General features: G+C 46.3%; 3 protein-coding genes across 6 annotated transcripts; all 3 read right to left on the bottom strand.

Annotated features, from left to right (window-relative positions):
- Positions 1–3,161: 3,161 nt before the first annotated feature.
- On the bottom strand, positions 3,162–11,292 carry rod (kinetochore component rough deal). Its single transcript, XM_075891407.1, has one exon. The coding sequence runs from the start codon at positions 11,186–11,188 to the stop codon at positions 5,096–5,098; it is 6,093 nt and encodes a 2,030-aa protein (XP_075747522.1). The 5' UTR covers positions 11,189–11,292; the 3' UTR covers positions 3,162–5,095.
- A 3,388-nt stretch (positions 11,293–14,680) lies between these two features.
- LOC119159651 (lysine-specific histone demethylase 1A) lies at positions 14,681–23,885 on the bottom strand. The gene has a single exon (XM_037412473.2). It carries the CDS (start codon positions 23,235–23,237, stop codon positions 20,856–20,858), a length of 2,382 nt encoding a protein of 793 aa, XP_037268370.1. The 5' UTR covers positions 23,238–23,885; the 3' UTR covers positions 14,681–20,855.
- Positions 23,886–24,013: 128 nt separating this feature from the next.
- On the bottom strand, positions 24,014–28,206 carry LOC142808401 (uncharacterized). 4 transcript variants are annotated; one of them, XM_075891413.1, is made up of 8 exons: positions 27,961–28,206; positions 26,912–27,041; positions 26,607–26,782; positions 26,090–26,149; positions 25,959–26,018; positions 25,791–25,895; positions 25,623–25,735; positions 24,014–25,324 (listed from the first exon to the last, which is right to left on the bottom strand). In XM_075891413.1, exons 2-8 carry the CDS (start codon positions 27,025–27,027, stop codon positions 25,286–25,288), a joined length of 669 nt encoding a protein of 222 aa, XP_075747528.1. In that variant the 5' UTR covers positions 27,028–27,041; positions 27,961–28,206; the 3' UTR covers positions 24,014–25,285. The 4 variants fall into 4 exon arrangements, with proteins under 4 accessions (XP_075747528.1, XP_075747525.1, XP_075747526.1 ...); XM_075891410.1 differs by having other exon boundaries at positions 25,784–25,895; positions 27,961–28,200; XM_075891411.1 differs by lacking the exon at positions 27,961–28,206 and having other exon boundaries at positions 25,784–25,895; positions 26,912–27,946.
- Between the last annotated feature and the right edge of the window lie 32,742 nt (positions 28,207–60,948).

Below are 60,948 nucleotides of genomic sequence, written 5' to 3'. Positions count from 1 at the left end.
ATCGCAGTTGTGCACGTTTATCCTCGCGACTTCCTGAGTAACCGCAACATCGAAGTATACATGACAGAACATTGCATGGTTGATGTGAAAGCACGGAAGCACAGTATTTTTAAGAATACAACAGTTATTAACAATCAATGCGCAGGAGACGTATGCAAGCTCTGCTAATCGCCTTGCTTATTGGCGCACCGAAACCGTGCCGTGGTAACCGTAATTGTCGTCAAAATGAATTATTGTATGCTTCAGAGCGTTTTTGTGAAGGTTCCGACGTTCGAAATACTGCTCGCGGTTCCTCACTCGCCTCGCGCATGCTCCCTGCTGTGCTTTTGCGTCACCTTCTGGCCAAGAAAATGCGTGCTTTTGCGACGGTGCAGCCTTTTCAATGCGTAATATCAAGTGACCGGCAAGGAAAGAGGGGGGGGGGGGGGACGTTCGGTTTGTGCTACCGAATTGTGCCTGCGTATTGCAGTTGTACTGTTTTAAAAGAGAGTGCAAAGTACCTTCTGCTTTGAGCACATCTTGTGCTCTCAATGGAGGTGCGTATAGTGGACGTACAAAACATGTTTATCAGCACTCTCGAGTGTCCGGATTTGTGAGTCAGGCAGGATGTTGATGCCAAAGTGTGTGCAATTGTGAAAAAAAAAAAAAGTATTATGGTCGTGTTTCAGTGGCGGGGCGAGCGCTGAAGGAAAGCACAGCTGGAGGATTTGATTCGATTCCTATGTAATGTGGCCCATACCCAATCCATCTTTCTCGTAGATTTTTCTTTTCTCTCTCCTGTATTTGTCTATTTGTGCCTCTCTCGATCATTCCTCTCTCTTCCCAGAGGTTATATCTCTCCGTTTCCTACTGTCTCTCGTTTCTTTTTTTGTTCCTTTATTTTTAAGTCAATTCTTCATGTCTGCTTCTATGCGTTCCCATGTTTTCATGTTTTGGTCCGTTTAATTCTCATCATATATTTTTCTTTCTCTCGCTCTCTCTCTGTTTCAGTGTCTTTCAGTCATACTATCTTTGCTCCATTTATTTCTCTCAAAATTAGCATCACGCTCTAGTTATAGTTTTATCCTTTTTTTTTGTTATTTTACATGTTTGTTTTTGTTTGATGACACTCGCTCCTGCTGTACAAGGTAGTGGGGCTTGCCCGATACCTATGGCATATACTTGCCTGTGGAGTTCTGCACAATTGAGCACAGTGATTGCTTGAAAAGCTTCACTGTGAAGGTAATGAAGACATTATGTGCTGGTTCATGAAAATGAGTTCTTACGACAAAACTCCAGTTGCCGACAGCATAAAAAGCTTCTCTGTTACAATAGCTTGGCAGACAAGCTTACCTTCAAGAAACAGAGTACATAACTCTCTGCGCAAATAATCATTGCGTCAGCTGCGATGTTGTGCACATCTAGGTGGACGTTAAAAAATTCTAGGTGGGTGAAATTTCTGGAACACTCGACTGCAGGTGTTTCAATCACGTCGTCGTTTTGCAATGTTAAGCCCCGACCATTATTATTAGTTTATATGGCATATAATTCATTTTTATGTCCAATATTCAGATTTCTAGTATGGTGCAACTAAAGTCACAGCCCTTAGATGTTCTGGGAAAAACACACACACACACACAGCTTGAGTGTGCAGTAACAAAGTAGAAAATTACTCAGTGAGACAGTATGCAGAAAGCATTATTCAGCGTCGGCTTTGTTTACAGGTATTTTCGTTGAGAGAAGGTTTAAGAATCTACGAGACATCTGCAAAAGAAAGCAACAGGAGGTACGCGACAAGCAGAGAAGCGGAGCCGGAGTAGCCGACATTCCGACCATAAAATGGCCCCATTTTGAGGCCATGCTTGAACTCGCAGAAGTTGAGCCTGAGCCTGTGGTGTAAGTTCAATGTTACTTGACAATCGAGTACTGAAAATGGGAAGTTAATTTAATTCACATGACTGTTATAAATGCACAAAAATACACAAATATAAATACACGCAAGTACACTGCACGTAAACATACTAGTCCCAGGAGGCCATTCACAGTGGACATATATGTAGTCATGAATGTGGTGGCAATGTTCTGCTTTGATTTAGAATAATTGAGGCTACAGCTGCGAAGTATAACTCTCTGCATCATTCTTTTGGGTACTGTTCGACATCAGTGACATTGACCAAAGGTAATGAACAAAGCTTACCTTTCATTAAACACAAAATGAAATGTTTTAGTTTACGTTACACAATGCACGAAGATAACACAAAAAATAAAGCATGGCACAAGAATGGCATGTGGGCAACTTAACAAAACAGAACTTTGGAGAGAGAACACTGATAATTAGAGAATCGAGTATATTTTTGTGTCATTTACAGCTCTCGGTTACTGAATGAGAGAAGGCAAAATCTAAATATCTGGAGAGATTGCAGGCTGATATAGCACAACTGCCTGAAGAACAGACGCACACTCACTGGACACCTAGCATATCGCAAGTGTCTCTTATTGCATGGTTTCCCATCATTTGCTCTTTTATTTCTAGTGCAAACATGACGCTGGAAATTGTCGTTTGCTGAATGGCGTCTCTTGCAGACGACGCTGCTGTCGTTGATTCGAGCGCAATTTGAGTCTTGTGGTTCACACATTTGTCTGGCCCATAGCAAGGCGTGAAACTTGGGCAGTGTTCGACGTAACTTCCCTTCCACTGTCACGGTGCCAGTGCTCCTCAGCCGAAGATGCCAATAGAGAAGTGACTTGTTTGTGTTGCTGCATTATGAACTCTCAGTGATGTTCCGTGCAGGGAATTCTCCCTTTTTCGGGAAATTTTTGCCTCTGATTTTGAGCCAAAGGGAATCTGCGTTATATTGTAGAGAGTTTGAGGAATGGTTAGATTCTTCAATGACAACCGATAATTAGTGGTCACAGTGCGCCTTCATCTGCTGTAATCGGTCCTGGCGCATGCGCCACGCAAGCATAGCCTTTGAGATTTGTTTCTGATATTTAGACAGAGCGATTTCTAGTTCACTATTGGTTAGACATGAAGTCCACAATGTGCAGTGTACTAACAGTATATGAATTGATATAGTCATGCTTTTGTTGTGCAGCAGTGGAAGGGCTAGTCATGATTTCAAAAGTGGCCAGTCCGCATATGCGTGGATTGGGGTGGATATAAGTAGTATTGTGCAGGGAAATATGCTGGGAATTTTGTCAACATTTGCAGGGAAAACTCTTCCAAATGGGGAATTTCAATGTCTCTGAATGCGAATTACTCGGCGTAGTACGGAACATCATTGTGAATTCTGTGGTTACAGAGGGGGCATGCTGGGATGCAGAATGTGCAGCGGCACCAGCATCCACACGCACCTGTTCCGTGCACCGACCCTATATTCTAATTTAACTTTTTTTTCTTTTCCTCTCATGGTGAAACGAACACGTGCTGTACATCAATTTTGCAGAAATACGCTATTCCTTGTCAAGCTTATCACATGAAATCACAAGCAGGTACACTCTCGAGTTTGTATAATACTCAAGAAATGAGTTAAAACAAAATAAATTGAACATGTTTTGCAACAACGCATGCAGTCGATACGATCATGTTCTCGTGGCGCACAGAAGAAACTCGTGAACTAAAATGTAATAGTGAATACAAGCTACAATTTATAGTTTCATATTGCCATTATTCTATATCGATGAAACGTTAAAGAGTGTTTTGGAGATACAGTCGCTGGATAGAATATAAAGCACATGTGTGGATGTTGAAAAATGCACGTTTATGCCATCACTATGACTGCATTTAATTATACTTATGTGCACAAAATGTATATAGAAAACTGGTTTGAGGGCACCAAGACATTTTATTATCTTTTTAGTTCATATGTTATGTCAAACTTGGGTCCCTGAGTTGTAAACAGTTCTGATTTCTTTGTTAGGGAAACATATCATTTGCATCATCCAATTTGTAGACATCTGTTTATAAGGTTTTGAATGGCACTGGAAACAAATTACTTGGTACCAAGCCACAAAACAGTCGTGCAAATAGAATTAATTGTATGAGCTGTATGTGACGAGTTATGCTGCAATCAAAAGTATAATTGTCTTGCCTGAGAAGTTTATATGTGGCTTTGTTTCAGCCTAACACAGTACACATTTTCATGTTTGTGTATGCACACACAGAAAGAAAACGCAAAGCTTCTCATATACTAGACCTGCTCAGGTTTCACACTGCAGCATAACTCAGATAAGCACGCACGAAGCACCTCCATGCATTCATTAGCACATTGCCACTTAAGCAGTGCAACACACCTTACAAGGTGTTCTAGTACACAAGCAGTAGTACTTGCATGCTTACTGTGCTCACGAAGACATGCTTCTAATGTACAAAATCATGGATGAAATTTTGTATTGGAAAGTGAAAGTTTTATTTATATCACCTTCACATAATGTGTACATTACTTGCGCTACCACTGGATGTAAAATGTTTCTGAGCACACATTCTAGCCACAAATAGAGTCACTGTTTCTCGGATGCAGTAGGCTCAGAAGTGGTCAGCGGTAACCATTCTAGAGGCACAGCATTGGCACGTCACCTTTTGCTAAACAAAGCTAGGTATTCGGGCACTTAAAATCAAACTACACAAAAACTGAGCCGTACACGACTGTTCTCAACTCAAGTCCACGTCAATTCTCTTGTTTCCGAGGTGCAATGTTGCCAAGATTGGAGAAACACAGAGACCTACTGTTTGTTTTCTAAGTTACTCCCACAGAATTGTCCAGTCTGAGACAACAATTTAGCGTGCGAGGTTGGAACCCATAAGCCCTATGGAAATCTGTCTTTTTTTTTTTTATGTAGGTCACTTATGCTGTTAACAGGCACACTGTTCCAGAAGAACATTTCACGGTAGTAAAACCAGTGATTTATCATTCAAGTTGCTGTAAATCCTCTGCGATGTCTCTGGCCCTGGTTATGTTATACATTTTTTTTTTTGCTCACACAAGAAAAACATTGTGACCTAAAACTGCAAATATGAAAAAGTTAAATCATCTGTTTGACATGATGAAGTATCTAATTACGTGATAATAACAACAAAACACAGTCACAATTTTGTTTAGTCAAAGTTCCACAGCAGTTATTGAATGTTTTGCTGATTGATCTCCCCCAAAGCTTGACTTACGTTTAGAATTTTCAAAATGTTCACCTGATCTTTACAAGCAACAAGCAACTTCAGTGACCTTGAAGAAAACTGCCTCCGCAATTTTCTCACACTGTGCTGAACACTTCCCGGTTCTCTCAATAACATGTACACAACGTTGAAAATGACACCTTCTTCATTGCAGGAATCATCTTCATTTAGTAATGGCGGAAGACTTTGAACGACTGGGCAGCGAAGAAGCAATGGCAGTAGCCTGCTTGATGCACTAGGCAGCAAGGCAGGTGCACTCTGAAGAACATACTGCCATGCAGAGATGAATGCCGGTTTGGACCAGAGTAGAGGGTGGCCACCCAGTACAGGCAGAGCTCGACAAATGGCGTCAGTAGCACCGGCAGTTGTGGCTGCCGAAAGAAATGCTTCCCATGTCTGCACAGTCTGGATGTGATAATCAATGCAGAAATTACACATCAATTCCAGTGCTGTAGCACTGTGACTGGCTAAACTGAGGAATGCACTGGCGATTTCAGAGGCACTGTCGGCAGTAAAACCCGAAGATGGAAGTGATATGCCGAGCTGCTGTGACCTGGCTTTGTAAGTCAATACCCTGAGATCCTCCAGATTGGATATGCCACAATTCTGCGACACGTCAAGAAGACTAAGATCGAACATTCCGGAACCAGCTAGCATGCACATGATGGCAAAGAGGCGTGGTCTGAGACCAGTGAAGCAATCACTCGCTGACGCTACGCTAGAAAGCACTTCTTTCATTTGTTCTGGAACGTGTTGCATGAGGTGAACGATGGTGACGAAATTTGCACATCTTTTTGTGATGCCCACATGACTCATCTCAAAACAAGGTTCCAATGTACTTTCATCGCCAGTGTTTTCAGTAGCCTGGAACCCTAGCCAACGTTTTACAGACTGCTCAAGTATACTGGGAAAATCTACCTGGACCACACCGTCATTGAAAGCGATTTGATCTACGCAGCTGTAGAGTGCTGACGTATCAGAAAAAACAAGCTGCCACCTTGTGTCCTCCAGCAATGCAGCTACAAGGTCTGCTGTTTTGCCACAGAGCGCCAAGTACGAAGCAGAGTTTAAACTGTGCTGCTTGAGCAGTTGTTCATTTCGTAGCCTTATGTACTTTCTTCGAAATTTCGCCTTTGCATCGGCCACCTTAGATTTTGCCTCACCAGGTTCAAAAAATGCATCAGGCAATGTCGCGCATTCTTTAGCAACTCTGGTGGCTGTCGGGCCTTTTGGTAAGTTCTCTAGAAGCTTGATCAGGCATGCAACAGCTTTTTCCTTTATGCTCATTTCTTCTATCAATTTCTTGACGCTTGAGAGAAATGTCACGTCCAACACGTTTCCCTGGTGATGGTGCGCACTCCACGTGCGGGTGGCATTGTCCACAGCAATGAATCGAATGTCATCTTTATCTAGCCCGAGTGTGTCTGCAACATTCAGCCAGGCATCCACAGTTTCAGGGTACAGCTCATTGGTGACAAAATGCCACAACGATGGCTTAAGCAAATGACGAAATGGTAATCTTGACTGCATGAGAGACGAGATATCAGCCAGCGGATATTCTTCAAACCACAAGTCCATTTCTTGTTCTGAAGGAGGGCTGTACCTTTTGTACGATTCAAGAAAGTGCAGTATGCCAATTTCCCTTTCAACTTTGCTCTCCGGTCCTTCTTCAATGGCTCTAATGTAGTCGTAGCCAAATCGCAAAATTTCATAGTTATATGGGTTTACTTTGGCTAGAGCTTTCATGAGCACCTTTTGCAACAATACTTTGGGAATTTTCTCAAGCACACGAGAAGCCTCTGCTATTCTTTGTTGCAGGTTCCAGCCCTTAGCACAAGGATCTCCTTCTTGAGCGCACAACAAAAACTCAAGCCTTCGAGAAAGTGATGCCTCTTTGTCCAATTTAAAGGAACTGCAGTAGTTTGCAAGACCATCAACATCGATGAACGGAGACTTCTCCATTTGCTCAAGAGCAGACTGTAAGACAGCAGTGTTCTGTTTTGTCAATGCATCAGCAATGGAAAGGTCCAATTTTGCCAACTTCTCACACCAGTAGGCACTTTTCACGAGACAGCGAAATGCCGACTTCTGGGTTGAGTCACTGCAGACTTCTAAACCAAGAGTGGCAAGAGTTTTCAACAACCTAAAGTTGTTGTTGCACTGAGAGATAAGCTTCTTTAGTGTTGTAAGGGCCTTTCCTGGCTGCAAGTTGCACAGCAGGCCCTTCAAGAAAGGCATGTCGGCATGCTTTCTAGCTGAAGCTCGGGCAATGATTGAAATAGTATTTTTGCTGATCTGGCGTTCAACCACCTCTTGAAGTGCTTTCTCAATAGCATTTGGTCCTGGTATATCAAGAAACATGTGAAAAACTGTTGCAACTAAAGACAGGCAAAGCTCATCTTGAGACCTCCCGCTAAGGTACTGGCATGTTTCTTGCAAATGAAGCTTCACTGCTTCAAGAAGTTCTAATTGCTTTTTGTCTAGAAAACTCCATACAGACTTTCCCAGAGCAGCTAAGTGTGTCAGCACTTGCTTTTTATCTAGGGCATACACGTGCCTGTTGTGCAGAAGAGTCTGTCCTTTTGTCAAGCACGTGCATGCAGAAACACTTGAGCGATTGCCGGCGTTGCCAAATGGAACCGAAGCTTGCACCAGAATGTCCGCCCAAAGAGCAACATTAGTACACTTGTTCACATCGCTAACTCCGGATTCCACCACTACTCGGGAAGCAATATTATGCACCGTTGATGCAATGTGCAATACATCTTCACACTGAGAAAATATCATAGGCAAAATGGTGAGGATAGATCCTCGAATATCATGGAGCTCCAACAGGCAAGTGCACAATGAATCCACCATGTCTTCTCGTTTAAGCTCAAGCACCAAACTGAGCATGACTTCTATGGCAGACTGCGTATCAAGCTTCAAGATACCAGCAAGGTAAAGAACCTTTTTGCAGATGTTCCTACATGCGCCCGCACTTTGTGTGGATTCAGTTGACAAAATTTTCTGGAAGCTTTGTTTCACGACTTCAAGCTTGTCACTTTCACAGCACAGGTCAATCGTAGAAGCAGTGATGCCAAAGTCTCTTTTTAACATCATTCCCTGGCGAGCCTGTCGGTGCATTGTATCATAATCAATGGCACCAGCCCCTGAACTCTGCTGCAGGATGCTCAGTAAATACTGCCAATTTTCCGTCAGGCCGGCAGCTTTCGCCTCCGAGTATATGCTGTGGCGCTTCAGGAGAAGCTCTGCAAATGTACATAGTCTGGGAGCAACTTCAAGAAAAAGTTCCTCGGGGACACTGTGCAACACTTTGGCAAATCTATCAATGTCAGCTTTGGCATAAGCCATTTGCAGGTAAAGCAAAAACACATCAGTTTCTGACATGTCACTCAAGTTTTTGGCCACAGTGAGAGCATCCTGCAAGGCTTCTTGCTTTTCACTAAGCAGAATGCATCTTACGAGTGTAGCAGTGGCACCGGATGTGAAAGACAGACGAAACAAGCTGATGTCATAGCGCATAAGAATCGTTTTAGCCTGCATTCTCTTTCTCTCGCAATCAATCTCTCTGGCAACTGAACCTCTGAGCAAACAACCCTGATCAGCAAGCCCTTGAATGCTTTCACTCCACGGCACATGTGCATGGCTAAGAATCTTCTTTATAGTCTGAAGCCAACATTGAGGATGGGTAATAAGCGCCACTAAGGCAACCATCTTATTTTCCAGAAGCTCATCGTGCATCAAGCTGACATCTCTGTAGCGAAGCACCTGATCAACATAGCACTGCAGCACATTTGAGATGTCCAGCCCACTGGCTTGAACAAACTGCACTAGGAATCCCTGCACAATAGAGGTAACTTGTTCCGTTGTAATTGCCTCATCGAGGATTGAAAATGCCACTTCTTGCTTGTCAGTGTTTTGCAGCTCTTGCAGGGCGAGACGACACTTGTATTTACTCCACAGCATGTCAAGGTTCTGGAGGTCCAGATAGAGATGATACAGCTTGTACAGCGCACTTGTTTCATCCCTTATCTTTTTCGGAGCACTATGCACAACCAGCCATGTATTCAACGACACGCAATCTGCTGTCATGCTGGTTATTTGAAAGTTCTCTAAAACAACCTTCACGAGTTCCAAGGCTCCAAAGGGCCAGAACTTCTTGCTGCTGACTTCCATTTGCAGAACTCTGCCTACAACCCACTGGCAGACGCATTCAAGGCACTCGGGCAATGAGCCGAATATTAGAGGCAGAAAGCTATCTTTAAGCCATTGTAAAAGGCAAGAAAGCTCTACAGTTATTTGAAGGGAATCTAAAAGCTGTTGGATGACATCACAGCTCAAGCCTTGCAAGAACTCGTCCTGATGGCGCTCCCATATGAAAAATCCTGCAGACACATGGTCATCTCGGAAGAGGGCAGAGATCTCCTGGATTAGGTCAGCTTGTGAAAATGAAAACCAGTCACTTTTTAGGTCACTGTCACATAGAAACCTGAACGTGTTAACCCTGTTCAATAGTTGTGTAATTTTAGCTAACACAGTCTCCCGTTCTTCAGTGTCACAATTTTGCGCAGATGATACATATCCTTGCAAGAAAAGTAACAGCTTGCATGCAACAGTAACTGAGGCAAAGGGTGTCTCAATGCAGCACTTAGCAACTTGTACGGTATCTGGAAGCATCTTCACCAAGTTGCAAGCATCGTGGGCTAGTTTTAGTTCATCATCTGTATCCATCGATGCATCTGTCATCCTAATGCTCAATTCCTTGAGTACGAACAGCAGATGGTTCCAGTGAACTTCTTCAACAGAGAGGCTGAACAGCTCTGCAAACTTTTCAGCTTCCGCAAATTTGTTTTTGCAAATCAATTTCATCAAATGGTTTTCAGGCAGTGCCTCGCTGATTGTGCGAACTCTGAGTTCAGTTATGGTTTCCTCATTATCGCTGAAGCCTTCAACTATCCAGAAATCATCCAAGGAGCCACAAAATGACATCATGTAACAGGTTTCGTTGACTTCCAATGCATACAACATGATAAAATCAGGAATGCTGTAGATCTCTAGTCTTCTAGTAGACAATTCAGAAATAGCTGTTAAAACAGCCACTCTGTACTCTTGCTCAGAGCCATGTTCTGTTCTAGAGGCGGCTTCTTCGCAGAAAGCAAAGTCTGCAACCATCTTCTCTGACCAAATGTCCTTGATGATATAAGTCTTCAAGCTGATGCTGACCAGCCGACTTCCTTCAGTGAGAGTAAGCAGAGTGCAGAGGCTGTCCACTACAACCATTTTACGAACCCGTTCGCCAGCAACGTCATAAAGAATGCTATAGGCCGAACTCCCAGCGACCGTGGGAATGCAGCAAACAGTTCCCTGCCCACCAGTGACCAAAAGGACATCATCCAACACGCAAGCGCTCGCCATTGGCACCAGCGAAAGCATCACATCCTGTCGTCCAGGGTGCTGACAGATGTCTACGACGTGGATTTGGAGCAGCGACAAGTCTGGTTGGTCTGATGACGCGAGCTGCGTGATCACGTCGTGGCTAATCGCGGCTGTTATGACATGGTGTCCCGTCAACACGCAAATGGTGTAGCTGTCGCCGTTCTTCTTCACGTCCACGGAACGAAACAGCGCAGTCGTAATGTCACTTTCCGTGCAAGGGACAGGTAGCTTGACGATGCACTGTGCGGACTCGACGGTGAATATGTGCAGGGTGGCACTTCTCTCGGCGACAATGAGAAGTCCGTCCAGGATGTCGCTGCACAAAGCGACAGCGTCGACTGCAGCGTCAAAACACGCAGAGAACAGGAACCCGCCATGCTTGAACACGTTGACGACATCGTCGACAGCGACGGCAAAATGTTTTTGTGAAACAGTGCCTTTTACGACTGGCTGCTGCACTGGGACCGCGCCTGGGGAGTCTGCTGAACAAATCGTAAACTGCGTTCTGACCTCGTACAGCTGAGATCCAGCTTTCTCCTCATTGCGTTGACCAAAGACCGTAGTTTCACCTTCGAAGTTAGCGCACACGTTAGTCCACATTGTTCCGCACTTTCATGGCATCGCGAACAAACATTCAAACGCTTAACGTCATCGTTGCCGGCATTACTATTTTGGCGCGACATGAAATGATGTTGATGGCAATGGTGATGCGTCCCCCGCAATCGGCACGGTGAAGGGAGCACTGGAACGAAACTATCTCAAAAGCCATGTTTTAAGATTGTTTGCTAGTTTCATGCTTTGCTAAATGCAGACCCCCCTCCATCCACCCACCCCCCAAAAATAAGAGTATTATGTATACGCCAGAGACACCTGTTTTGAAATACTTGTTTTTGCATATAATTTTGGCATTTTTGCTTTGCTTTCCTTACGGCAAAGCGTGCCCTTGGAGGTAACGATTTATAGATTTCTCCAGTCTAGCTCAGAATACAATTTGTTTTTATATACAAAAAAAATAACTAACTACCTAACTAACCAACTTTGAGCAAGAGCTAGTGCACAGGCGGGCGCCACCTTTTCGCCACATATAAAAGCAGCTAGCACTCGCACAAAAATGGTACATGTATTTTTTATTTGTTGTGATGAGTAGCTAGTCGGCCCATGCATTATCACGCTGGAAACTCGTTTGCTAAAGCTTACTTGAACACGTTTCAAAGCGCGCACGACATGCAGTCCAAGCCTCGGTTTCAGAGAGTACTGAGAAAGACTAAACCCACAATACATTTTATTCGCTTTCTTTTTTTTTTTGTGTGTGTGTGTGTGTGATTACAGCTGACCATTTGAGAGTGCGGAAGTGACGCACCCTCCAAGCGCCCTTTGCGCACATGACTGATTTGATTGATTTGTGGGGTTTAATGGCCCGAAACCACCATATGTTTATGAGAGACGCCGTAGTGGAGGGCTCCGGAAATTTCGATCACCTGGGGTTCTTTAACGTGCACCCAAATCTGAGCACACGGGCCTACAACATTTCCGCCTCCATCGGAAATGTTGCTCAGCTTGCCCGTACAATCGCTGCTTTTTATTCTCTTTGTCTTTGTGCATGGTCAGTCTGTGATAGTTTCACATTTCCTGGACATCCATGAGAGGCTCCATCACGAACTTTTCACATTCACAGGTGTGGTTTAGCGGTAAAAACAATGCCATGGTAGCTTTTGGGTTCCACACAGTTACAATTTTAGATTTCAACGGACTGCAACTCTTGCTTCTCGATTTTATGAAGTTCCTGTTTATTTAAGTAATGCCAGTGTTATCATCACTTCATTAAACGAAATTTCAACTGTACAAATTTGAAACTATGTTCTCGCACATGAACTGACCATTTTGGTAAAATATGTTGACGCAAGCGAAAGTAAATTTTATTGAAACCCAGTGAAGGTAACACAATCTGGTGCTGTGTCAACATCTAGCAATCTGCGAATAAAAGTTGTTGCATTTGAAACTCGATTGATTTGATTTTGATTGACACGTGGGGTTTAACAACCCAAAACCACTAATGAGAGACGCCGTAGTGGAGGGCTCCGGAAATTTCGACCACCTGGGGTTCTTTAACGTGCACCCAAATCTGAGGACACAGGCCTACAACGTTTCCGCCTCCATCGGAAATGTAGCCGTCGCAGCCGGGATTTGATCCCACGACCTGCGGGTCAGCAGCCGAGTACCTTAGCCACTAGACCACCACGGCAGGGCTGCATTTGAAATTTATTTTTAAAGATTTGTCATTTCTCACAATTCTTTCTTTACGTCATACATGATCAGGCGGAGGGACGAAAAGGGTGTTACACTAGGGTAGGACCAGTGCTTATACATCAATAAGTAGCTAGAGAAATTGCAGCTTAGCAGCAGCCTTGAAGCGACACAAGGCACACGTGGTGGCTTTAAAGAAGATGCCAATATGTGCCTTCTCGAGGTGTCACAAAGCATTGAATACAAATGCTGTTCCATGCTAATGCAAATGCAACAAACGTTGGAAAATAAAATACAGTCCTCTGTGTTGGCACTCCTTCGTATGGGCAATGAGAGATGAGCTGGTTATACTACTTTTTTGTGCAATTTTATGCTAGGCATCCTATGATACAATGCAAATTGCAGGCGGGAGAAGGCGGAACATACTGTAAAATGCTGAGCAAGGGCCTCCTTGCGGTAAAAAGTAATCCGACTAAATTTGGGGAGAGGGCACTTGCCTGGTCCCGGACCTATCATTGGCGCTTAAGATCTCACGAAAAATGGAGAGGGCCCTTGCTCGAGTGGGGGCGCTTGCTCGGCATTTTACGGTACTTGGTATGTCTACTCTGTAAAATTCGAACACTTTATTCTAAGATGAACCGTGCTTTTAAGCAACATGCCTGAAGTGGTAGAGCAGTGCATCACAGCGATGCTTTTTTCTAGCAAAAGCCGACAAAAATATCAGTGTAATGCACAGACCTCATTTTCCTCTTCATCGTTTTTCTGGACAAAAAAAGTTCACGCTTCCCTCAATGCTAGTTTGGCACGAGTGATCTGCTTTTACATTGCGAATTCCCATCACAAGAGTTGCGACGGCAGAATTTATACAGGGGGTAAGTTGTCTAGCCTTTTAGGAAGATTAAATAGCAAGCAGTACAAGAAAAACCATCTACCACAATTGTAATTTAAAAGCTGCTTCACGAGCCTCATTTACCAATGAAACCCTAACCTTATGCATGGCCTGGAGGAGGGAACTCTCTAGACTGATTATTGACTACCTCAGGCTACATTAAATTCACCCAAGTTGACAAACGCCATTTCACCTTAACTCCAATGAAATACAGCTACCATGTTGAAGGATCAACTTTGCGACATCATGCTCAGCAGCTCGGAAGTCAGATTTACAAACACTGTAATGCCCAAACTTCTATTCGTGATTAAGTCTCTCATCTAATCTATATCTACACCTAAGGGGTTTTCTACATACCTAGAGACATCACTCTCTTCTCATCAGGTGCCTAAGCACATGCGTAATGAGACTGCACACTTACTATATGTCTAGTATTAGCCCAGGACCACTACCACATAGTCTTGCCATACATGAGCCTTTTGTCTTTTCACTCCTTGGGCCACTTCCATACAGGGAAAATGTTTGTGCACTCGTTTAGAGTCTTTGGATATTTTAGAAGTTTATGGGTTGTGCTGTAATGGACCGTTTTTGACAGGTTTGCAGTGTGGAGTAATCGCTTCACTCCAAGTCAATGGTGTTGCCGCCACAGAATGAATGCGTCTTACTTATTTGCAAAATGTTGTGGCTCTAGCTAAAGCTTTTTGTCAAATTTTCTTGCATCAATCGATCTTTTCAACAGTTGTTGCACTTGTGTAACAATCTTTGAGATCTACAGGAACAACTCTCAGTACAGCATTGCACAAACTATAAGAGTAAGAGCTTTCACAGCTACTCTATCCCGGTGTTACCATTCTTGTGTGCATGTTGTACGAGTGAAATGAGTGTTGTAATGGAAGGAGCTGACAACGGCTTCAGTCAGTGATTTCTAAGTGATTCCCACAGGCAATAGGTGGAAGCAATTGCATCTGAAACACTTCATTTATTCTGCACAAGACAGATGGAAAAACATTTTTCTAGGGACACAAAGTGAAAGCAGTAAAAAAGAAAACAGCTTCAACACTGCAGATTGCTTTTCCAAAACTCCATTAATACTTTTCTGTGAGCGCATCAATGTTTGCAGTTGCAGTGATTAGAACATAACTCAAGCTTCCTACTTATAAATTTCATGCTCGAACTACACCACCATCACGTATCTTATGGTATTTTTGCATGACTACGAACTTTTAGAGCAAGAAATGTTCCCAAAATTTACCACGGAATTTACTGCTCCAGTTAATATTGAGCGAAGCAGTATAGAAGGAGCTGGTTTATAAATTTGTAAATGCCTTTGACCACTTGTCATTACTTAGCTTGAAAGTCCATTTTCGCTTATAAAAGTTCTGCTCGTGGCATATTTAGAACTCCGGAAGTGCCATCATCTTCAGCCTAATTTAATTCCGGCGTTCGTATACCTGTGCACAATAAAGAGCTTGGTGAGCGACATTTGCAGCTAGAACATGCACACAAGAAACAAGATCCCAGGGGTATAAAGAAGACCATCTCTACAGGTCCCAGCATTTTTATCTAAGCACACTCTTCTAACATCAGTATCTATGAGGATTGTTCACACACAATGCTTGCTTTACCAGTTTTATTGCACTACTGTCTACAAGGGGTGAAACTTAACAAGAGCATGTCTTCAGGAATAACTAGTAATGTCCTGCCAAACATCTTGCAGACAGCCACACCATTTAAAGAATAGTGATCTGCACTGTTCAATTAAAGAAAAGGCATGGCCAACAATATCACGCTGTAGGACTAGCATCGAAGTATTTGGAAGCTCGGCACACAGTTTTGAGTTCAATCAGTGTACACACATTCAGGAAGTATATGTATACATATATATATATAAAAACTTCATAATCTGGAAACCAGACAACCAGCAATGTTCAATTGTAGATAATGGAATGCACATAAGAAGCAAACAAAACAACCACTCAGCTAAAGTGGGAAATTACAACCGAGTTTTCTCACCAGCTTGCGCACAGGTTTTATATTGGTGCACATGCGACGGGCACCAGCACTCAAAATGGAATACAGCGGTGTTGCAAGTGCCGTATGTAGATGCATTTTTTTTGTCCTAGCTTTGTGTGTAGAGGTACTTATGGCGATTGCGATGGGGTTGGCCATGTTGTTCTTGCTAGCACAAGCTTTAGTAATACGTGTGTTTGTTTCAAAGATTGTTCATCTAGTGGCACATCTATTCAAAGATAGGCTTTCATCGCTTTTAGGCATGATGGTTGTGGCAAAGGTAGTCACAGGATGACACAAGCATGAAACATGCACAGACTGCTGAAGAGTAGAGGTGTGCAAATAGCAATATTCTGAGTGCAAAACAAATTTGAATATTGAAATGTGTCCGAGAACTGAATATTTTTTTAACACTTTGAAGCGAAATGGCGGAAAATTGGAGAAGATTCCTGAGCATATTCTTATGAAATAGCAACACGACTGTTTTTTTTTAGCTAGGTTGATGAAGCGATGGCGGCGTGGTGTTTCATAGTTGTCTTATCAAGAATGAGGCAATGCAGAGGCTGAACAGTATTTATATACATGACTTGGTGCAACCTAAGTGCTGTCCAAATTTCAGATCCAATAAAACATTAATTGAGCTCCCACCTCTGCCACATCTATCATCTGCATGTCGGAACCAGCGTTTTCTAGAGCTAATGCATTTCCAACCATAGCAGGCCCTGAAAGGCAGCTTTGCCACAATACGAGAGTGTGACGGGCCCTTTTAATTAAAATTTGAAGGGGCCACTGCCAATTGGACGTCGATTGTATTTGCCTTTGGGAAGTCAGAATACTTAGAATAAAAATTGCAGTGTGAATTGAATTGAATCACAAATACTATTATAAAAAAAATTAAATTTCGTATATTCACATACACCCCTACCAAAAACCCCTTGCATGCAAATTGAATGACATTATATTTGCCTATGATTTGAGAAGTTGATATTCACCAATATAAACTCTTTGGACAATGATTTCAAGCAAATTGTGAGCTTGTATACATCATTAAATGCCGACAGGCATGAAGAAGTGTATCATTCCTGATACCTGCAATGGTGCTTTGTCCTATATAATAGATGCCTGTTCAAGGAGATGAGATTACACTGAGTGAGTTTTTCAACTTGGGGATATATGACTGCAGTCAAGCATGTTGTTACCACACTCACTTTATATGTTGTGGTGATTACCGACGTAGTTTAACTGGAAATATTTTTACTCTGGCTTTCAGGTGAACAGTCTTATTCTGTGTAAACAGCCAATAGCAGTTGATGACCATGTGGGTGGCATAAAATGACTGCGTTGTCTTCTATACGACCTACGAGGTTGGTCAACAATCCCTGCTATACTTAAAATGCTACACCAGAGAATGGTTGAGATACTTCGAAATGTGACTGCTGAATGTCTATCCTGATTCCTTGTCAGCTGAAATATAACCAGTCATATCGGCAAGCAGTGCACCGACTAGTATCATAACACAAATAATGTGAAGATTGGGTAGAAGGGGGAGGTCATTTTTGGAATGTTTTAACAACAGCTCATAGCATAAAAGTTCACAGCCCACGAACAGCAACGGATTCTGCATTCAATTGATACTCGTGACAATGACAGTACAATTCTATTCATCCAAAGCAGCCATGATTCTTTGACATGAAACTATTATTTCATTTCAAGCATGCTGACTGAAATCAAAATGCAATTTTGACACAGTATTTCTCTAGTACCTAAAAATAAACAAGTCTGGCAGTTTATACTGGACTGAATGTCACATGGTCCAGATATTTATGGTAGCATAGAATGTTCTGAGGTGTGAGATTGTTGCAAACAAAATGCCAACTGCCCTGTAGATAGATAGTTACAAAGATAGTTACAAAGTTTGTGAAAAATTCTAGCCTTGTACCTTGGCTTTGACCTATGTCCCTAGCAGTTTTTTTATACCAACCTTACAATATATTCAGTATAACCAGTTTAGCATAAATAAATGTTTACAAATGAGGGGAGCACAGCAGCATCAAATGAATTGTCATAAATATATACTGATCACCAAAACCAAAACATTTCTTGAAGAGCTTGACACCATACAAAATGACGCAGTTTTCCAAGTGTATTGCGGCGAAGGGTAGCGGCTGGATCGAGTGCCCGAGGAGTTGTCTGGCATTTGCGACTGTTTGCCGTGACGAGCGTGAATTCCAGGCAGGTGGGCGATAGGGTGGAGGGTGAGGCCACGGAGCAGAGTTGGACCAAGCACGGCAGTGGCACGAAATGTGGCCAATACGACCGCAATAGAAGCATATCGGCAGAAACACATCGGTTGGGCGGAACAGTGACGGGTGGACTTGGTGAGGCGTAGTCTGGATGATGAACGGAGCAGATGACGTTCAAGCCGGCGCTGGCCAATCTTTGCCTCACAATGGTCTGGTTGAGGGAGATGGTGACGCGATAGCGGTCACATTTGGGGGAGGGTGACGCTAGTAGAGCCGCGGTTTATATTTCTCGACAGACAATATGGACAACATTACCGGGACTTTCCATAATGGCAGGCGAGGTTGTTCACACGTGGATGTTGCAGCCGTGTTTGGAAGGAAGGCGGGCAAACTGGTGGAGAACACGGCGGCTTTTGGCTTTTTCAAAGCGCCGGCATTCAGAAATGATGTCCTGGACAGTAAATGAGTTCGTGAAGACAAGAAGGTGGAAGGCGTCATCTGCTATGTCTTTAATAACATGGCGAAACTTATCGGCTTTAGACATCTGCGAGTCCACCTTTCGGCACAAAGCGAGCACATCGTGAATGTACGTGAGGTAAGATTCGGTGCACGTCTGAACCAGACATGCGAGCTCGTTTTGTGCAGCGCACTGACTTCCCACAGGCCTGCCCAATAGCTCCCGGAGATTTTGCTTGCATAACTCCCAGCTAGTAGTCAGCTCTTTCTCGTGTGTTTCGTACCAGATTTTTGCGGTGCCTCTGAGATAAAAAATCACGTTGCCCAGCATCAACGTTGGGTCCCATCGCACACCTACACCTACTCGCTCGTAGGACTTCAGCCATGCTTCTACGTCAACGCCATCGGTGCCAGAAAAGGTACCTGGATCTCTTGGGGGCTCCAAAATGAGTGTTGACGGGCCGGTTAGAGAAAGCAAGGTAGTCAAAGAAGGGCACTTTGGTCGCCAAGGAAGAGGCAACTTGGTGCCTTCTACAAAACTTCGTCTTTCGTGAAACGAGTAACTCGCACCTTCCACCCAAAATGTTACGGGGAGAATAACTTTACTGGGCAGACACACAGAGTAAACTCGGTGGCGGACAAGATGGCGCCCAGCTCGCAGAGTCTGTCAGCCTCGTCTTCCTCTCTGTCCTCTACGTCGTTCTCGTCCGCCTGTTAGAATATCTCTAATTACTTCTTGCCGTAATAACAAGAAAATTCCGTGACTGGTGGTACGAACGCTGAACTGTTTTTTGTTGTGAACACATAGACTGCAAGTCTTGCTAGGCTCCACAGCGTTGCATATGATGTATGAAACAGGGTATAAAGGATGTGCTGTGTTGGTTATGACACAGAAGCAAGACCACTCAGGCCAATAATAAAGCACATGAAGGATAAATGGAATGCAATCATGGCATAATTGAGGCCTGGTAGTATCAGCCATGTTTGGCATTTGTTAAAGGGCCCCTAAACCGCCTCACTTAACATTAATTTTCCTCTGTTAGACTGACAGCTTGACATGTGCATTGTGTGGAGAATACCATGACTACTATAGAGGGGTGTATCTAGAAATATTTTTCAGGAAAAATGGAGAAGGTTCAGCCATACTTTACGTATTTTAGTGTGTCCATTTATAGGTGTGCATGTATGTTTACACATGAAAAACCGAAAAATTTCTGGGGAAGGTTGAAACCTCCTTTTCGGCTACACTGATGCGGCGAGAGCACAAAAGGAAATCGCAAAGCTTTGAACCACACAGCATCTGTAAGTTCAAAGACCAATCTCATGCTCCTGTCGGAACATTTCATGTCGCTTTTTGACAAATTGTGAAGCAAGCAGGTCACTGTGCATAGCATGTGCACCAAAACCTGTCAAGTAATACACAAAAAGCTTCAGCTGCATGTTCTGAGAATTGAGGCAGGCTTGCCCTGTGTAAAGAACTGAAGCTCTCACAAAGCTACCTTTCAGTCATCATTGCATGAATGACAATTAGGGGCATACAGCAGAGGGCCTTTTTTCTGCCGTGTTTTGGAAACCACAGCCTTAGCTACATTGAATGGACATGGGAGCGCACAGAAATGACTACTAGATGGGAGGGGAACAGTGTTAAATGAGAAATTCTGAAGCTCACCAAGTGCCTGTAACCTTGCAGTATTGTAGTTGTGATATTATTTTGAAGAGAACAAAAACATTTGTAGCAATATGTTTTTTGTGGAAAGATGTACAGCTGACACTACATATCAAATTTTCAAGCTCAGGGTGGCTTAGGGGACTATTAAGAGTGAGCAAGCAAGAAATAGCTAGAGTTGCACTAAGAAGAGTGTTTTGACGTGTCCAACAGCGCATACATTATTTTGCTCTTACTGCATTTGAACACAAATGTGACCCTACCAAACATTTGCGTGCTCCCCAAGAACTGACACACATTTTAATGAAGCTAGTTTTGTGGAAAAAGATGAAATAATGAAAAAAAGGGGCCACTCAAGATGTCTACATGTCATGACCTGCTTGGTGTGTTGCTGAAAATACCGTCAATATATGATGCCAACCCAAGTGCTAATCATCAAGAACACTTGCAAACTAAAATCAAAACACATACTGAGGTACAGCCTCAATACGCAATTGCATAAGCCCATTTTAAATATATTGTGTTGTTTATATTAAGACTGTAGCTTGTGTAACTTTGAAACTGACGTGCCTTACTGCTTATCAGCTCTGAGGTACTAATACAAATACGCAACAGTGCATCATGAAAAACCATGTTGGATACGCAATGATGCACACTACACATCTACATCAGGAATTCACCGGGAAGCCATCGACACAAACTACCAGTCATAAATACAATTGAGGAAACTATGATGGTGTAATAAACGCTACGGAATGCCTACGACTGAGGTTGTCTTGGAGGAGCATACGGACAGCCAAGAAATTGATCTGCAATACGACCTGCTTCTCTCAGTCCACTTAGTAATGCACCATGCACAGTGGCTGGATAATTACGAATTGTGTGTTCACCAGCGAAGAATAACCGGGGCAGTGATTGTGGCTGTGAGGAGCCCGGAACCACAGATGGTGGCGTCACAGGAGTTGCCAGGATGTCGTAGTCACTTCCAGAGGCACCTGTGGCCACGTAGGAGTAAGAGCCTCTGGACCATGGGTCAGCTCTCCAGCGAGTCACGACAGTTTCCTTCGGTTGTGGCACACTGCCAAAAATACCCTTCAGCACAGCCAGGCAGCGCCCTACAATGACATCGTCACTCACATTCTCCATAATGGCAGCTGCCTCACCAGCCACCAATGCCAGAAGCACGGGTGCTCGGTAAAGGTTCCAGAAAAGGAACAGTTCACCTCTGCTGGCTGTTGTGCTGCCAACATGTCCGAAAAGGTTGGCATTGGGATCCCAGAAGATACGGTCGAAGCAAAGCACCACCTTATTGAGGTTGCCAAAACCCAGTCGTTGAATGGAGCTAACTTTCCAATCTGGAAGAGGTGGGATGAACTGCACGGTGTTTGGTACATTAGGGTTGCCCTGAACTGCTTGTTTCATGACACCAAGCGGAAGTGTGCTAAGGACCGCATCTGCTTTGAAGCTAATAAGACCACCACTGCTTCGAGTGTTAGCGGCTAGAACTTCAACACCTGTGCTTCCATGGCGGATCTGTTTGACAGCAGTGTTGAGCCGAATTTCGAGCCCTTCAGCAAGGGCAACAGGAACACATGAGTAACCATTACGTACGGTCAGGTGTGCACCAGTAAATTCGAAATCGTCGTCTTGATCCCAGTGCTTGAGTGACAGGTTGTTCAGTGGAGTGGCATTGGCAAACTCCAGGTTGGCAAAGTGCCAGTCAAGGACCTGTCGATCACGGGACGAGAGGTAGACGTCGCTGGGCGGAGATGCCTCCATCTCTTGCAACTTGTCCTCTATTTCTTTCTGCTGTTCAACAAGCTGGTCCCAATCCCTGCAGGCACAAGTTAGTTCGTGCTGCTTGCTTCGCAGAACAAATTCTTGCGTGACATCACGCTGTGCCTTGGAAGAGGCAAGCTCTGTGTGCTGCTGATGCAAGGCCTCAATGTGGTCTCGCAGCTGCAGCATGCGCTGTTGGTTTGTCTTTAGCTTCTCTTGCATCTCCAATATAAGCTTCCAGTGCTCAATTTGCTTTTCCTTTACATGTTTTTCTTGAAGCTTTATGACCCACTCCAATGCTTGGCCAAGGGACACCGGCTTGCCTTGCACATAGTTGAAATCAAGCTGATGCGACAGGTAAGATGTTGCCTCAAGAAGCCGGTTAAACTCGCGCTCTACCATCTCATCTTTGTCTTTCGGCACTGTGGTGCCGTTGGACTCATAGAGCGGACACTTCTGACGGATCCGATGCAGCTCCATCTTGATCTGCCGGCTCAGCACGGCTACGGGATTGCCGCCCAGCCCCGTGACCACCATGGCACCCAGGTCTGCAATGTAGTTGCCCTTGCGGAAGGTAGCCACGCGACCGCCTACGCGGTCTCGGGCCTCGAGCACGATCACTTCCATACCGAACTGTTGGAGCTGCTGCGCCGCAGCCAGGCCCGAGATGCCGGCTCCTACGACAATTACTTTGCCGTGCTTTTTGGCCGGCGGTCCACGGATGCGTTCGTACACGCCGAAGTTGATGAGTCCCTGGCGCTCCAGGTAGGCGTGCACGCGCATCACGAAAGGTGCGTCGCTGTTGTACGGCGGTTCTATTTGCGGGAGCGCGTTCTCGAATATCAGCTGCATCTTGGGGTTCTGCAGCCACAGCTGCAGGAGCCGGTTTCGAATGTGCAGGAACACCTTCTGCGTTTGCTGGGGGCCCTGCGCCACGTCTGGGAAGCAGGCCGCTTCCTGAGCCGTCATCTTGTCGAAAGGGAGCCGGCTCTGGAAGGCGGCCCCTTCCAGCCCTGTGGGGTCCTCCATCTCGCTGTCCACGTCTGGGCCGTCTGGGCCGCCGCCTTCGGAGGTGGTCGCTGCCGCCGGCCGCTCGCCACGACGGTCGGCGGCGCTGCCCAAGCGCGGCTGCTTGACGTGCTGACCGTTGCCGCTCTCCTCGTCTGACGCGTTGCTGGCGCCGTCATCGCCTTGAGGTCCAGCCGTTGATGGCCTGTCACCGATTTCCTTCGGATCGAGGCGTGCGCGTCGCCTACGAGTCGTGCGTCTACCCTCGTCGTCTCTGAGCTCGCTTCCAGTTTCCTGATCTGTGGAGAACACATCCTGCGGGCTGGGCCGTTTTCGGTCGTCCGTGGAACTCATCCCGAAAGCTCTTCCAGTGAAAATTAACTTCGGTTACTATAGCGAGACGTCTTTCTTGAGCACAATCGTTCATTCAAAGGTGAGAGGGGAATGTACTGGGTGCGATTACCGTAGTGACTAAAGCTGCAGCAACGTTACGTCGGTATCGCGCACACTGCGGCATTTCCGTGCACCAGATGTTGTTGGGGCTATTTTTGAAGCTCGAGGCGGGTCCGGCTCAATGGTGGAACAGGGCAAGTGCGGCTCTTTCTTTTCCTTTTTCTTTTTTTCTCACTTTCTGTCGAGAAGTCAGCGCGATCCTCGTCAACACATTCATCCGGGCTAGTGACTGCTGTTTCGGTCGTCTCGGTTTTTCCAGTGTTGCGTACCATTGTACAGCATAGAGAAATAAAAAAGGTGAAGAGTGGACACTCCCATAGACCCCAGCGGCCCAATCGACTCTAGCACACCTAGTGGTTGATGAGAGCAAGTGGCGTGCGCTTCCGGTTTCGGTTTCACTGGCGCAAATTTTGAATTACTTTGCATAACCGACGTTTGGCTATGACGAAAGTTCATGATTTCAGACCACTATTCATCGCCCAAATGGATAGTTTTTGTAGGTCGTTTTGATTTAGCGATTCCCTGTTTTGTTTTGTTCAGTGGTTCGTGCGAATCGGTCGTGACGTAATCTTTATTTCGATTAAGTTATAATAAAAAGAGATGCAGGTAAATATAATTCACTACGGTTTTATTCATCGCGCTTGTGTTTTTCTCTTAGAACAAGTGATCAATGTATATATCAGTCAAAGAAACAGAGCATCCGCAATGTTTTATTCAAAGGCAAGGTAGAGTATGAGAATATAAAAAGCACAATATGACAAAGGTAGACAACAAATGCATCTCGCCTTACAAATAAATTGTAACAAATATTGTAACAAATACATAGAGAACACAGACAACGCACACATCGCTAGAGTTGGCAGAAGCCGAGAAGCTGGTGAAGTATGAAACACCGGGCCAGTGGGTAAGTAAGGATCTATGGCAAAAACACAGCGCACAATGCTGATGAAGAAGGAAGAAGTGACATATACACAGCAATGAAGTCGCGAATCACGCCTGGGCTTAACCGAAATAATGCATAGAAAAAAAGAGCGCACAGAAACCACACGACACAATATAGCAGAAAGGCAAAGGTGCAGTGTGCTGGCTGTGCTTAAGAACAGCGAGTCCAAAATGAAAAAAGCAGACTTGATGCCTGCTTGTCCTCAGAAAGGTAGGGCTTTGCAGCTTGCTCACTACGTGAAAGACAAACTTTATGCTACAACACTGGCAGGTCTTGTGGCTTTTGTAATGCGTCGCCTTCATCAAAAACTTAAGATCCCAAGTGATTTGCGTCTGGGTGTTGCTGTGACGCTTGCGAGCTAAAATAGATTGTAGTCATCACTTTATCCAGAATTGTGGACTTTAATTGGTGCTACGAGAGCGGTATTACAGGGCTAATAAATAGCAGAAGGAAACCACTTTGGCTCATTATTTTTCACAAAGGCTCTACATCGTACGTTATCACTCATAAGCTATATAAAAATAAAATGGCAGCGCCCGCAGCCCCATCAAACGCTACAAGTTTGAGTATTCTTTTGAAAATTTTGATGAGCGAGATGAGGAGGTTGATGAGAAGCTAAAATACAAAAAGCGTGATAACGTGAACTGTGCCCACTTCATACTGTGTTCCTTACCCGCTCGAAGACATTCAACAAGCGGTTTTGTTATCGATATATTACTTGAGCTGGAGAGATAAAGCATACACAGTGACCAAGCGACCCACAGTAAAGTGTACAGTTCGCCCGCATTTGCTACAAAAATACAGACAGGATACCCAACATTCTTTTTAAGGTTATGCAAATCACTTCGAGCGAATACACAGTGTCCCTACTCCTCATAGCGGGTAACCAAAACAATGTATGCAACGAATGAGTGGTTAGTTTGGTGAGGCTGTCTCCGCAGTCTTTTGATAGTTTTCCGCTGTGCTGCTACTTTGGCTTGCAGATGTTTAATGGTTTGCTTGTACTTCATTGATGGAGACATTGTCGCTGACACATAGGAACGCACTGCAATAAACAAAAAAATGGATGTAAAAGCGAAGAACAAACTAATCCCATACGAGCACTTTCCTCGCTCTTTCAGACCCAAGGTGCACAACTTTCTGTGGTGCAAAGTTTTCGATTCCACTACCTAAAAACAAACCATTCACAATGTTGACAGGGCACAAAAAAAAAATGAAAATCACTGAGAGCCCACCCTTACATTTTGTAAGTGCACACGTAGTATCCTTTTGAGGATAGTTTCTTCAGAATGTCCTAAACATAAAATAGCACATTAAAACAGCTGCAATAAAAGCATAGTCACCATTTTCTCTAGGGCACTCAGGCGTGGAGCTGTTGGCGGAGACATCTTCTGGAGGGTCTTGTGAAGCTTGTTCAGTGCCTTGGACAGTGCTGTCGGACAATCTTGCGAGCGGCCTGCGGAAGTCTCAATATCAATCCACTCTGGTGTTGAAGTAAACATACAACTTGCCGGTCACACAAGTTCCTTTTGTGACAGCTGAACGACTGGTTAAGGTTTTCTCCGGCAAGACGAAGTCGGCAGAAATTCTTTCACCAGCTACAAGGGAGCTGCCACCTGCAGAGGTTTGGTCAACAGTCAATTTGGGTAAAAAAAAAGAAATCGCGACACTGAACGCACCCTGTTCATCGGGGCACCTCAATGTGTTGGAGCCGCTTTTTGAAGCCTCTACCGCAGGTCCTGAAGAAATGAAATTACGACAATGTGTCAGTAAGAGGCTTAAAATAACACAAACTGAAGTTCATCCGCACCTTGCAGTGCAGCTTCTGCAGCCATGTCACAGTCACTACTTGAAGCGACGCTCAGAGAACCTGCATATATGTGCAGTTGGTACAAGTTACAAAGCTTGTAGCATGGGGAAACTTATACAGCTCTTTCAAACGCATAAATTGGTCGAACGTGGAAGAAAAGAGACGGCACCAACTAGGAAACAAGTAATTTGTGATTTTTGGAATTATCAACAGTGGCAGCTTTCACTGATGAAAGGTATACGTACATGTGCACTCAGGCTTGAAGATAACGTGAAATAGCCCTTTAAAGTCTTTCAAAACAAGTTGCGCAGGTCCAGAGCATCAAAACATGACAGAAATGTAAAGCTGCTGTTAGGAAAGTAATAGCCCACAATTAACAGAATTTAAGACTTTACAAGTGTTACTTCTGTAGTGAGGTTTCTCCATCGGCTACAAAGATCTTCACGGTTAACTGTCGCCACTGATTCAATACAAGTGGCTGCTATTGCACATATTTGAGTTTCAGTCAATCACTTACATGGTGCAGCTGGTTGCACACTGGGAACAGCCATTCTTGTAAGCCTTGTGTGCCCAGGGTACATGAAACTTTGAGCAGTAAAATGGTCGCTACAAACCCTGTACGTTGCGTACAATAGGCTGGCCGGCTCACTCAGGAGATCATCGCGTCCAGCATACTGCATCCATGATTTCATCCTGCATTGGCAATGAACTATCAGCTGAAAGGGGAAGTGCTTGAATAGTGATTTTTTATTGTTACCCTCACTTAGCAAGTACGAACAGTAAGCCTACAGACATGCAAACCATACAAAAGCTTTAACACACCTGCCATCCCGTGGTACGCGGAAGAAACTCGTCCCAGGCTTCTTGTGGGTTCTGCCATTGTTGAAGCACCACGATACACAGCAGTAGCTGCCGTAGCTTGGACCGCCGGACGGCATGGCGTCAGCGCGGTCTGAAAATGTTAGTAAGTGGATGCTTCGCTGTCAAATTACGAAAAAGATATGTGCACGTCATAAGTGTACCAGCAAACCCCTTTGAATGATTACCTAATAGATGCACAATACAAAACCAGTGATACATCTCTGACCCATAAAACTCTGACTTACAAAGATATACGTCAAGACCACGAACAAAGATCTTCAGAAGTTTCCAGGCCGCTATTCCTTGTAATGCAATGGTATCGTGGCCTGGAAACTTTAGAACACCTTCGTGCGTACGCAGTATCAGCAGTACATTGGGAAGAAAAATCGTAGTTGAAATTTGTGCGGTAAAATTATATTGGAAACGTCAAAAAAATTTGTGGGCAGCTTGCACTAGTGGCACAAGGCTAGCGAAGAAACGAAGATGATGGCCACTTGGCTAGTCCAGATTTGCCTCCGGCACACCAAGAATTATTCGTGTTCCGAGCCTTCGGGAAACGCGTCGTGAAGCATGCGAGGCCCAGCGAACGATCCTCAATATTTTGCACCGAGCCACCGAGCCTATGACCTAGCTGCCCAGCTATGCTCAGCGCACAGACGCTCGCGTCCGTGGCAGACGCAGCACGCGTCGCCTCGGCTTGACGCCGTGCCGCCTTTGCTATACTGCATACGTTGCACAATGTTCCCGTCTAACCGCCGCATAGAGCCACAAAATTTCTTTTCAGCGAACCTCCCAGTCCTTACAAGCTTCAGAAAAAGGTTACAACTGCGTGAATGAGACGCCACGTAAGAAACAAACTCGCACACACGAAGCGCAACGTGTGTGTGTGCATCTTTCTATGTTTGTTGCATGGTGTCTTTTTCGCGCAGGCGTAACCGTTTTCTGAAAAAATGACCCAACAAGACCAACAACATGTCATTCAACAAGCTTCGCTTGAAAACGTGCCTCACCTGTTATCTCACGCTTGAAAACGCCGATGCAGCCGACGTTGACGAAAGCGACGAAAGCTTCGCGCCGTCAGTCATGCATGGGCTTGTCCATAGCCTATGGCTTGTCGCTGGGTAGATGGTGTTTATGACAGTACGGCTGAAGAAAAATAATCGCGTAAGGTGTGTTGAATAAATCGTTTTTATGTATAAAGAACATACCAAATTTGGGCGTGTAATTATTAATTTGTGAAAACAATTCGGTTTCATTGATTATAACTGTTTTTTTTGCGCTTGCGCTCTCTGAAGTTTGGTGGGAGCACTAGTTCGTTACGTAGTCGTGACGCACTTCCTGAGGCCAGGTTTTGCGGAGTGTCCGCTCTTGTCTTCTTCTTTCTCTATGTGTACAGCTTCGGCAAGCTTCGGTCTAAATGGACCACCTCGCCTCTCGACAGTCATTGCCAATGAGCTGCGCTTATTTTATGAGTAAAAAAAATGAAAGATAAAATACTGTTGAGTTAGTATCAGGAGATGTGACCAGCGTGCGCATATTTTTCTTCCGTGCTAACGTTGCTCCAAGAACATGACGAAAGTCTTAGAGGCCACAATTTGACGCTAGTTTTGACTTCAGTCAACAGATGGCAACACCCATTCAGTAAGGGGGAAGAAAAAAAATACCGGTGTCTGGGAAGCGGGCACAGTAATAAATATTGTGCATTCGTTTCCTACAAAATCTGCTTGTTCGTTTGTGCATAGCGTTCACCTTCCGTGTTGGTTTTTTGGTGGCGTGCCTTTCACGGACGTTTTGCCTTATCTGGAACATAAAGCTTTAATCAACAGTTCCGTAGTTCCCATAACTGCGAATGAAAAAGGAGCGAGGAGGAACGATCATGAACATCAAGCACACATAACGCTTAATAAAAAATAATATAAGGTAATTTAAGAAAATAGAATAGGGTACTTTTTTTAGAACGATGTGATCGTTGATCGTGGCGGCCGTTTTTCTGGGAGCGCTAACGGATCAATAATTAGCGCTTTCTCTTTGCCTCTCTCTGTCTTTCTCTCTCTCTTCCTCTTTGTTAGTGCACGAGCTATAATACAATTAGCGTTGTTCTGAAAATTTTCAAAGCCAAGATATTCTTATTTTGGCTTAGATGACCTTGCAGTTTGAACCGGTAGCTCATCCTACGCATATTATTGGCGCTAAAAATGCGTGACTACACGTGTGGCTGATTACACACGCACACACACAATATGAACCCTACATGTCACCGCAATGTCACACGAACGTCTACAATACACAAAGTGTGTGTTTGTACAATTTGAGTGGACATTTTCTGTACATATAAGGAATACACCACTAAACAATAATAATAATAATAATTATAATAATAATAATAATAATAATAATAATAATAATAATAATAATAATAATAATAATAATAATAATAATAATAATAATAATAATAATAATAATAATAATAATAATAATAATAATAATAATTCGCCCCTTCCCGAGTCCGCTGCGCGCAGCACCTTTCTGGTGCTGTATGCGGACTTGAGAGCGTATACGAAGGGTAAACCCCCGGGGTCAGACATGGCAATGTAAAGCATGGGTGAAACTGACTTATCCGATTGTTCGAGATCAGCTGAGCCTATGCCGCCAGGAATACTCTCCCCTTTACGCGCTCCGAAGAGCGGCACAACAAGACTGGACAGTTCCTGACCAGGCCCTTCCAGCGTCGCCACTCGCAGAAACGCAGCGTACAAGACAAACGGACGGACACCGCCTAGTAATATGACTCACTGAGCAGCTGAGTGAGACGGATGGACCGACGGAGGATTCGCGGTTCACTGATAAAACCCTCCCAAGCTTCGCCCCATTCTTCATTCACCCTGTGGATATGCAGTATTTTTTTTTTACTTTTGTCGCGATTTGCTAAAACATAAAAGAAGCTGTTGCATTTTCTGAAATGTACCGATTCGCAGTGGACCGATGCAGAGCCGTCAAATAAAGAGGGAGGGGGGGGGGGGCTCCGGTGGGAAACCCTGTTGCATCCCCATGCAATTATTGCTTTAACTTATTCCATATATAGCGTACTGATGGAATGAACTTACGTGAATGAACTTCGAGTTTCGCTGACAATCAATGATTTAATATGTACTGTAACACCGTGATGTCCAGCTACGTCGGCTTTCACTACCCACTCCCAGTCTTGCAATCCGCGGCGTCTTCCCGCAGGAAAATAGGAAAATACCGCTGTACATATTTGATCTGTCCGTCGTCTCATCATTCAATAACCCCTAGACCCCACCCCTCTTATTTCTCACTTTAGCTTCCGACTCAGCCTGTAGTTGAACAGCCTGTCCTTATCATTTTTCTCGGTCTTATTACCAAGCGATCTACGTTGAGAGATAATTATGATTATATAGTAATCACCCATTGAAGAGGAATGTTCCTTACTGATAGCCTAGCAGAGCAATAGATGAACAAAGGCTACGCCGTTTGCAAAGCACTAGACTTATCAAGGTTTTAGCAGTGATGGTAATAACTTACGTGCTTTAAGTACGGAAATTTGCGAACACTACGTAGGCAGCTTTAGCAGTTACGGCAGTACCGCACGGAAATACCGAACCGCCGTCGCCGGCAAGTGCTGACATTTCCTTAGTTTACAAGACCTATGTTGTAGTCATATCATCACACTAGCGCACGCAATAAGTGATTCGTGCAGCTAATAAAAGCTTTTAAAGAGCTGCGTGCCGACGACGACGGTACGGTATTGACGTAGGTATACCGGTACTGCTAAAACGATGTACATAAGATCTGTTGTTGTTGTTGTTGTCGTCGTCGTCGTCGTCGTCGTCGTTGTTGTTGTTGTTGTTGTTGTTGTTGTTGTTAGGCTCAATGGTAGCATATGCAGTGACTCCAGCGAACACCAGTCGTTAGCGCCACCTTCAGGGTCCTTAAGTGTGGAAGAAAGCTCGTAGGCATTTCTCGCCCTGCTACAAAATTAAGCAAAGCCGAAAAGGCCGCTCGTAGCGGCCGTAAGCGCGGGTAATTTGGGTTGCTTTTTACGAGCCGAAGACGCTCTTTCTATCTGTTTCGTAAAAATATAGGAAGCGACAGGATCGTTTGTCTTCGAGTTTATGACTTGCGTGTGGTGACTGTGATCATGGCTTGGGATATCATCTTCTTACGTGCAAAAAAAAAAAGTGGTAATAAAAATTAGGGGACCTTAAAGTTTTGCTTTTAGGAGTTGAGCGCGGTAGCGATGTCCTGCTCCTAGTGCGCACTTCAAACATTTGTAGTGCATGAAACCTTTTCGCACTTGCTACAGATGCTAATGGAATAGGCACAGTAGCGTGAGGGCCTTTTGTTGTGAGTGACTGGCTTTAAACCACGAAGCCATTATGATAATCACTTGTTCTGAAGCCCGCTTCAATGGGGGATTTTACCGAGTATTATCACTGCAAAGATTAATGTTGTATTCTGATGCGTGTATACAGGACGCATGTATATGAAAGAATGAAAGTTACTTTCGCAGCATTTACAAGCAGAGGAAGTTATTTTCACCCTATTCACAAGCGTGCGCGTGGGGTAAAACATCCGCTTGTCACGCAAATTTATTTATTTTTATTTATTTAAATACCCTAAAGGCCCGGATGGGCATTACATAGGGGGGGATAGAGTGGGGTTATGATCACAAGTACAGTACAGAACATAAATGAAGGCAGAGATGGTATACATGTCTACTGCATCGAGAAACAAATGACGCCAGTTCGATAACAACTCGGACCGAGGATATTTTTATCATATATTTTATTGGCATTGTTCTCAATTTTTTGGTCACCCATAAGATGATGATTTTTCGCTTACAACCAACGACGCCGATGACGGAATTTCTGCGAAACAAGCTCTTTAATGCTCTCGCGTTAAAAATGGAGGAAACTTGGCCGATCCCGCACATTTTCGATGCCTTGAAAATAAGCTTCGCCACATAATAATGAAGTTCGCAGGCGAAGAAGCCTCTCGGGGAGTGACAAGGTTTAACGGTGAAGCATCATAGTTGGAACGGCAGCGCAACCACACACGAACAGAAGAAAGAAGGTGCACGAAATATTTATAAAGTACGACCATCTCCCCCAAGTTTCACTCTTGTTGGCGGTGAAGCAAATAAAATGCTTTTTTTAATTTGGAGGCGGGGGGAATGCCCGCACACTGATCTGCACAGACATTACTTGTATCGCTTATTTAGGTCTCTACACAGGCCAGGGTAATGTGCCTTTTTTCCGGGAGACTCGTCTGCGCGTGCGCACTGACAGTTACGTCATGAACGCCATGTCTATTGGGTGTTGCTGGGTGTAGACATTTGCAAATTACCACGAAAAAATACTTGACCTTCGAGATTTCCCACTGACAACTTCAGAAGCTACTAACCCCAAGTTTTGCTTTCGGCAACCTGCACGCGATGCACGAACCTGAAAAAGACCCATTCACAGATGTTTGTATTTATTTTTCTTTGCAAAGGAGTTGCACATGGTGAGTCGAAACCAAAATCAGTCCGTCCTATGTACGGTGAAACTCCCCGATCGTATACGCGCCACAGAAACTGGGAAAGCCAGACTGCTCCCAATGGGTACAGTAAAAGTGAATGAGGGAACGGACGGGCGGCAAACGCAAGGTAATATTTCTGGAGATACCCAACCAATAATCGAGCAGAACTTTAGAGAACAGTCAGGATAAGCGCCGTGATGAACAGTGGAGCCACACGTTTTAGCGTCGTTGGTTAATCATATCGATGGAAGTGCTTAGATAGTGTAGTGGTGAATTCGCAAGCCAATGACCATCACCATAAATTGATTCCCAGCCCACATGGGGGACCAACCGAACGTGCACAACCGCAACGAGAATGCAGACGCAGCGGCCCGAGAACTCATCAGGTGCCGGGACGACAGCGAGAGCATCCCCGCGTGTGTCGGCGACGAACCAGATCCCGAACCCCTGGTCGACTACGGCGCGATACTCATTGATTGATATGTGGGGTTTAACGTCCCAAAACCACCATATGATTATGAGAGACGCCATAGTGGAGGGCTCCGGAAATTTCGACCACCTGGGGTTCTTTAACGTGCACCCAAATCTGAGCACACGGGCCTCGACATTTCCGCCTCCATCGGAAATGCAGCCGCCGCAGGCGGGATTTGAACCCGCGACCTGCGGGTCCGCAGCCGAGTACCTTAGCCACTAGACCACCGCGGCGGGGCACGACGCGATACTCAAGAGTCACAGGGAAGGAAGAAGAGAATACCCGGCCATGATCGAGAACTTTCCCGAGCAGAGTCGGTGTTGCTTCGTCACTTACAAGTGAAGTGTGCGTTAATCCCGGCAATGGCGCGCCACATATGTCCCGAGATGTTCGCAAGCCCGGTGTGCAGTATATGCGAACAAGAACTGGCGACACTAGGACACACAGTGAGGTGTGACAGTGCAGCGATACCGGGCGGCGGTTCGTGCGACGGTGCCGACGGGGATGTGTGCGGCAGGGCTTGGGAATCTCATGGCGGAGTAACTGGTGCCGACGACAGCACCGCTCGCCAAGAACTGCCAGCGCAGATGGAGCGGTGGATCCGCTCGGTGGACTGCCAATCTCAGAAATGGGCGATCCAGCGGCTCGAGGGTGCCCTGGCCAGACAGAGGAGAACGGGAACTCGTGATCCGCAAGCGCGGGAACCCAAGTATCCTCTGTCGGGTCAGGTTCAATCCTCGAATTCTTGGCCCAGAGTTTCTAGGACTGCATAGAATAGAACATTAGAAAGGTAGACCGCGCCCGTAGAGGCCGGCATTTACCCCACGCAGGATCTTGTGATTAAAGTCTTTTCTCTCTCTCAATGGCCAGTGGGACCATGTCTTAGTGCGAAGCGCGAGCGGTCTGCACGAGCTGTGGACCCTAAGCGGTTCGAGCATTTCTGTCCCTACAGGCTGTATACTACCAGGCGTCGCTATTAAACTCCCTTGCATTAGTGATCTTTTCATCTGTTCCCCAGGTTGGATTATGGTTAATCGAATTCTTGAACCATTGTTTATGAGACCGTTGTGCCAACGCATCCTCGAGGAGTGACGCATGCATCGACGATGTTCTTCAATCGCTGAGAGTGTTGTCCACGGAACGCGTTTCTCGTCCGGCAGGACATGGCTATCTCGCGCTTGAAGTTTGCGATGTCATTGGTATGTCAAGCGATGCACGGTCTTTTGTGCGTTTTAGTGGTACCACACTTTTTTTTCTTGTTCTACGAGCTTCTGAGGTCATGCAGGCGAACGCGCTTTTGTTTCAATCCGACACAATGACATTAAGAGTAATAAAAATAATCATATCCACGAAGTGAATTATTATGAGTAGCGAAGCAATGGTATCGTTCGGTGTTACCCTCAATCACCCGTCACATTGACCACTCACGCATGCAAATGAGTGAAAGAGCGGTGTACAGTTACATACAATGTTTATTGGTCATAAACAGTACGTTGTGTTGAGTTGGGAATCTCGTTTTGTCTTCATTATTACTGCTTTGTAGTGCGGGATCTAGCCGGAACTTGGTAAAGACAAGGTCTGCGCACGTTAACCTAGTATTTGTTGTTTGTTTCCAGTCAGACGAAATACATGGTGCAGCATATCGAGACATCATATACGGCACAAACCGGTCAGTGACCGGCATCATGATCGTCATCATCTTCATCGTCATGGCGTATGGTGGGTACTTTTAATGTGCTCGGCTACGTCGAACGCCAACGCCGCCAACAGACCAGCCGTTTCAACCTTAAGGAGCTGCGTGCCTAATAGCTTTAGCCACCCCTAAAAATTAATGTACACTGCCATATGTCTTAGACGTGAGCTGATTGAAACAAATACATTTTTTCCTTGGTGGCGTACTTATCAATGTTGTATTTGAATGTTGGGTACTTGGTGTCGTTATTTAGCGCGTAACTTAATGGCAAATATCATGTTGACCTCTAGGCAAAGTCTTTGTCATCATGAACGGATTTCAATCATGCTGTCTTCATGTGTGTGCTCCGAGAAAGAAGTTCAACGCGTAATGATGATGCACTGTAGTGACGCTACGTAGCAGTAGCAGTCTCGACGGAATGCACTTCGTTCGTGCTTAATGAGACGAGAAGAACCATGGAATACACTGGCGCGAGCTGTTCATTTTGGGCAGTGCTGCACTTACACGCAGTTGTAAACATTCTATCACGTAGTATTACCTGTGCCTGTCTTTCTCGTAACTTAAGTGGTGAACGTGATGATGCTGTTTGCTGTTTAAATGGGCCCTGAAACAATTTTGCTGTTCATAGGGGGCCCTACAACACGTGGCGGCTCCCCGCGGCGGCCATGCTAACCATGTATCTCACGGTGCTCAAAGCAGCAAGCGGCCGTAACTTGAGTATCTGGCATTGTTTGTAGAGAGAAAGGGGAGCTATTTTTAGCTGACTGCTAATTAACGCTAACTTGCGGGTTGTGTGCTGCGCTATAATGCTTGGCTCGCGTGCGTTCAGGAGCTTCGACCGCCGATGAGCAGCGTTCGGGGCCCCTTTAATTAAGTTCTCCCGTGTGACAACTGTCGTGCTGCCAGTAAGAGCCGCCAACTTTTTTCGCCCGAAAAACACTGCTAGTTAACCGCGAATAATTTCTGATCCCGTTGTGGCTGCGTACAATTTTGAATGCACAACACCGAAATGTGGCACCACTTGTGCTACCACTCACTTCTACGACTTTAAAATATGCATTCTGTGAAAGCGACTCTCACCCGTTCGGATAACAAACCGCTCTTTAAATAAGAATTCCCCCGGGACCTCCGACCTATTGGCAGTATAGCGTGATGAATGAAGGCCGAAGAGTTGCATGGTTCTATAAGGCGACTTCATGGACTGCGTACGGACGAGCGCTCGTGACTGTCAGCAAATAATCCTGCGTGTTGTTGATTATTTCTCACGTTCTGGGCTGGGACAAGGAAACGAGAAAGAAGAAAAGGGCGAGCGAGAGATGCGGGGACGCTCAAGTGACAGCAGAGCGCTTCAGAGCGCAGTTAAATAAACAAGTATATTTTGCTTGATACCTTAAAGACGGAGTTGAGTCTGATCGCAGTGTCTGGAACGCCATCGTCTTAATAGTGTTATTGTTCACACTCAATGCCTCTTCATAATCTTGACCGTTTCGGTCACAAAACTTTCCCAAAAAGGAAAAGGTAGGCCATGAAAACTTTTAATTTCTCTTTCCCTAAATGAAAGTACGGCCCACGTATCACCTGTTTCTTTTCCCGTCCGTTTTATTTAATGACAGCTCGCGAAAACATACGATAATGTTGCCCCTCCGCGGTGGTCTAGTGGTTAAGGTACTCGGCTGCTGACCCACAGTTCGCGGTATCGAATCCCGGCTGCAGCGGCTGCGCTGTAGACCCGTGTGCTAAGATTTGGGTGCACGTTAAAGAACCCCAGGTGGTCGAAATTTCGGGAGCCCTCCACTACGGCGTCTCTCATAATCGAATGGTGGTTTTGGGACGTTAAAACCCTGCATATCAATCAATCAATCAATATGATAATGTTTTAAACGCTTCTATAGTCGCACCATCGACATCGCTGCAGAGAAAAGCGGTTGCTGCGTAGTCACTCGACCAAAACAAGCATTCTGATTGCGATTCCCTTCGAAGCAATCTGCCGAAAAGCAACCGACTACAGTTTTATTTCTTATAATTAAGTGTGCTTTATTTTTTATGATGGAGTAAGTCTGGATAATTATCGAAGACGTGCTGCCAGTGAGACAGAGGCAGTTGTCTTCAACACCCATTCTTTCTTTTCTTACGCATGTCGCGCTAATGCAAGAAAGTACGAACAAAAGTAAAATGAGACCCCCCCCCCCTCCTTTCCCGTTCCTCCCTTCCGTGTCGTTGTTTACGGGAACGCGAGCCGAGCGGGCGTTGCCAGATGAGCATGCAAGCGGCTCGTAATCGCCTGTATACACGCGCCCGAGTAGTTGTTATCATTTACTGCCTACCGCAGCCGCACCTATTGACACCTTGCACTGTAGGCGCGCAGTGGCGGTGACTCACCAGGAGGACCCTGTCTCGGTGGACGAGAGGGAGCTCGCTGGTTGTCACTGCCCTGCCATATCGGTATCTCTCCCCCGGAAACCGACAGCCAAACACGTTAGAATTCCTCTTCTCCCTCGCCAGAGAGCTCTGTGCAAAAACAGGGCGACTGAACGAGCGAGCACTTGACTTCGGTGGTCGGCCGGCGATAAACGCTGTGGCAATCCCCCGTTTTGGGCGAAAAACAAACGCGCTCGCCCTCCCATTGGGAGGAGAGAGCGTGGAATGTGTCGCCGAGCGCGGAAATGGGTGCCCCGTCGCGGCATTGGCCCGGCGGTCAGCTCTTTTGGGCCAGCTTTTGCAGGGTCGGCGTGCAAACAGTGTTTACGACCGCGGTGCACACACAGAGAGGAGCGGCGACAGTGAAAGTGTACCTCCGAGCACTCTCATATCTTATCCAGCCTTCAAGCGCTGCACTTTGTTCCTGTACTTTTCTTTAATTTTTCTTTCTCTACCGTATCTCGTTTACGCTGCATCTAACCCTTGTGAGGGTCGCGTTGAACAAGGGACGATGAACCTGCTCGCTTGCAATACTCCACTTGTTTTGAACGACGAAAGAGGACGTTTGAAAAAAAGAAGGCAATGTTTGCGACTGTCGGGAATCAGGCTGCCGGTGAATCTTTCAAAATGGGATGGATTTATGCGTGGAAGGGATGGGGTGTTTTAGGCGAGATATCTTTTGCGGTTGAAAAGCGAACGCAAATATCTCTAGCAGCCCCCCCCCCCCCCCCGCGCGAGTGTGTGTGTGTGTGTGTGTGTGTGTGTGTGTGTGTGTGAGAGAGATAGAGAGAGAGAGAGAGAGAGAGAGGGCAAGCGAGATAAGCCACGTGCGATAAAAAGGTTCACCAACTGCGGCGCAGGCCGTTTTCCGAAAGGCCGCCCAGTTTGGGTGAAACTACTGGCAATGTAATGCTAGTAGTTTCACCCAGACTTGAATCACAGCAATTTCGCATTGGTACACGTATCGCCCAGGAAAAAACTAACAGTCGTATTAAGAAGTGCTTGTTTCACAGAAAGAGCCACACGTGCCTCGCTATACGACTGTCCGCCATTTTGGTCTCTATCTACAGTGTCGTCACGGTGGTTGTTGTTGCCGTGTCGGCTACCCATGCATTCGAGCCCAGTGGAATTAGCGCTGCGAAAATCGTAGCTACAAATGCGCTTGGGTCGAGACTCCAGCGGGAACTGAATTTTATCGGTGTTCGCCTGTTTCACACTAGCGATTAAGTTTCGAGTATATTGCTTTAATGAGCAACTACTAATACGTTTATCGTTCGTGGGATCGTTGTAACGACATCAAGCGGAAGCAAAAATAGCTTTCAATCGTTTGTTTGCGTGATCTCTGCCCGCTTATTTATTCCGACGTGTTTAATAGCGCAAACCAGTAGACAGAAGCTTTACGCGTTTTATTTCAGAAACTGCCGTCTCGTTACTGTCGTGTCGGCTGCACTATCTCTGACTTCTTCCTGTAAGTATAAATACGTACTGCTTGTGTTCACTAAAGAACACATAATGGCTTCCATGTGTTGTTCTTTCACTATCTTGACTGCTGACTCGAAGGTCGCAGCCTTCGCTTGTGAACAGGTGAACTTCGCTTGGGGCCGGTGTATCGTGCGATTTCAGTGCACATTAAAGACCGCCGGGTGGTCGACATTTATCGGAACTCTCGGCTACGGCGTCTCTTATAATCATATGGTTTTGCAACGTAAAACCCGGACAATGTGAACTTTCTCATTTCGTCTCCCCCCCCCCCCCCCTACCGCTTTACTTTCCGCCACCCTCGACTGCTTTTCCCACATAGCTTGACACCCATTTGGTCGTTCTCACTGGCCATCGATTATTTTTGCTGAGCATTACGTGACCCGTCCATATACCACATTGGCGACAAGGATATCTGCTACCCATGTTTGCTCTTCGATCCACTATGCATGCTCTCTTCCTCTGTACTATAATGTTCTGCATTTCGTTTTCCTTCCCACCGCACTACATGCGTGATCAAGCTGCGCCAGCCATCATTTTGGAATTTCTCTGCCGTTTGTGCTATGGCCCATCCTTAATCTTCGGAATAGGTGAATGATTGTGCGTGAAACATCAGGGAATGTTTTCTTTTTTCCAATTCCCTGCAGGTTGTTAGCTTCTTCGGATTTTTGGCTCCGTGTCATCCATGTGAAATTGCTTCTTCGCACATACGATGCTGCAATGTTTTGATACCTATAGTACATATTTGCTCAAAATAATGAATTTAGCTACGTTGTCGCCGACTTAACGTGCGCATGATGTCATCAAAATCACGTTGGTCTAATTAGTTGCTCCGAAATCAGATAGACTTTACGGCCTCTCGAGGGAACACCAGCCACGTCGAGTCATCTTTGACTACACGAGCTTGCTTGCATGCAGGAACGGGTCGGTTCGCTGGAGCTGTTAATCGCACGAATAAACACTTCCGACGCTGTCGGATAGGTTATTCGTGTGAGGCATGTACTTCCGATTCGAGCCGTTCTCTCGAGGTACAAGCTCGCGAGGAACAAACGTTCCATTAAGCACGCGAGTCCGAGCTACAACAGCTTCTTTTGTTCGCCTTCCCTGAATGGCGCGCCGCAGCTTGTCTGAATGCTCGTAAACCGAAGTAGAATAGCGAGGCTGATGGCCGGGAGAGGGTGCGCTTCGCTCTCTCTCCAATAATTTGTCTACGCAGTATACGTTGACGGCTCTCTTTGTCGGCTCGTCAGGGAACGTATGCAATAGAACCTTTTTCTCGCACATTGCATGACGTCATCTAAGCGTAGGAAGCAACGTGTAAGGTGGCCGTGGGATGGGCCCTATTTTTGGGAGGCTGCCTACAATCACGGTCGGTGGCCTCTTCCGTGGCAGGCCGAGTTCGACGAACGACTTGTAAACATGACTCAAGTCGAGCGCCCACTTCGAGGAATCTCTCTCACGCCGCCCCACGGCCGATCCCTTCGCGGCGAGGGAGCGGAGTTGATAAGAGGACGACGCATCGGCGCTGTTAGTTGCGTGCACTGAATTTTCGCGAAGTTAACCACTGTGTTGAATGAAGTTGGTGCGTCTTAGACGGCCGGTTTCTTGAGCGCGAGGAACGACAAGGACACACAGGACACGTGGTCACTCCTCACAATAATAAGTTTAATTAATTAACCTGCCGAACATAAGTAATTGATTGATTTGTGGGGTTTAACGTCCCAAAACCACCATATGATTATGAGAGGCGCCGTATAATGGAGGGCTCCGGAAATTTCGACCACCTGGGGTTCTTTAACGTGCACCCTGCCGAACATAAGTACCTTGGGAGGCACGTCACCAGTAACGGCTCATATTTAGAAAACCAAGTGTTGTTACGGGGAAGAGGGGGGGGGGAGTGTTAAAATGGGGGCGCGTACAGGGGTTCCGGGGGCTGGCCCCTCTCCTGTAATAACGCGTATTTGCACTGTTGCAGTAATAAGGTGGAGGGATTTAAAATGAGGGATATCTCCACGCACGCCTGTGGATGTTACTAATGCCATGGTCGGAGCTTCCACCAGCCCATGTTAAAGCGTAATTCGACCTGGAATGAAGTGGCTACAATATCTGTAAACATACTTCACCTTTGAAACAAAATATACCGATAATAGGTTTGTATGGATAAGCGAGCGAGTGAAAACGTGATGCAGTGCTTCGTAGGCGATGTAAGCAAAGGTGAATTCACTATAGCCCATGTAATGTGGGGAGCACTTCCTTGGCCAGCTTTTTTTTTAGCGCGGGCAAGCGTGGAGATCTTATACGCGGATCACTCCGCATAATGATGTGGAATAAATTTCTTCTTAACCCATACTTCAAACAAAACGGTGGCTGCCAACGGAAGGTATACGTTACGGGAGAGGACAGAGAATGAGCTATTCGAGGGATAAAAAAAATGTATGCCTATTACCTGTTTATTGTTTTCTATTTCAAGAATATTTCCCCTAGCAGTCGTGGTGTTAACATATGCCTTTGAAGGGTGGCGTGTTAAGTGATACGTTGTAAAGGTACGGCCGCGGGATACAGGCTAATTTTGCGTTTGCATCCAGCTGCCATGGTAACGGTGCATAAAGTAGGTATCTTCCTCGCAGTCGCAGTCTATGCACGTTTATGACGAGCGGAAACAAGTTTGTAAATGTCTTCAGTGTCGACGTATACAGTGTTGCTGGCGTGGAGGCGAGTGTGAGTAATACGACTACCTCGAAGTAACAGGCACAAATAAAAGGAAAATAATTGGCACTTGTTACTGCATCACTGCTTTGATCATGCGGGTCATGGAAGTCCAATCCAGGAATTCCACGCCCTTAATATGTAATTGCTTGCAAAGGCTACGAATCAGAGACGAAATAAATGCCGTTTGCGGTCGTAGCGCCGCACACGCGGACGTCAGGCAGGCCTGAAAGGCAAGTGTTTCTAACGACGTGAACTTTCGAACAAGATCACGCAACAACCCGCGAAAGCGTCCTTTCAAACAGTGGACGTGGTTGCTCCGCGTCGTCGTGTTGCACGGAATCTCTGATGGGAGAGAGGGAGAGGGGTCACGCTATACCCGGTCTTTCGAGTGCATGCCACTCCGATAGAGAAGTATACGAAGGAAAAGGAGGAGAATCGGCCGTAAAGAAAGGGCCGCATTCCAGGCGGCGCGAACGAGTGACCCCTTGTGTCTGCGTCCTTCGCAGTCGCGGGAGGGGATTTCCCCCGTTGCGCAACCCGGCCCCTCCGCCCTTCTCTCTCTTTGCACACTCCTTCCCTATACCAGCGACAGCATATTGCTGTGCTCTTCGCAGTCAACACGACCCCTCTCTCTCTCTTTTCCTTCTCCGTTTCCTCCGCCATACCAACGGCAGCTCCTGCCGCGGTGTCTGTGCAACCGTCGGTGTGTCGGAGACCGCAGATGACTGCTGCGCGCGAATCAATGATTGATCGGGCGCGACCACCGCCCTCATAACATTCTCCAGCCATGGCCGTGGACTCTCTCCCTGTTGCGTAGTGTAGTTCACGGCGCAAACATTCGGCATGTAGGCTGTCTGTACAGGCGCGTCGGCAGCGTCGGTCCCCGTGTCTGCTGAGCGTGATGGAATGCGCGTTGACATGCGACAGCCGCAGCAGCAGTCCTCCGGGGGCGATTTCCGGTTTGCGTTGCGCCATCACGATCGGTCGTATGGCTTCAAACAAAACGTGGTCTCTCTCTCTCTGCCAATGCCTGGTATGCGGTGGAACGCGTCGCGTCATGGCAGATTTAGTCTGTGGCTATGCAGTATAATTTTAAAATGTCGCAACCTCATGGATTGCCATCTGCTATGTGATTCTTAAAGAAAAAAGAAGAGAAAAGTGAGCCCCGTAATTGTCTGCATCAGAGTGCGACACCTCAACAGTGGCTCACAAGGGATGGGGTAAGGAGGAATTAAAAGGATAGGATTAAAATGTATATATAGAGAGAAGGAGAGACCGAGGCGCAGGGACAGATAGCGACTGAAGTAAAGAGGAGATAGAAAGATGGACACGGTCGCAGGAGTCCGAGGACGGGGTACCACTCGGCGAGAGCTCATGTCGGCGTCAGGAGATGGCGTAGGGGGAGCCCAGCCGGCCAGAGCTGCGCTGTTGTCGGAGACCGCAGGGGCACAACCGGTCGGCACGAAATCCAGCGAGCGAGCCTAGATCGCCTTGCTGGCGCTCTCTCGCAGAGGCCCTTAAAGCCTTACGCAGCCAGTGTGCTTCTGCATGTACTCCGGGATTGGAGGAACCGAAAATTTTATGCAGCTTACGTGATCTTACAGAGCCTCCGTGATTTCACCTGACGACGACGTTTAGCGGTGACGTCAATATGTGACGTCTCATATTCTGGCGACCAGCGACGCCACCGCATGATAAAGGCCCTTTTGCATCACTCGTGCTGCTGGCACCGATGGTCGATCTACGCGTTTGAAGAGGCGTGTAAGGCTTGTGCCCTAATAATAATTAGTAGGCGCCTTGTCCGTAGTTGGTGCGCAAAACAACGTAATACATTGCGCTCTTCTCACTGTAAACGTGCGCATCTGTTTGCACGGCTGCCTGATTGCGATGAGTGCCGGAACCGAGAGCATCTGTGTTTCAGCACTAGCCCCTCGCGCGTTTTTTCATCAGTTACTCGTTTGGACGACACTTACGCTTACCGTGATGACAGATTACATCGCAAGCTTACATAAACTCAGCAAAACACGCGTGCGTAAAGCGAACGCAACCACAGAAGTTGGCTTTGCCACTCAAACAGTCTTGCTGCAGAGAAGCCAGCTCTGACGAGTGTGCGAACGCGCGTGTTGTCATTTGCCGAACATCGACGAGGTTTTACCGATACGTAATTAGGACTCGAAATCAAAGGCAATAAAATTGCATGGCGAGTGGTCATCCTCTCGATTTTGAATCGATGCGTGCGTGTAACGCGCCTTGTTAATGTGAATGTCACAAAATGTCGTGTAATTTGACTCTACTGGCAGCGAAGATGCAACAGAAAGTACGCACACCTGTTCACCATGACGGAATAGTTGGCTCTAAACGCATCCGTCGTTAGAGCGCTTAAATGAGAACTTGGCAGTGGCATATACCAGTATACACACGCGCAGACACTCAAGGTTATAATGACATGTGGTGCATTTACTTTCTTCAATTCTGCGTCTCAATGATCCTCGCATTAACACTCGCACACTCGTAAATACGAAAACGATGCATAAAATTGCGCATTTGGAAAATAACCCTTTTCTACGGTCTAGTTCGGGAATAAATTGTTGCGCACAAACAGAGCTTGAAAACACTTGCACGCGACACTGAAAGAGTGCGATAGACTTTTTTCACTGATTGCACGCTTGATAGCAGCGCGATAGCGGTGCACAAGCACTCCGTCACGTGGCTCTTTTAAATGCGAAGCATTTCTTAGCGAACTTCGGCGACTTTGAGCGTATCTATCTATCTATCTATCTATCTATCTATCTATCTATCTATCTATCTATCTATCTATCTATCTATCCATCCATCCATCCATCCATCCATCCATCCATCCATCCATCCATCCATCCATCCATCCATCCATCCATCCATCCATCTATCTATCTATCTATCTATCTATCTATCTATCTATCTATCTATCTATCTATCTATCTATCTATCTATCTATCTATCTATCTATCTATCTATCTATCTATCTATCTATCTATCTATCTATCTATCTATCTATCTATCTATCTATCTATCTATCTATCTATCTATCTATCTATCTATCTATCTAACCGACTACGACTTTCAGCTCTCCAGGCCGTTTCGATAATGGTATCGATACTAAACTTGGTATGGCGTAACATGACTGTATAAAGAACATATTTGACTAGTCATAACATGAAAATCATGATATGTATGGCATGAATGTCATGATTTACATTTCATGGTCCTGCAGCTCTTGCGGTGGTTTCGTTCACATGGCATGTTGCAAGACTGGAATGGTATGACATGACTGCATGGCGAACACAAGCAACAGACCCTAACAAGAAAATCATGACATGCGTGTCATGTAACAACATGACTACTATACTCATGATGCGCTCGCGACCGTTTCGCCAGCTTCACTTATACCAAAATTGGTATTACGGTACGTGGATGGATGGCGAAAGTATGACACAGGTGCAAACATGATGAACATGAGATGCGTGTCATGTCACGACATGACTACATGCTACGCTCATGATGCGCTCGCAGCCGTTTCGATAGATTCACATGTACCAAACTGGGTATTACGCGACGCCAATAAATGACGAAGGTATGTGACTGGTGCAAGCATGACAATAGTGAGATGCGTGTCATGTGAGAACATGACTACATGCCACAGTCACGACGCCAATACATTTCGACGTGACGCGGTGCGCGTGCTCGCCGGCGTTCATTTCGTCGCGTCCCGCCGGCGTTGCCACGCCAGGCGCCGATCCTGCCATATACTCGAAGGCGCGCGCCGCGCTGCGTTGCTTTGACGCGTGCGCTTTTTAACGCGTCTGGCGTCCCTCCGTCACGAAAAGAGGGACACGCAGTCTTGTCTGGGTCACGCATCGCCACGAAATGCAGCATGTCGCATTTCGCGCCAATTACCATCGGGCTGCGCCGACGGACGCTGGTCGCGTCAAACTCTAAGTGCTCGCGTTTTGCTAACGTATACCGTCGCTGTGCCCAGCGTGCGCGCGCGTCTACGCTACATTGGAGTATATTTAGCCCTTCATGATGTGCTCACGGCCGTTTCGCTAGCTCCACATATACCAAACTTGGTGTTACGTGACGTCAATCGATGACAAAATATATGACCGCTGCAAACATGATAATCCTGACAGGTGTGTCATGTAAAAACATGACAACATATCACACTCGTAGCGTGCTCGCGGTCGTTTCGCTAGCTCCACGTATGCTAAATTTGGTATCACGTGACGTGAATAGATGAAGAAAGTAAACGACACATCAAAACATGATAATCATGACACGTAAGTCATGTAAAGCGTCATTTACCTCCACCTCGTAGCGTTGTGCTCATTTTAAAGTGACACATCAACATTTCTCATTCGTGCTTCGCATATTATCGATTCTCACTGTACGTGGGATATGCCATTTTTTCCCTTGATATTTTTCGGGATTTCTTTGCAGCGTGGATAAAAGGACTACGTGAGATATTTTGTACAGGAAACAATTCAGTCCGTGCTTTCTGAAGGAGCTCGGCACCTCTTTATTCTCAGATTTAACTTCAGCCAATAACTAAAATTATTAAATGAACATAATAATAATAATAATAATAATAATAATAATAATAATAATAATAATAATAATAATAATAATAATAATAATAATAATAATAATAATAATAATAATAATAATAATAATAATAATAATATATTTGCATACACAGATACACAGGGACACAGAGAAAAAACGGGAGATAACAGGCTGGCAACTGCCATATGGGGGGACACAACGCCTGCCCACTCTTTCAGAAGGAGGAAAATGATTGGATAGGGGAAAGGAAAAAAGGGGAGAGGAAATAGGAGAGGAAGCAAAGAAAAATTACTGGTACGAATAGTATGCGTACCGCTTAAATCGCTACCGACGCGTCCTTGATTTTAAACCTCTCGGCTAAAGAACGTACGGCAATCAGAATAGTATGTATCTTGCACCAAGTTTTTCTATGTTGCAAGCTTATTCTAAAAAAAAAAAGCATATTGTTAACGGTGGACATCTTTGGTCGGGTACCCCGCATAGCGAACTCACAAGCATGCCACTCAGTCGTCTTGGAATGCGTGGCCACCTGATATCGCGAAGGCCCTTCGAATTATATTCCACAAGCGCCAGAAAAACAGCTGGGAAATGCGCTTCCATGTTATCGGTCATATAGCGCTGCGCGTATGTTGTAGGTAAATAGGCAAGCACTGCGGCACGTTCAGCTAGAATACGGTGGTTGCCACGGAAGCGGAATAACTAATGAAAACGGCGAAGCGACCGCAAGAACTTCAGTACAAGATTTCTTAGTGCAGTTTTTTTTAAATCCATTTTATGGTCAATCCTTCGCCTGGAATTCAGCCATCTTGGCCGGAGCCAGCCAATCAATCAACATGAATCCACTTTATGTTTTGTCGTTTAACCACCGACTCGTACGCTGCTAAAATGGCCTTCACTTGCATATTTGAGAACTAGTCGCGTTTGCCGTGGCGTGTGAGCTGCTTGGAGACAAAGGTATTTATGTGTTCATTCGTAGGCATGGACGAATCGCTCACAGGTGGCTTAATTTCCGTCAGCCATCCATAAGGCTTCTCGATACCTCGCGCGTCATTACAGAGACAATGTTAGTCACGTGACGTCGTGATCGATCATTGATCACCTGTTGGTACTCTGTCGAGCAGGTGACACTATCGCGTCTGTAAAGAAACGTGACAAACTCCCCGCTTTCTCGTCTGCGGTTCTCGCCTTCATCGACGTCAACCCGGTTAAGTTAGACATGCGTGTACGATAGTCCCTCACACATCCAGCGACCTCACATCGACCCCGGCCGCATCTTCTTGCAAGTCTGTCGTTTTCTTTTCCTGTGTTGTGTGTATCTCTATTTGCGCCTATACAACCGAGGCCGCGATGAAAGGGGAATCCCCTTTTACACAGGGGGGTTAGCAGCAAGCGCCAGCTGCGTGCCGCGGTCCATCCGTGCTATCGAACCCCGAACATCTGCCGCACGGTGCACCAGACGCCGAGGTCGTACCGCCGTGCGCTCTTCAGACATTTCTCTCCCTCTCTCTGCAACCACCCTCATCCTACTTTACGTAGCGGGTTCAGAATGCGGAGGGGCGGGGGGGAAGAGGGGGGGGGGGGGGGGAGACTGCGCGCGTTGCCGATTGAAAACTGACAAAGAAGCACCTTTCGAGCGGCCGCTGAATGTCGAGAGGCATGCGTAAACAACAAGTCCCGCATAGAAAGCAGCAAAACTTGCGCGTTTGGCAGTGAGGGATGGCGGCTGGCGCAGGAGGTGAATTAGCTGCCACACTGAGTTTGCCGGGACGATTCAAACGGTGCGTTGCTCTTTTTGGATACACGCCCGTCACCGCTCTCCTTTTCTGCTTCTCTCTGCTTTTATTTTTTTCCCTTTTCATAATATGACGTACGGCGCTGAAAGAGCAAAAAAAAATATTCACAGCAAAACTCAGCGAACCGTGGAAATAGGCGCGTAAGCAAAGAAAGAAGCAATTTAATACGCAGGTCCGTACGAAACGTCGGAGCTCGTGAGGCCCCATTCTATACTCGCACCTATGAATGTTCTTTTTTTTTTCGTAATCGGCTTTATTGGGGCCACTCTTCATACATCTGTCTGGCTGAAAGTTACGCGTAACTTCGGCTAAGGAAAGAAAGAAAAGATGTATACATGCGCATCACCATGAAATATTCTTCTTTCTTTTTCTGAGAAAGTGATGTAAACTGTAACTTTATGGTGGCGGTCGGCAGATGCGCAGTATTGAGATGCCCCCAAAAGAAGCACGTGGGATGCTACTACTGTACCTCAAAGGAAAAAAAAAAAACTGGTGGGGTGTAGGAGTGCCAAGCGACGGCTGGGAATGCTCTTGCCTAGCAGGGAGTGCTTTAGAGGCAGCTGTCTTATTTTTATTTCTGCACCTGCCTTTTCCTGTTGAATCTACGCAGAGCGTCGAATATATATCGAGGAGCCAAGCAACGAAAGTGACCCCCCCCCTCCCCCCGCATCGGTGAATGCTCCCTGCCGCGCCGTAGGTGTGTTGGAACACGGCTTCGTTTGTGTAGGTTCTTTTTTTCTGCATCGTTTCCGCCGGAATGGGTTGTGGACGTTTACCAGGCCTCGCGCGTGCATAGCTTGGCGTCCAAGCGGGCCTGACGACTTCTTTCAATGTCACTCACGTTCTTGAAAAGCAAAATGAAACGAGAACAAAGTGGATGAAATGACGCGGTGGCATAGTAATAGACGTGCCTACCGTTTTACGATTCCGTTCTTGATGCATGTCGCTACACGTTGTACCCACGTGTCCACGTTGCTTTGTGGTGCAGCGTGGCAGGTGGGGAGCGTGCGCAATAAGTACAAAACAAAATGGTAGACCTTGCGGCTGTTGCCTCCGAGATCGCATTGGAGTTCACGTGCCAGGGCTGGCAGCGTTCGTTGCTACCCATACGACACGTGCACTCAAGGCAGCTGTAAAACCGCTCTCACGCAGCGTTTGTTTTTTCCACTTCTATAAGGACAAATGCTTTCCAAAAGGAGGCTAATCTATCTATCTATCTATCTATCTATCTATCTATCTATCTATCTATCTATCTATCTATCTATCTATCTATCTATCTATCTATCTATCTATCTATCTATCTATCTATCTATCTATCTATCTATCTATCTATCTATCTATCTATCTATCTATCTATCTATCTATTTATCTATCTATCTATCTATCTATCTATCTATCTGTCTGTCTGTCTGTCTGTCTGTCTGTCTGTCTGTCTGTCTGTCTGTCTGTCTGTCCTTTCACCTGCGTGTGTGTGCGCGTGTGTTTTATTTGGCGCGTGCTCTTGCGACAACAAAACTAACCTAACTAAGCCAGCGTTGTGACTGGGTTTGTTGTTCTTCCTTTCCTATTTTTTTTTCTTTCTGTGGATCGGTTCTCTCTCTCTGTCTGTGCAAGTGATGTTTCTATGCTTAGATCAGTTTGCAATCACCGTCGAAAACAATGCTGGGATGCTCCCTGCATACATGCGCGCATACGGCGGCGCCTCCGCGATGCTACGCCATGTTATGGCTCCACGTGAGCTGCCTGCGTCACGTGGCTTTTGCACCGGGACGAGCACTGGCCCGGCCGACGTCGTGCACAGGCCGCATAGCACGACGTCTGTCCCGTTCTTTGCGTCTTGCGGAATTTTCTTGGAAGAAAGCGCTTCTTTCCGAGACTTCATTCGAAATGTTGGTTTTTTTTACCGTCCTTATCAGTGCACTTTTGCGATTGGCAACGAGAGATTCAACCTAGCCAGCTATTGAAAGAAAACAAACGATACAGCCAGTTACATTGTGGAAACCGTCAGACAACGAAGCTCTTAACGCGTGAGCGTATGTGCCTGGCTATCATCGCCATCATCATCACGATCTTGTGCATCATCATCATTTTGTTTTATTTATTCACGCCCCGCTCTCGTCACGTGCCCTGCGTAACTACTACTACTACTACTACTACTACTACTACTACTACTACTACTGCTACTACTACTACTACTGGTGCTGCTGCTGGTGCTGCTGAGGCAGCGTCGCTGTAAAAGGATAATAAATAGGAAGCTATCACTAGACTGACTAGCCACCCGTAAGCAGAAAAAAAAAATGGCAGCATATCCACGGAGTGAATGATGGAGAGTGGGGCGAAGCATTCGTCCGTCCATGCGTCCGTCTGTGTGACCGTCCATGCGTCTGTTTGTGCGCCCGTCCCTGCGTTCTTTCGTGCATCCGCCCCTGCGTCCGTTCATGCGTCCATCCATGCATCTGTTTGTGTGTCCGTTCGTTCATCTATTCAACACTCCAAGTCCCACCATCTCGCATCTTTTTATCATATATTCCCCATATAGAAGCACCGCCATCCAGCGGACATTCCAAGGACTAAACGAGAGGTGGCACACGCACACTTTCTTACGGCCTACGCTTTGGGTCCACTTCCCACCTTTAACCACCTCAAGTTCATGGTATATTCTAGTTCACTGTATTCATGGCACTGCGACCAAACGCTCGCTAAACCTTTCGAAAACCAAGGAGGTTACGCCCAGCGAGTATAACGTAGCAACCTTTCCCTGTCAGATAGGGCTCAATTTACATGCCAATGGCTGCTAATGAGAAATGAGAGACAGGAGAATTCGGCTTTTACTTTTTTACGGCTTGCGCTTCGTATCTACTTCCCATTTTTAACCACCTCGAGTTCATTCATGGTATATACAAGTTCATTGTATTCATGGCACTGCGGCTCAACGCTCGCTAAACCTTTCTAAAACCAAGGAGGTTACACCCAGCGAGTATAACGTAGCAACCCTTTCTTGTCAGATCGTGCTCAATGTACATGCCAATAGCTGCTAATGGGGATCGCAGCGTGCGCGTTGACTAAAAGCCGAATGCTCATGTCTCTCATTCCCCATTAGCAGCCATTGGCATGTACATTGAGCACTATTTTTTATTGTTAAACAACGCACAGAAGAAATCTCTCACTGGCACCACCTTGGAGGTCAAGTGTTATACCTATTTCGGGTATGTGCCACTGGTGGTTACATACGAGGGACGCCCAAGCCACGCCATAAGTAGCTTCGCTCCTAAAAAAAACCAAGCGAGTGCCAGAAGCAAGCAATTGCGATCCAGAAAGAAAACCGAAACTGTGTATTTAGAAAGCTTGCACAATTTGACTTCGTATAGAAAGATGGCGCACCTTGTCTCACGCTCACTTTGCACTCATCGCCTTCACAGAGCCGATCCGAGCGCCATGCGTCGTATTAACAATGAAGGCCGACGATATGAATGGGCAGCATGCTGTGGCATGAAACGGTGGCAACTCGTACCCTAGCTAACTGTAGCGTGCAGTGCGGCCAGCTCCGAGTGAGCCGTCACCAGGCAGGTTGAATTAACCACACAGCCATTCTCAGATGACAGCAGCAAAAACGACGTCGCACAATACTAGAGGTCGACCTGGTTGTAGTGCGTCCAGGTCAGCCGGCGAACCGTACCACCTTTGACAATGGGAGCGCACTCCACAGTACAGGCGAGGGCTTGCAAAGGAAGACGGGGAATAATGGTAACTCCGGTGTAAGCCGTCGGGGGGTCGAGCGGGTTGTTCCTTGCACACGTTTGTCGATCCCTTTTCCGGGGTTCTTGCTTACGCGCACCTTGCGCGCTCGGCACCCCTCCCCGCCCTCCCTACCTTCAGCCCTGTATCCCGGAGGAGAAGGAAGACGCATTGCGCATCGACCGGGAAAACGAAGTGCTCTCCTTTCCCACGGGAAGAGGGTGCCCCCGAAGGAGGGAACAAATGGCGGCCTAAGAAGGGCGCTGGTACTACGGTGCGTGTGGTGCGTGCGTAGTACATTGGTACATACGCGCATTCACCGCGATCCCATACTGCGTGAAAGAAAGCACGAGAGAAAGAAAGAGACCAAGTGCGTACGAGCTTTCGTCGAGGAAAGGGCGACAGGTCCCACGGGAACGCGAAATGCGGGACAGAAAAAGAACGAAGAAGGGAAGAGGGGGGGGTGCAGACGTCTGAATGTTTTATTGGCGTCGGGTTCAGCGTTTTTACACCCCCATGTTCTCACCGCGACGTCTGATTCGCACGGCCGCAGCAAGTGCACACGCGTTTCTTGCGTTTGGAGAGACCGAACTTTTTCCCGCTGGATACCTTATTCGCGCTATACATAATATATTTCTCCATTCCCTTTCTTTCTACTTTTTTTTGCACCCTTCTCGCTGCATCAAAGTCTTGTGCTTCAGCTGGTCCCGCGCTGCAGGTGACAACTCGCTTTCGGCTACTGTCTGTCTCTTGCTTGTGTGTATCATTATTATTTATGTTGTCACTGGCGAGAGATCGTCCTCTTTTTCAATTTTCATTCGTTATTGGGTCATGAAAGCGTGATGCATCGCAGACTGTCACCAAAGCTACCCCACGTTACTACCAAAGACCAAAGATATAAACTTCTTTGACATACTTAAAAATATCGAGAGAGAAAAAACAAGAAATGCGGCATTCCAGGGCAAACTTGATTTTATTATATTTTTCCTAGTGTACTTCTATTGGTGCACTTTGGCAGCGCGCATACTCGACGTGTGATTCATAATTTAAGAAAGTAATTTGAACTTGGAAATAATTCAAAAGAGAGTAGCGCAATACCACACTCTCGATTCGCCTTCGTCATTGATCAGCCGAGACTTGTACCGATACGCGACTTTTGGAACGGCGCAGAGTTATTGTCACTCTGAAAACTTGTTCTTCCTTTCTTGACTCGCCACACTTCGAAGTCAATCTTTGAAAATAGCTTACGCACGATCTTTCTCAGTGCTTCGACGCGACAGATGGCAAAATTTGGCACACAGTCAGTTTACCATCAAATCGTGGATATATGTAACTGTTTTTCTTCTGCACTGGGCATTGCACAGTCGAGCAGAGAGCAGATCAGTGTAATACTTTCAAAATGATGTAAATTTACTTTACGTCCCACGCTCGTTTGTTTTTTTCTTTTGCTGTACATGCACTTATGTCCTATCAACTTGTGTCCATATAAAAGGTCTGCATTTGTTTCGCTTAACTGCATTTCACTTCATTTCAGATTATGTGCAGATTTTTAAGTTTTCTTGGATTTTCGTTTGTGTGTTCAGCTTTTCAGTTTCCCGTGTTTAATCGTTAAATTGTTAACACGCGATACCAACATGAAGTTGTATGATTTTTTATTGATTTCACTGCGAAAGTTAGCATGTAATTGCTAAATATATATTTCCTGTATAATTTATACTGATGTATATGAATTGTGCTGTTCTTGAATGCTTTTTTTTTCTTGCTGATTTCACTTGTCGCTTTTATTTTTTTATTGCGAACCGGGATTTAAGCATTGTCAGAAAACAATTTTGTCTGTTTTTTTTCCTCATCTCGGTGGCATGAAACATTGCGGGGTATGTGTACGTGCCAACATGAAAAAATCCTCCCTCTTTTTCATTGAAGAACACACATGTTCATGATAATAGCCATTTGGTATGACAGTTTGCTCGTATCTTCAAGCGATCCCTCAGCACCTGGAACGCCCTGCTTTCAGATGTTTTTTTTTTCTTCGTGCGCGATAATTCTGCTCTATATAAGAGCACGAACGCGTCGCTTTGTGCAAACTTTACGGTTGATAATGGCATGCACTTTAGCTTGTGTTTTGATAACTCTTTAGCGTATATGTATGCATTGGTGCGCTAGCTTGTATACTTATGTTATTTTTACGCGTTGTAAATACTCACTTTTACGCAGTCGCATAATTTTTTTTTTCATTCCAAGTTATACCAGCTGCCTTTGTTTGTGGCACCGAATATGCCCATATGTGGAAACAATAAATTATACACTCGCGCAAACCCAAAATAAATGTTACTAACGGTTTTAAATCCTTCCGGGCTGAATTTGTGCTAGAACGTTCGAAAGGACACATAATAAATCTGGCAGCGGCGCAAGAAGCGTTTTTTTTTTTTTTGCCAAGTACGTTTTTGCGAGTACTTATTAGCGATTAAGTTGAAAACCACGCTGGCATAACGCGCCCCGCCATGGCAGTATGTGCTTGCGTGCAGTGAAAGGGATATAGAGGCAGAGAAGGTACGAGTCGACACGAATGTTGCATAAGCCTGGCGCAGCTTAGCCTTAAGTCATGCACTTAAAGGTAATCGAACTTGATGTATTGCACAAAAAGAACAATGGGCTCTTCAGTTATTGAGTAGACTTGATGTTCGCCCTTTTACAGAATAAAATATCATGGAAGCCAGGCTTTATAACTTCTCAGCCCACATGATCAAAAAATATTTGAGGAACGCACCACGAGTGGAAAACGGGTATACGCAGTGATCAGTATTCTGGAGGTACTTGCTCAGCTGATGACTTGAAAATCCTGCAGGTTTACTCCAGGTCGGGGGTGAAGTGTTTGATGTACACATCGTCAGGAACACCGACAAACGACACATTGACACATAAACAACCAGACCGTTCACGAGGGCCATCCATGATCAGTTGTTATTGAACGTCGTTTACGATAGTTCCCATTGTGCGCTGTATTTCGCCGCCTGCGAAGAAAGTCTCGCCGTTTCACGCTGTATATGCAAAGTTCTGGTAGAAACGCAATTCGAAGTATGCCTATCTCACGAATTTCGACTGCATTCATATACAACCTTTTGCACGTACTCAAGGAAGTGTGCACTCAACACGTCTGCAAGCGCTGTGAGCGTAGCAAATCAAGATTAATCATTATGTGGTATATATTTGGTGCTTGACACACTTGGCCTCATGCATTTAGTGAAGACGTGCTTGGATCTCTTCGGCAGTCATGCCTTTTGGATGCGCAAGGCGGATCAAGTTTCCAACTAGCTCTTTACTCAAAGGCTCACATCACACCGCGCGAAATGCTGTGACATCTAGCGTGGCACGCGATAGTACATCGACATGGAAATCGCAGCCCAGACGTATAGTGCATTGTCTGAAATAGCTGCATATGAAGCGTCTTATATAGAGGAGCGTGTCACGGATTAATTCTCAGTTTTTTTTTTTTTGCCGTGGTCTGGTTTCACTTTGCATATTCTGAGTAATCCCTCGAATGGTTGCAGTGTGGCGTGTTAAGGTGCTCTGAACGCTGAGAACGAAATCGCCCCCTCAAGTGTCACCTTGGACAGCACGCTGTCATGTGCCAGTGTATGTATGTATGTATGTATGTATGTATGTATGTATGTATGTATGTATGTATGTATGTATGTATGTATGTATGTATGTATGTATGTATGTATGTATGTGTGTGTGTGTGTGTGTGTGTGTGTCACAAAACGAGCGCTCAAAAAGGGCGCGCCGCCAAATTCTCGCGTCGAAACGCCGGAGTGACGCCGCGAGGTCAACGATAAAAAAAAGAGAAAAGAAAACAAACATTCAAAGACTCCCGGGCGCGCGAATCTCTCCCTCGGAAGCGTGGGCTCGCCGACGAACCTCCTCACCCCACATCGGCGGCCGAGCAAGCACTCGAAATTTCTAGAAGGAAAGAGGCGTGGTGGTGCCGGGTTGAGTCATCCGTCGCGGACGGCCCTCGTATCGTCTCGACCTTTCCCCCAGCCTTCGCTGCGCATCGCGCCGACGAAATGATGAGAACTTTCTGGAATCTCGCGCGGAAGGTATTTAATCGAGCAGCCGAGGTGAGAGATCAGGAGAAGACGGAAGTTAGCGCCAGAGCGCGTAGGGATTCCGCCGTGTAGTCGGCGAAGGTTTTGTCAGTGGAGACAAAGCAGGAGAAGAAGATGATTTCCACCTGAGGGGTGACGACTCGAGCTACAGGCAAGAGTGTGTTGTTACGACCGGCCCTGGGGAGCCAAGCAGGGAGAGTTTGGGGGAGAACCGGTTCTTGACCTGACGGTGTCGTCCACCCCCACCTCCCCATTCGGGTTCCTCCTCGCCGGGAGAGCTACGGGGTCTGCTGTGCGTTCGTGACCATATTTGGTAACATTTTGGGGCGCCGGGACCATATATGGACCTCGTGTTGGGTTGTGCCACTCCTTGTGTTGTGAGAGGTGTTTTCCCCTCCCTCGTGGCCGAGGTGCCGGCGACACCGTATTGGCTGACGATGCGGACAAGGCGCCCAGTGTCAACAACGTGGCGCTATAAAATGCCGAAGACGTTTTGTATCGCACGCACTCTTCTCTCTTTGGGTCAGTTGACCACTTCTCCACATGTAAATAAATCTCTGTTGTTCGTTCGGGCGCTTCTTCTCGCTGAATTGTTGGACGATGGATCCTGCGACGGGGCCAGCTACCGAAAACGAGACCGGCAGGACCCGGAGTCCCAACAACTGGATGGCAGCGGTGGGATGCCGATAACCCCGAAAGCGACCACTGGACGGAGTGAGCCCGAAGTTCAACAACGGGACGACAGGAGAAGGAGGACACGAGCTCATCGACTTCCAGAGGGAATCGAACGGCACTTCTGAGAGGCACGACGCCGGAGACATGACTGCGAACTGGGTGAGTGCCGGCTTTCTCTGTTAAATTTTACCAGGCATTTACTCTATGTGTTAAGTAAAAGCTGGTAGAGAGGGGCTGTCTTGGTCATTGGGTTAACAGGTAACTTGCGTCAGGCAGAAATTGTGTGATAGCTTGGTTAAGCTCTTTCTGTCAGTGGCGTCAAGGTTAACAGTGACAGGGCAGGATTCCGTGTAAGAGCTTTTGAAGCTTTATTTGTAGACTAAGTTAACGGAAAACTTGAGGCAAGGCAGGTATCTAGAGCTGTTGTTGCCGTCAAGGTTAATTAGTTGCAGGACAGGAATCTTTGTGGAACAGAGACAGCGGTACTGGAGGCAGCCATGAATCTGAAATCCCTGCGAAAGTCCATGTTGTTGCTTCTTGCAAGGGAGTTAAATCTGGAGGTGTCGGACTCTCAAAGAAAGCCAGAGCTGATAGAGGCGATTCTCGCATTGGGGGCGGAGGATGACGAGCTGTCAGAATGTGTTGAGGAGATTCAGGAGAGGCAAGCGGCAGAGGCCGAAAGAAAGGCGGCCGCGGCCGAGGCCGAAAGAAAGGCGGCCGCGGCCGAGGCCGAAAGAAAAGCGGCCGCGGCCGAGGCCGAAAGGAAAGCGGCAGAAGCCGAGGCAGATAAGATGCGAAAGCACGAGCTTGAAATGAAGCGCCTCGAGCTAGAGATTAGCCATAATAGTAGAACAGGAGGCAGCGAGGCATCCGGTACCGCAGAGCGGGTCAGGTTCAAAATGACGGACCTAATGAGATCGTACAAGCTAGGGGAGGACATTGGGCTGTTTCTCGTCAACTTTGAGAGAACTTGTGAAAGGCAAGGTTTCAGCCAGGATACGTGGCCTCAACGCTTGTTGTCCCTACTTCCGGGGGAGGCCTCAGAAGTAATCGCGCGCCTCACGAAAGAGGAGGCTGACGAGTACACTGAGGTAAAGTCGAGCCTTCTCAAGAAATACAGGTTGTCAGCGGAAGGTTTCAGACAAAAATTTCGCAACGCCGTAAAAGAGAGCAATGATTCAAACCCGGAGTTTGCTTACAAGTTAATGGCCAACATGGGGGAGTGGCTGAAAGAGGCAAAGGCGTATGGGAATCATGACAAGGTGCTCGAGTGTATCGGTCTGGAACAATTCTATCAAAGGTTACCAGAAAAGGTGAGGTTCTGGGTGCAGGATAGACCGGACGTGAACACAGTAACGAAAGCCGCAGAGCTCGCTGAAGAATTCGTTACGCGCCGCGCCCTCGGGGCAAACAGCGAGCCAAAAAGGGAAAAATTCCTACGGCCGAATAAGGCGCCGTTTAGAAAACAACCGACAAGTCTCGCACAAAAGGGTGAGGAAAACAATTCATCTAACCATGGGGCGTCGGCAGAGGCAAGCAAAAGGAAATTTGAGGCGAGAAAACCGGCTGCTTGTTTCAATTGCCACGAAACAGGGCACTTCGCGAAAGACTGCCCGAAAGAAAAGGTGGCCTTTTTATCTATAAATGAAGCCGACGAGAACATGAAGTTGTTAGAGCCCTATATGTACGACCTTACCGTGAACGGCAAGCAGTGTCGGGTTCTTAGAGACTCCGCAGCCACTATGGACGTAGTTCATCCGTCTTTTGTTCAGTCCGGACAGTATTCAGGAGACTGTGCCTGGATTAGACAAGCCGTAGAAGCAAACAGTCAGTGCCTTCCCGTAGCTAAAGTTGTCCTTAAAGGCGCATTTGGAACATTGGAAACAGAAGCCGCGGTATCGCCATATCTACCCCCTCAGTATCCTTACTTATTTTCAAATAAGTCAGATCAAATGCTGAAGGAGAAAGGTCTAACGTTGGGAGAAGGCATAGTGCAGGCACTGACTAGATCAAAGGCACGTGCGCTGGCTGCGAGAGCAACATTCACTGAGGCAAACAAGCCTCAAATCGACAACGGGCCTGGTTGCGAGTTGGACACCACGGAAACAAATCGACTTGTGCGAGAACAGGCTGCAGAAGCCGTAGTCGCGGAGGCAACCATTCCTAAAGGCGACGTTGAACCTCCTCCCGAATTGGAAGGGGTCAATTACGCCTCGTTGACCGAGCAAATAGAGAATGCCATTGCTCCCAAGCCGATTCCTGGTAGTAGAGAGGATAGCACAGAGGGTGACACATTCCAGGTACTAGGAACTACAAAAGAGTTGTGTGTCATGCCAACTTCGGATAATTTCAGTCGGCTGCTGCAGGTGAGCCCCGCTTCATTAATAACCGAACAAAAGGGTGACCCAACGCTTAAGCAATTCCAGGACAGTTCGAAAGAGGGAATCGCCAAACGAAATGTGAGATTCCAAGAGAGGAGCGGCATACTCTATCGAAAATATCTAGATAGGCGAGGAGTAGAATTTGACCAGGTAGTCGTACCTCAGGCGTATCGTCAGGATTTGCTTAGTTTGGTGCATGGAGAATCATGGTCAGGCCACTTAGGCGTAAAGAAGACGAAAAATCGTCTCTTACAGGAATACTACTGGCCTGGATGCTTTAAAGATGTAGAGAGGTTTGTAAAATCTTGCGATGTGTGTCAGCGAGTGGGTAAGCCGGGAGATAAGGCGAAATCTCCAATGAAGCTGGTACCCGTAATCACGGAACCCTTTCGTCGGTTGGTAATTGACACAGTAGGTCCTTTGCCCAAGACAACTTCAGGCTACCGTCACATCCTGACCTTAATCTGCCCAGCTACTAAATTTCCAGAGGCGGTCCCGCTAAAAGAGCTAAGTTCCGTGGAAGTAGTCAACGCACTTCTGTCCGTGTTTGCCCGGGTAGGCTTTCCTGCCGAGATACAATCAGACCAGGGCACCATTTTCACGAGTGCCTTAACGACAACCTTTCTAGAGCGGTGTGGCGTGAAATTATTGCATAGTTCAGTCTACCATCCGCAGTCGAACTCGATAGAAAAGCTTCACTCCGTGATGAAGCGAGTGTTAAGAGCCAACCTGTGCTTAGTTCACCGGACTACTCGAGGCCTTTCATAGTCCAATGCGACGCTAGTGATAGAGGCATGGGGGCAGTTCTTAGTCAAAGGGACGAGGGGGATCAAGAGCATCCCGTCCTCTATGTTAGCCGGAAACTCACCCTTCGCGAGCAGGTTTACAGCGCTAGCGAAAAGGAATGTGCGTGCTTGGTTTGGGCAGTCCAGAAACTGGCTTGTTATATTGCCGGAAGCAAGTTCATTGTGGAAGTGGACCACTGTCCTCTCACCTGGCTACAGACCATGTCCTCTAAGAACGGCCGCCTGCTGCGTTGGAGCCTCGTTTTGCAACAATATACGTTTTAAATACGCTACAAAAAGGGTGTACTCCATGGCAACGCTGATGGCTTAAGTCGATGCCCCTGACGCGAGAGGATGTCTCGAGAACTCTGGCATTTTTTTTTCCTGACCTAGACAAGAGCTAGTGATTGTTTTTTTTACTCTTTTAGGTGTACTTGTTTGAAAACGTTGAAGACACGGCTATCCAGGGTTTCGGGTTCGGTGTGCTTCCAGTGTTGTTGTTTTGTGTCACCTTAAAGTGTGAGTAACATTTTGAATAAATTGTGTATTTCCTTTAATATCAGTTAAAGGGGAAAATTGCCTGGTGGAGTTTGGCGGAATTGTCCGGCGCTCACCGGCTGAGTAGTTGTGTTTTCATGTGCGTATGTGACGTCTGTTGAGCCCTCAATGAAGCAGGTGTTGCCCTCTACTTCATCAAAGACGGTCGTCACCAAACCGACTGCTGGCGCTGATCTCTCCGGACAGTGGCTGCAAACCTCAGCCCATCGAGATCTTCACCCCCCCGCGCGAGAGACTGTTACGACCGGCCCTGGGGAGCCAAGCAGGGAGAGTTTGGGGGAGAACCGGTTCTTGACCTGACGGTGTCGTCCACCCCCACCTCCCCATTCGGGTTCCTCCTCGCCGGGAGAGCTACGGGGTCTGTTGTGCGTTCGTGACCATATTTGGTAACATTTTGGGGCGCCGGGACCATATATGGACCTCGTGTTGGGTTGTGCCACTCCTTGTGTTGTGAGAGGTGTTTTTCCCTCCCTCGTGGCCGAGGTGCCGGCGACACCGTATTGGCTGACGATGCGGACAAGGCGCCCAGTGTCAACAACGTGGCGCTATAAAATGCCGAAGACGTTTTGTATCGCACGCACTCTTCTCTCTTTGGGTCAGTTGACCACTTCTCCACATGTAAATAAATCTCTGTTGTTCGTTCGGGCGCTTCTTCTCGCTGAATTGTTGGACGATGGATCCTGCGACGGGGCCAGCTACCGAAAACGAGACCGGCAGGACCCGGAGTCCCAACAGTGTGTTTACCGCTATCGAGCGAAGACGCGTGGCAACAGCTGCGTGTGTGAAGCCGGCGTGTTTCCGGCGAAGAAGTTTGAAGCTTGGAGAGTGGCCAAATTGAAGACGCGAGGTTTCCTGGAAGAGAAACTTTGGCGAGGTTTCCTGGAAGAGAAACTTCGAGGGCAGCGGAACGACAACAACGCTGGACTTTGAGTGAGTGATTCTCGGAAGAGTATCATCCAGACTTTTGTTCCAAGAACTTTGGACTGAATAGGTTTCCTATCTCTTTAGTCTTTAAGTGTCTTGGTTGTTCAATGCATGCGACTGCATT

Source organism: Rhipicephalus microplus, chromosome 1 (genome assembly GCF_043290135.1).
Source record: "Rhipicephalus microplus isolate Deutch F79 chromosome 1, USDA_Rmic, whole genome shotgun sequence".
Classification (NCBI taxonomy): domain Eukaryota; kingdom Metazoa; phylum Arthropoda; class Arachnida; order Ixodida; family Ixodidae; genus Rhipicephalus; species Rhipicephalus microplus.
This window is presented reverse-complemented; position numbering and strand designations above follow the sequence as displayed.

Bases quoted from the DNA above. Each gene is read 5' to 3' on its own strand.
- rod (XM_075891407.1), bottom strand. From the start codon at position 11,188: ATGTGGACTAACGTGTGCGCTAACTTCGAAGGTGAAACTACGGTCTTT.
- LOC119159651 (XM_037412473.2), bottom strand. From the start codon at position 23,237: ATGAGTTCCACGGACGACCGAAAACGGCCCAGCCCGCAGGATGTGTTC.
- LOC142808401 (XM_075891410.1), bottom strand. From the start codon at position 27,027: ATGCCGTCCGGCGGTCCAAGCTACGGCAGCTACTGCTGTGTATCGTGG. The intron at 26,783-26,911 runs GTGTGTTAAAGC...TTGCCAATGCAG, and splicing joins CGCGTACCACGGGATGGCAG to GATGAAATCATGGATGCAGT. The intron at 25,325-25,622 runs GTGACTATGCTT...TGTTTATTGCAG, and splicing joins TGAGTGCCCTAGAGAAAATG to TGCGTTCCTATGTGTCAGCG.